Source organism: Artibeus jamaicensis, unplaced genomic scaffold (genome assembly GCF_021234435.1).
Source record: "Artibeus jamaicensis isolate MK-2021 breed Jamaican fruit bat unplaced genomic scaffold, CSHL_Jam_final scaffold_3272, whole genome shotgun sequence".
Taxonomy (NCBI): domain Eukaryota; kingdom Metazoa; phylum Chordata; class Mammalia; order Chiroptera; family Phyllostomidae; genus Artibeus; species Artibeus jamaicensis.
In genome coordinates this window covers 797,460-869,548 of record NW_026522039.1, presented here as the reverse complement: position 1 = coordinate 869,548, position 72,089 = coordinate 797,460, and the positions used below count along the sequence as shown (strand labels likewise).

General features: G+C 40.1%; 2 protein-coding genes across 4 annotated transcripts in view; both read right to left on the bottom strand.

Moving 5' to 3' along the window:
- LOC119064229 (olfactory receptor 2W3) overlaps nt 1–686 on the bottom strand; it is a 945-nt gene extending 259 nt beyond the window's left edge. Inside the window, exon 1 of the mRNA XM_037165797.2 lies at nt 1–686. This exon is cut by the window's left edge and continues 259 nt beyond it. Within this exon, the coding sequence (XP_037021692.1) occupies nt 1–686 (686 nt within the window).
- Nucleotides 687–12,572: 11,886 nt separating this feature from the next.
- Nucleotides 12,573–57,827, bottom strand: TRIM58 (tripartite motif containing 58). 3 transcript variants are annotated; one of them, XM_037166579.2, is made up of 6 exons: nt 57,360–57,827; nt 54,248–54,343; nt 22,952–23,182; nt 20,920–20,942; nt 20,729–20,829; nt 12,573–16,596 (listed from the first exon to the last, which is right to left on the bottom strand). In XM_037166579.2, the coding sequence occupies exons 1-6, from the start codon at nt 57,777–57,779 to the stop codon at nt 16,007–16,009; spliced, it is 1,461 nt and encodes a 486-aa protein (XP_037022474.2). In that variant the 5' UTR covers nt 57,780–57,827; the 3' UTR covers nt 12,573–16,006. The 3 variants fall into 3 exon arrangements, with proteins under 3 accessions (XP_037022474.2, XP_053513025.1, XP_053513026.1); XM_053657050.1 differs by having other exon boundaries at nt 20,729–20,942; XM_053657051.1 differs by having other exon boundaries at nt 20,729–20,942; nt 57,702–57,827.
- Between the last annotated feature and the right edge of the window lie 14,262 nt (nt 57,828–72,089).

Sequence of the window (72,089 nt, the reverse complement as noted above, 5' to 3'; positions counted from 1 at the left end):
TGAATATGTAACACAGCCCTTATGATGTAGCCATAGGAGACCAGGATAAACACCAGGGGTGACAGCACAATAACCACTGCCAGGACAAACACAGTGCCCTCAATGGCAGTTGTATTGACACAGGCCATCCGGATCAGGGCAGGCATCTCACATAAGTAGTGGTCCACAGTGTGGTGCCCACAGCGTGGTAAATGCAGGGTAACTGGGGACATGGCCAGGGAGTTGGCCACCCCACCGCCCCAGGCTACCAACACTAATCCCATGCAGAGGTGAGGATTCATGATCACCAGGTAGTGCAGTGGGTTGCAGACTGCAACAAACCGGTCATAGGCCATGACAGCCAGGAGCAGGCACTCCACACCACCCAGACCCAGAAACAAAAAGAGCTGGATGGCACAGCCTGTGTAGCTGATGGTCTTGTCATGTCCACTCAGGTTATAGAGCAGCTGGGGGATTGAACTGCTGGTGAAGCTGAGGTCCAGGAACGAGAGGTGGGTGAGGAAGAAGTACATGGGGCTGTGGAGCTGGAGGTCCAGCCGGGACACCAGGATGATGGTGGTGTTTCCCACAATGGTCAGGAGATATGCAATTAAAATGACTACAAAGAGGATCCTCTCCAGATAGGGATGGTCAGAAAATCCTAAAAGGATGAAATTTCCTTGAGTGCTATCATTGGTTCCATCCATATCTACTGCACCTGAAAAGGAATATTTATACCAATAATGGTAACATGTTGGGAACCACCCTGCCTGGTTTCGGAAGCTGTAACCCCCATGGCTAAAGCTGAGAAAAAGACCTTGGGATCATAAGCCACTAAGCAGAAAAAGCTTATCTTTCTGGCAGGGGTGCTGCCTCTGTCCCCTTCACTTCACCCTGCTTGGCCCCAGGCAGATGACTGGTTAGCCAATGACAGGTAAGATTCCAGGAAAAGACACACACATTGGGAAGCATAGGTCAAGACCAGATCTGAATGAAGAGTCCCAAATGTCACCATTGGCCCCTGAAGGAGAAGACAGGCATGGTCAAGATTCAGGGAAGGACTTGGGGGGCTATAGAAAAAGGGGGTGATGGACCCTCACCCCTTAGCCTTGACATAGCCTGAGTCCTCATTCTGTTTGTGAGAAGTCTCCTAATCTCTTAGTTCCCCTGGGCAAGTTCCCCTGCCTAATTTAAGCCTGAAACAATGCTAGAGGGGGGTTGGTACAGCCCTGGTCAGGAACAGGCAGTTCCCCAAGGCAATCAGGCTAAGAAGAATGCATAAAATCCTGTGAAACCTGCTTTGCTAAGAATATCCTCAATTTTATGATAAGGGTCCAAGCATAAAATAAGTTTGTTTCCTAAAGTTTTATGACCCTTTAGCAATCTGACCCTGACTTAGAATAAGCCCTCATAGTCCTTCGAATATTATCTATTGTTTGATCATTACTGCCTGACAATGACTGATGAGTTTTACTGTATTCCTGTGCAAATTGAACCCAATAAAAGCCCACTGAGGAACAGGTTCAAGGCCCTTCTCCTTGGAGAGGTTGGCCACCTTTCCTCCCCAAGCAGGTTATGTATTGGTAGACTTATCCTTATCCACAACAGCTAGGGGGTTGGGGGGGGGGCCTCTGCTGGACAAAGCTCCCCCACAGTAACAGACAATATAAGGCAGTACTTACTATGAACCAGGTGTTCCTCCATGCTTTTTACATTTATTTAACCCCAACAACAGTGATATGGAGTTGGCAGTCTTATCATCCCAGACTTACAGAAAAGAAAACTGGGCAGATGTATGTTAAGTGAACAATCATATTCTAGAAAAGGCAGAGCTGATTTTGAACCAAGAAAATAGGGCTTGAAGTCTTCATTCTTCACTGCTGGTACTGCTTCTAATTCCAATGATAAAAAGATAAATCCTGGCATGGCCCAGACATTGATTTATCATGAGACACAAGTTCCTGAGCTCCTGCTAAAACTTCAAAAGCCCAAAATGGAATTCTGGAATAATAAATTAATAGTATTTAGGAAATATGTATTACATGCAGAATACTTTATTTGTTCTTTAACTTAAAGACAAATCTCATTCATTTGACCATTAGTTTTGAGGTAAGTTCAAGTACCCAAATAAATTACAACATAAGAAACAACTGAATATTACTAAAGCAACATACACATAAAATTAATATCCCCATCTCTCTTTCTCTCAGATCTGTTTTTTAAGAAATCACACATAGACACACACACACACACACACACACACACACATTTCTTCCAAAGTACTATATGCTGCTTTGTAAGAGGTAATGCAACTTTAATGCAATAATTTATGTACACATGCAAAAACCTCTATCAGATTGCATTGCTGAGAGTTCATAATCTTCAAGAAAAGCAGTTTTGAGAACAAAAGTCCAAGTCTTACAGACAATATAGAGGAATCAATAGAAAACATCTCCCACCATGGTGCCAGTCTCCTGTTACCATCCCATAGCCAACAGGATACAATTAGGAGACCTTGGAAAGTTCCCAACCTTTTCAGTTTTCTTATCTAAAATGGTAATCATCAAACTACCTTATTTATTTTGTGGATGTCTTGATATTTTTAATTTAAAAGTTGGTAAATATGAAAGTATACTGCATAAAGCTTATGTGTCATATGCACAGGGAATGGGAAACTAGGCCCATGTGACTAGGCAGAGAAATTCTGAACAACAAAAAAAGTCTAATGAGGAGAAACTATCCTTAACATATATTACATATATTCAAACATACTTTAAAATATAATAAACCATGATAATCAGAAATGCATTTGAAGTCAGGGAGTGTGAATCACTCATTCACTACTTTCATCAAAATAAATAATAAATCAAATATTTAAACATTCCCTTCCCTCTCCCCTCTGGTCGCTGCCCACTGGACTGGGGTGGGGGAAATGGGAGGGAGGTGGGGAGATGGGGCAGGGGGGGCTGGGATGGGAGAAATAGACAAAAAACTGTACTTGAAAAATAACTAAATAAAATAAAAAACAAATATTTAAACATTAAATATTACTATTATAAGAAGGCACAAAAGTTGCACCCTCTTTCTTTCCCCGATTATATTGGATTTACACAGGTATCACTAGGCAAATCACAATTCTCAAAAGCAATCAAGCAAAGTGCAAATAAATTTGAATATTTTAATAAATCTATGCTATAAGAAACACCACTAAAAAGTATAAAAAATAATGAAAATACTAGAGAAATGCAACATGACAATTGTAAGACTATTTAATAACATTTTCAAGCAATTGCTGAGAAAATATGGAACAAAATAAAAATAATTATCACTTAAAGAAGTAGTTCACAGGAAAAGTGATATAAAAACATGAGAATTTTTCTCACTGATAATTAAAGATATAAAATTAAAATATAAATGTAAACATAGATTTATCTTTTTAAATAGGTAAATATAAAATGTGGTAAATGCCAGGAATACACCAATTCTCTTGAACTCTAGAACGTGGAGGAATCTTAAGAAAAGATTATTAATTGAAATGGATAGTTCAGGACAATGTATATATTCAAAGTTATAGAAACGATTAACAGTGAATCTGCTCATGTACTGATACACCAAGCATTTGGAGAAAGCAGGCCAGGAGCTCCAGCCACAATGGAGGTATAGGTAGAAATGCTTTACTTCCTCACACAACCAAAAGGAGAACAACAAATTTAAAAACAAAAAACAATCAGAACTGCCAAATATTCAAACTTCATGGAAGTCTAACAACCAAGGGTTAAAGAAACATTAATGCAGATTGGTGGGAGGGGAGGAGACAGGCAGCCAAGGTAAGAGGACTCACAGCCAAGGAGGTGGCTGGTTGACCAGTTGGTCTCATATTCATGGGACAATAAGCTGGAAGGAACCATTGGGAAGTGAGACAGACCATGAAACCCAGGGTTTCAGCCTGCGAAACTAAAGACTCAAAACCTCTGGATATAAAAATCTGTGGGAGTTGTGGCTGTGGGACAAACTCTCAGGATGACAGGAGAGTCCATGGGAGAGACCCACAGGGTCCTACAACATACACAAATCCACCCATCTGCAAGTCAGCATCTGAAAAGCCACAATCCACTTGTGGGAAGTGAGGGAAGTGACAGAAAGTAGGGTTAGAGCAGAGCCAGCAAGTGGCATGGTTCTCTCTCTGACCCCTCCCCAACAGACAGTGCCACAATAGCAGCAAGGAGGGTTGCCCCACCCTGGTGAATTTTTAAGGCTCTGCCTCTTACAACATAACAGGTGTGCCAAGGCAAAGAAATATGGCCTAAATAAAAGAACAAATCAAAACTCCAGAAAAAGAACTAAGCGAAAAGAAGATAGCAACCTGTCTGATACAGAATTCAAAACACTGGAATTCAGGGTGTTCACAGAGATGACTGAGCTCAGTTGCAAAATGGAGGTAGAAATGAAGGTTAAACAAAGTGAAATAAAGGAATATATACAGGGAACCAAAAGCGAATGGAAGGAAACTGGGACTCAAACCAAGAATTTGAAACAAAATGAAGAAATAAATATCCCACCACAACAGAATAAAGAAAAAATAATTTTAAAAAATAAGGAGAGGCTGAGAAAGCTTTGGGACAACTTTAAATGCTCCAACATCTGAATCATAGGGGTGCCAGAAGGAGAAGAGGAAGGGCAAGAAATTAAAAACTTATTTGAACAAATAATGAAGGAAAACTTCCCCAATCTGGCAAAGGAAATAGACTTCCAGAAAGTCCAGGAAGACCAAAGAGTCCCAGACAAATTGGACCTTAGCAGGAACTCACCAAGACACATCATAATTAAGTTACCCAGAATTAAAGATAAGGAGAGAATTTTAAAAGCAGCAGGACAAAAGGAGACACATACCTACGAAGGAATTCCCCTAAGGCTATCAGCTGATTTCTCAAAAAAACAAAACAAAACAAAACCTTACAGTCAAGAAGAGACTGGAAAGAAGTATTCGAAGTCATGAAAGGCAAGAACCTACATCCAAGATTATTCTATCCTGCAAAGCTATCATTTAAAATGGAAGGGCAGATAAAGTGCTTCCCAGATAAGGTGAAGTTAAAGAAGTTCATCATCACCAAGCTCTTATTATATGAAATGTTAAAGGGACTTACCTCAGAAATACAAGATGATCAAAGGTATGAACAGTAAAATGACAATAAACTCACAACTATCAACAACTGAACCTAAAAAATGAAAAGTAGGCAAACAACTAGAACAGAAATAGAATCACAGAAATGGAGCTCACATGGAGGATTATCAGCAGGGAAGGGGAGACTGTGGGGTGAATGTAGGGGACTGGTTTGTTTTGGTCTGGCAAATGTGACTCATCTCTGTATGGAAAACCTAGAAAAGTGAAGTGGTGGGCAAGAGCCAGACCTTCAAATCGAGTTTTTCCATGGGAACCAGGCCTAGAAAATGCATACAGACTGTTATGGCTTGCTCTTGCTAAAACTCCATCACCCAGATCTAAAACAACAAATGTGTATTGTCTACCTTCAAGGTAATTTCCAAAGCCTGTGTGAATTTTCCCAAGGACAGAGCTCATCATTTCCCTCTGCATGTTATTTTCATTTCCTTGATTGTACCAAAAAAAATATAGACAATAATATTCTATGTAATGGGTAATAAATCCTTCTTTGATTTAAGCCCCAAGAAAAACAATAAAAGCCTGTCTAGGCAAGTCTCCGGGCACTCTCCTCTTGAGGGAGTGGTAGAGGCATCCATAGGCACTCTCCCCTTGAAAGAGTAGCCATGCCGTTCCCTTTTTCTCCACAGGATGAAAACCTGTCACCTGTGCATTTTATTCTTGTCGTCAGTCACAACAGGCAGACTCTGCTGGCCAGAGTCCACCACAGGGAAAAGGTACAGGGAATAAGAAGCATAATAGGTAGGCACAAAATAGACAGGGGGAGATTAAGAATAATGTAGGAAATGGAGACGTCAAAGAACTTATATATACCACCAATGGACATGAACTAAGTAGTAGGGAGGAATGCTGGAGGGTGGTGTGGTGCAGGAAGGAGGGGGATAGAGGGGGAAAAAACAGATGATTAATAAATAATGCCAAATTTATGAACTAAAAACAACTACTAAGTGGAAATAAGCATATGTATGTGATTTTTGTCAAAAGTCATATTAAATTCAAACAAATGGAAAACAAAATATAAAGTATAGGGAGATAATATGTAGTGTCATCCCACTTTTTGGTCACAAACTCTCTAGATATGTATATTTACATTAAAATAATTACAATACCTAAATATAGACACTGAATTGTTAAAGACATTTCTAGAGAGTGAGATGGAGTTTGAAAATTTCATTTTTATATGATCCCTTCTTTATTAAATAGTAATCAATAATCATGAATTATTATGAAATTTAAAAATAATATGTAAGCCCTGGTTGGTGTAGCTTAGAGGACTGAGCCCTGGCCTGCAAACCAGAGGGTCACTGGTTTGATTCCCAGTCAGGGCTCATGCTTGGGTTGTGGGTCAGGTCCCCAGCAAGGAGCACAGAAGAGGCAACCATACACTGATGTTTCTCTCCCACCCTGTCTCCTCCCCTTCCCCTCTCTCTAAAAATAAAATAAAATCTTTTAAAAAATAAATAAGCATTTTGTTAGCGTATAATAAAATAAGAAGTTTTCTTGAGAGTTATTTTCTGTTTTGTTTCTAAATATGTTAATATATTATGTTAACTTTGTTATTGTTTCTTTATAGATTGGCCTTAATGAATCACTAAAAAAATAAACAGAAAAGGAAGAAAATTAGGAAGAAAGACAGGGAGTTAGGAAAAAAGACTGAAACAAATTCTCAATCACCATAATAACATCATTATTTTACACCAAACTGATGCACAATTTCATGATCCAAAAATTGCGAATCCTGTAAAATTAGAGAAAAGTAGATTGCAGAGCTAAACACGAGTGGAATGCAGTGACAGAGCGTGAGTTTGATTTTCAAGATAAAACCTGCCTTCGGATCTCCAGAACTGTTTTCTGCACTTTAATGTGGAGTCAGAGTGACTTCTTCAGGCGGAGGTTCAGGCAAATGAAAGGAATGTTCATCCTAACAGCTCACATTTTTGCCGGCTCTGAGTCTAGATCAGCCTTGCACACGGGGCCCCATGGGGCCTTGCGCAGCCCGAGAACCAAGGGACAGGCTGGCCTAGCCCCACGCTCATTCCGCTTCTCATGGCAAACAATGGGTCTCTCACACGCTGTATCTCAGGCCTTCAATTTCTAAAATGGTTCTGGGAAGGGGCAAGTATTTTATCCCCTTCAATTCTACTGTAATCAGTTTTTCTGTGCAGAGTCCCCCTCAGCGCACTGGGCCAGGGTTAAGAGCCTGCCCATCTCCCCACCTGCCCACTCCAGTTACCACCCGACTGGGAACCTTCAACAATGGCACTGCGCACCTCCCCTGACTGCGCCCCTGTGCTTGCACAGAGCATATTTCAGGTGTGCCATGGGGCTTGTCACTGCTCTCCTGGTGCGAGGGAAGATGGGGAAATATTAATCGTTTATATATGGGCACACTGTAGAAGATCAAAGAATGAATGATTAATTGTTTAATGTGGCAGTTAAGTCCTCCCTACCACTAGAAGCATTTACTGTTCTCGGGTCAACGTGAAGAAAACCTGGGAGCAGCATCCAGCCCTGAGCTTGGGCGCCCCAAGCTCTCACACCCATGCAGGTGACTCATAGAAGGGCAGGAAATAAGTCTAGTGGCAGGACTCATGGTTCTTCCTCACTCTGGGTGGAATTGCAGATGGCAGAGCGACTCACCTGCACCAGGGGGACTGTGCTTTGTGGACATTTGTTTCCCTCCATTGTGTGCGAGTGTGCGCTCATGATGCAGCAAAAGTAAGATGATTTCTCCCTGTAGGTGCAAGACAAACAGTGTGAACACTATTGCCAGCACCGTCCCACCTGAGAAGTACCCACACTCAATCCACCACTAAAATAGCTGTACTATTTTCAGTACTTGGAGGGAGGGTAGAATTAAAGACTTTAGTTTATGTTCAAAGGGTTTTTTTTAATCTTGAAGATGAAATGGTTTAAACTCGTAAAATATGTGGCTACAATGACAAACGGCAGGAAATGAAACCCATGTTTTTCAGAGTGAGGGTAGGGCTGCATCTTCCTAGCTGAGTGACAATTCCTCATCAACCCCCTGAAGTTTCTAATACCTTTTTTGATGTTCTTTTTTGAAATGAAATTCAAATCTCATTTTCTCATGTTCACCTGAGAAAACTCGATGTTTCTTATCCCAACATAAAATCTCAGATACCTCATGTAAAATATTTTTGCTAATATATCTCTGAGGGCAAATGGGACTACATCAAACTAAAAACCTTCTGCACAGCAAAAAAAAAAAAAAAACCCAAAAAACCAAAAAACAAAAGCCATCAACAAGCTAAATAACAAAACAAACAAGTAAAATAAAAACAAAGACACTGAAATAGAGAAGGGGGGGGAGGGGGACAGCGACCAGAGGGGAGAGGGGAGGGAATTTCAGGGGAAAAAGGGGAGGGATTTAGAGGAACTAGTATAAAGGACACATGGACAACAGCTAAGGGGGGTGGAAATGGGAAGAAGGTGGGGACCATGGGGGGGGGGGGGGGTGGCTGGGAAGGGAGTAAAAGGCAGAAAACTGTACTTGAAAAATAATTAATTTTTAAAAGGTAAAAAAAAAACCATCAACAAAATTAAAAGGTAACCTGCTGAATGGGAGAATATATCTGCCAGTGATACATCTGATCAGGGGTTAATTTCATATATATATGAAATATATATATGTTTCACAATTAAGAAATGGGTAAAGGACCTGAATAGACACTTCTCCAAAGAGGATGTACAGATGTCCTATAGACATTTAAAAAATGGTCATCATCATTAATCATCAGAGAGATGCAAATTAAACCACAATGAGATATCAACTCACATTTGCCAGAATGACTACTACCAGCAATAAATCAACAAACAGCCCTGGCTGGTGTAGCTCAGTGGATTGAGCATGAGCTATAAACCAAAGAGTTGCTGGTTTGATTCCTACTCAGGAAACACACCTCTGTTGTGGGCCAGGTCCCCTGAGGAGGCCATGTAAGAGGCAACCACACATTGATGTTTCTCTTCCTCTCTTTCTCCCTCCTTTCCCCTCTCTCTAAAAATAAATAAATAAAACCTTTAAAAAGTAAATAAAATAAATCAACAAACAACAGTACTGGCAAAGATGTGGAGAAAAGGTAACCCTACTGCACTGTTAGTGGGAATGCAGATTGGTACAGCCACTGTGGAGAGCAGTATGGAGTTTTCTCAAAGAATTTAAAATGGAACTGCCATTGACCCAGCAATCCCACTTCTGGGAATATATCTTAAGAATCCCAGAACATCAATCAGAAAGGATATATGCACCCCTATATTCACTATAGCATTATTTACAATAGCCAAGTTCTGGAAACAGCCCAATTGCCCATCAGTAGATTAGTGGATTTAAAAGCTGTGGTACATTTACACAATGGAATACTACATAGCAATAAAAAAGAGAAGGAACACTTACCCTTTGGAGCAGCTTGGATGGGACTGGAGAACATTATGCTAAGTGAAATAAGCCAGTCAGAGAAAAATGCTATACAGTTTCACTCATATGTGGAATATAATGAACAAAATAAAACCAGAGACATGAATACATGGAATAGACTGACAGATATCAGAAAGGAGGGGTGTGGGGGTGCCAAAGGAGATTAGCCAAAGAATATCTATGCATATACACATAACCCATGAACACAGATAATGTGGTGAAGGCCAGGGCTGGGTAAAGGGGGGGAAAGTGGGGAAAAATGGGGGACATCTGTAACAGTGTCAAAAATAAAAAATAATAACTTTTATATATTCTTTCTGTCTTTTCAGCAATTTTATATCTCATCCTTTAAAAATCATTTTATACTAGTAAATTTGTTTTGTTATAATTCAATAACGTAATTTGTAATATATGTTTATGTATAGATTTGTGCCTTATTGTATCTGTGATAATTCATAAACTTTCCAAAAGCAAGTAATATGTTTCTCATTTCCTATTTTTTTGTTCCTTTGAGACATTCCATATAGCTTTTTAACAAACCAATACAGAAATACAAACTTACTGAGCTCCTAAATCCAGAAATTCACTCACGATTTTTACTCATGTGCTAACAGGTATCATTAAAAGTCGAAATTCAGAAGGTGTGGGTCTAGCTGTAGGACCTTCACACGTGCAATTTCTTTTCCCCTCTTGTGTTAGGCAGGTTCTCTACCAGCTGTGACAGTACACATGGAGAAAATGCAGGCACCTCTCCTGGTCATGGTCCACGCCTCTATAAATGCAACAGATCACAGTATTTGTGCAGGTGTAAGGCAATGACCACCAGTGATGCCTCTATCCTGAGGAAAGAAAGGAGAAGAGTCCCAATGGTGATCTGAGGTCATCCATAGCCCTGCACTCCAAGGAAACTTCAGAACTCACATGGGTCATTAGTACAGACACTGAGGTGTGCCATGGGCATGCATCATCTCCAATCCCATGAGGTCCAGACAGAAAATGAGGACCATGAGAATTTGTTCCCTGATATAGTAAGGACTTTTCCTTTGTAGAAGCAAAGTTGGGACTCACCCCATTGTTATTTCATAAACATAAATACTGCTGGGTCATTTGCTCCCTTTCCCTGCTACCAAGAATTATTTATTATTTGTCCAAAAACAATTGAGGCAGAATTAATCCCATCCTACCTGGAACAGGGTTGTGTTATTTTTTTTTTCTGCCTTGGATCTACTGAGAATATAGTAGAATTTGGACTTTTTTAAGGGATTTTATGTATGAAAAACAAATAACCCATTGTCCTAGATAATGGAAAAAATTTATAGGTGCATCGATTAACATTATTATTACTAATTTAAGGAGCTAACAGGGTGAACTATGTTATTTTAGTCAATTATTTAGTTTTATTTGGGGGTTTTAAAGGAAAATGTCAGTATATGTCAATTTATACTTTTCACATCTATTTACTTTCTTTTAAAAATGCTTAAATTGAATTCATTGGGGTGACATTGGTTAATAATGTTATGTAGGTTTCAGTTGTACAATTTTGTAAGTAATGCATCATCTGTATGTTATACTGTGCATTCACCATCCCAAGTGAAGTCTCTTCTGTCACCATTTATTCCCCCATCCCTGTTTCCCTCTGGTAATCACCATACTGTTGTCTGTGTCTATGAGTTTGTTTGTTTTGCTTAATCTCTTCAGTTTCAAAAACTGACTAAGAGGATATCGACAAGTATCATGAACCCCTGATTTATCTGACTGTGTATATATGACCTGTCTTAATGTTGTTGCAGAGGCAAATGTGATATCACAAGGCTGAATATTTAAATACTAATATAGTAAATAAGTGAATAAAATTGAGTTCTTGCAATCAACCAAACAACACCAGGGCAAAACTATGCTTAACTTTGAGTCAATTGAGTAAGGAATATGCCAAAATCTGGGTACTTTTGGGTAGATACAATGACAGAATTAGGGCATGAGAATATTGCATGCAGGTGGGTATGCAAAACCTGTAGATGTGAGAATGTGCATCCTAAACCACATGCACCTCACCCTGCCCTCTTCTTTGTGCAGTGGCAGAGCAACTGTCCAGAAACATGCACAGTGGGTCAGTGCTTGGAGAGCAGGTGGTTTTAATAAATCTCAGTGTCCCAATTCATCTGCCCTTTGAGACACTAACAGTTGCAACTATCATTCGAAATTAGCTTCATTCCTTCTGCTGGCTGATAAAGCTGTTTTACTGCCTGCTCCCTACCAGCTCCACATACTGCCATCCTCCAAGTACCCTGTATTCAAGGCTCTCCCAACATGCTAGAATAACTAGCTGTTTAGTTAAGTCACTCAACAAAAACAGTTGCTCCATTGTGGAGTGGCAGTGAGTGAAACTATTGAATTAGATTTAAATAAATCATCCAGTTTCTGATAAACTGTAGACATAGAAACTAAGCTCTAATGCTAGGGGGTGGCTTTTTAGTCATTCTTTATAATAATATAGAAATATATGGGCTAGAAAAAGTCTAATGCCTAATCACAGAGGAGCACAGGGTCACAAGGGAGTGAGGATGAGGAGGGGAGGTGGCAGTGCTGTAAAGTTCAGATGAAAAGGGACACATGGAGCAGGAGTCAATTTTGTTTTAAAAAAAGGTTTTAGTGCATAGAATTTTATGAACTATGCCCCATGTTTCTAGTTAATACAAAAGAGGTGGTGTGTGCTGTGTGTTTGAGGTGATGCGTGATTCGAGGTGTCATTGTGTTGTCATAGGGAATCAAAGCTACAGGTAGCTCTGTGGGGCAAGGCCTGGACATGGCAGCTCATTTTGTCACTAGACTTCATCACCTCTGCAAACACAGCCTTCTATTCAAATTTTCTCTGTACCTGAGTTGATTTTACTCATTTAGCCCTTGACATTAAACTTTATGGGTCAGTGATGACTTATAAATAATAATGATACATTTCACAAAACACTTTCAGCTCAGCCATTTAATTCTGAAACCCTAGCAATACAATCATTTATTTATATAGCAAGTATGCAGTGAGTAATATGACTGACAAACCAGTATCTGAGGTGCTTGGGCAATGCCCACAATGCTCCTATCAACAGGCAAAGACCCCTCCCCACAGTTCTTACACTCTATCAAAAAAAAGGCAAAACCAACCAAATGAAATGAACTAATGAATAAGACAGAAATGGAACACATTACAAATTGGCAAACAATATATTGGAAAATAGAGCCTCCATTGGGACTAGCAAATAGTACTGGGAGAGTAGGCCTGGGGAATGGCTGTACAGTTCTCACTTAGAAGATGGGTTTGAGCAGGCTTGAAGGATTCAGGGAATGAGCAGAGGAGACATCTGAGGAAAGGGCACTGCAGGTAGAGGGCACAACTGGGAGAAAGGCCTGATAATGGGAAGTGACCAGCAGGGACTCAGGGTTGGATTCAGTGGGATGAAAAGGAGAAGAGGGGGGAGACAGTATCGGAGAAGGAACTGCATTCACACCTGAGGGCTCGCTGTAAGATTTTGGCTTTCTCTTTGAGTTGAATGAGGGGTCATTGTGGTGACACTACCATCTTGGGCACTAAAAGGATGAGCCCAGCTGCTGCACTGAGAAAAGATGCGAAAGAGACCAGGGTACACCTAAGATTACACTGTTAGAAAACTCATGCATTAACTCCAAGAGAAAGGAGGGGAGTTCAGGCCAAAGGTACAGCAGGCAGAGGTAGAGAGAGCTTCCAGGGCTCTGGTGGTGTTGTAAAGGGAGAGCCATCAGCATTTGCTTATGGACTGAATGTGGGACAGTGAAATCAGCTAGATTTTTGACTTGACCAATTGAAAAAATAGTTGTCATCCATTTAGATGGAGAAGGCTGTGTGTGTGTGTGTGTGTGTGTGTGTGTGTGTGTGTGTGTGTGTTCATTAGAGGAAGACTTGGGGGGCAGTTTAGGGCCAAGTTTTAGGTATATTGACTTAAACATGCATTTGATACAAGCGAATAGTTGAATTACACGTCTGGTATTCAGGAAAAACAATGAAGAAGAAAGTAAAAGGATGGTCAAGAAATCAATACGGATTTAGAGGATTTTACTGGTAGTGAACCAGAATTCCAGAGAAAACATTAGAGGCCTTTTAGGATTGGGATGAGAAGGAGAACGGTCATATTAGGAGATGCACAAAACTTTGTGGCTCTTCGAATCCAAAGGAAAAAGAAAGACTTAATTTAATGACTCAAATATATTATGATAAAATGCACATTTAGATGCAAGGATTCAAGGGAGATGGTGGAGACAAGGATATTAGCTTTCAAGGTTGAGGTGGCATTTCTGGGATCCCTGTTCATCCCTTAAAGTGGGTAGGAGGTCTGTGCTGTTGGATTCCTCCCCACACATTAGGCTTCCTCATCCTGGTGAATGGAGCCCTCAGGAAAGTGGGATCTGTGCTGCCCAGTTTCCATGAAGAAGGTGTTGTACTGTTCTGAGTATATGTTCTACATCATGATTCTTGTCACTCATGGCCTTGCGATGACACAGGCACTCAGCTGCTAACCCCTGATGATGGAGAACCCAGATCATGTGTCTCTTTCCTAACCAGATCACGCATGGGCAGGACTTGGGGCATGCATGGTCTGTAAAATAGCAAGAGAGATGTAAGTTCTATCATCTACCTTTGCAAATGAGAGATGGAGAATGGAAATGTCTGCTTAAGATCAAATACAAATATAAGTGTATTAAACATGAATGTAGAAATCTTAGTTTAATCCAGTATTCATCAATAATTAAAAGAAATCCATCTGGAAATGGAGTTTGATGAGCTTGCTCCACTTCTAAAGTTATTAGTCTCCATAATGCTTCTCCAAGTGTAAAACACCTAGAAAACAATGTTTTAAAACCTAGAAAAAAATTATTAATAGTGTTACTGGGAAGTAAGCGAAAAGATTTTATTTAAAAAAAAGATCCTGGCCCTGGCTGGCGTAGCTCAGTGGATTGAGCAGGGGCCTGTGAAGCAAAGGGTTACTGGTTCGATCCCAGTCAGGGCACATGCTTGGGTTGCAGGCCAGGTCCCCAGTAGGGAACAGATGAGAGGCAACCACAAATTGATGTTTCACTCCCACTTTCTCCTTCCCTTCCCCTCTCTCTAAAAAATAAATAAATAAATAAATAAAATATATTTTTTAAAAATCTCCTGGAAGAGATAAACACTAAAAATTCCAGGTGGAGTTAGAGGAGGATTAAAGTTTTGGCAAAATTATTAGCATAATGTTAAACAAATTTACATTAGTTAATCATTGTTTAGCATTTAAACATTTAGCATTTAAGTATTTTAGCACTTGGTTAGCAACTATTTATTAGATACAGATACACAAAAATAGAGTGGCAAAGTTAGCTTTCAATGACAAGAATTTCATTGGGAACATACAGAATATACTTTAAAATAAGTTAAATATTATTGTTTCTTCATCAGCATCATCTTTACATTCAAATTAGGTAGCAAAGTTGAATTTTAACCAATCACATCAATCATGACCTTAAAAATTTACCATAATATTGTGAGGTCAATATCATTGTTCCAGGTATAGCTGATAGTGAGGAAGTTATATGTTTGAGCTCTGACAACCAATAAAGAGCTAGGTCAAACTACTTGAATCATAGTTCTAAGAAATTCCTACCCTAAAACATGTATGCAAAGATAAAGGAAAAAAACTGTATTCCCAGAGGGGTATGATGTGGGTTTAATGATGTTAGATTCAGAGGAATGGGTTTCAAAACCCTCAAAAATTATTCCCAGAATGGAGAACTTAAAAATAATCGAACAGTCATAGCAATTATAAATCTATAAAGGAATGGTTCTCAATAAATTAATCTAGAATGAAATGGAAGGTAAAACAAAACAAGCATCACACAAAAAAAGTAAGAAGCAAGAAACAGAGGAAGAGAGGGAGACAAATAGACACAAAGCAAAGAAAAAGAAGAGAGAGAGGGAATGAGAGAAGAAAAATAAGGATTGAGGAGAAACATAATCATGAGTGTGATGCTAGAATAATATTGGACAGTTCTCAATCTATTTTAAAACTGCCATTTCTAATTGTTAATATGTGGAAGACTTGAAATGAAAGGATATCGAAAGGAATGAGAAATTATAATGAATGTGTTGATGTGTTTAATATAAGATCCATTCATTTGAAGACAATAAGAAAGCATGTGGAGGCATCTGGATAAAGACTGTTGAGAATATTCCATTTCTAATATTACTATATTTCACAGTGCTCCTTCACAAGTGCAAATATTTCATATTTTTCTTTTGTCCCTGTGGGAAAAGTTCCATAGCAACAATGACTAAAGTGCTGCCCTAAATGGGGACATTTTTATATCCTCCACTCCACTCCACTCCAGCAAGCTGCTATTCTCAGTGCAGAATTTTAGGAATGGTTATCTGCAGCATTAGAAGCAGGGTCAGGATGACTGCTGGATGCAGAAGTTCCTGACTCTACTTCTGTCATATGTGGCAAGACAAGGGGAGTCATGTCACAGATGAAAAAGTAAGGTCGGAGAACACCAGTGAACAGTTGACTAAATGTGTAGATGTAAGATCCATTTGTGATGTTATAAAAGGAGATTTCACCTGCTTCATAGTCCAAGAAAATCCCAATGCAACAAGGCCGTTCTAGGTGGATGAGAGGCACCGATGGGGAGGCAAGGACCATGTACTCATCACCTTTCAGCAGCCACATGGCCCAGACTCCGTTCTCAGGAGACGGTGTGGTTTCTCCCTTTCTTGGCACTGTGTCTTGACAGACTCCTAAACCCCACTCTGCTTTTTCTCCCACTAGGACTTCCCAGTAATGCCTTCCTGATGAGAAGTTCTGCAAACCCAGGACACAGGGCCATGTATCAAATCGCTCAGGGTTGTTGGGGACATCCCTCCACAGTTCTGCATCTTGCACACTGTGTAGGTCAGCGGTCAAAAGAAGGCTAGGGTGTGCTGTGGCAGGGTCCAGCTTCACATCGACTGCAGAAAGGATTTTGTGGGACATGTAAAAGAATGGAAAACACTGGTAAACACTAAGGAAGCCATAACACTGAGGAGAATGATCACAACATCCCTCATTCCCTCTTTAACAGCTTCTAGAGAAAACACAGTAAGCATTTCCCCTTGCAGGTCAAAGAGAACATTATTCATTCTTTTGGGTGTATTCCAATGGTACTCCACACCCAGGGCTCACTTCTGCTGCATGAAGGCAGAATCACTGTTACTGACTAAACAAGTGCATGACCATTCACACCCAAAGCACCTTCGGGCTCTGAGCAGTATCTCTTTGCATTTAAAATGAAATTTAAAAACCACATAGGCTGTATTTTCTTTATTTTCAAAAGCTATGAGAAAATTTCATTTATATAAAATCCACCATTTTCAAAGCTGTGTTATTGTGATAGGCAGAATTCTGAAATAGAACCCATTACTTCAGACCCTGGTGGTACTTTCATGATTGTTATACTCTATGACAAGAGGGAGATTATCTGGGGTGAGTCCAATACAGTCACATCATTTTTTAAAAATATTTTATTTATTTATTTTTAGAGAGAGGGGAAAGGAGGGAAAAAAGAAAAGGAGAGAAACAGCAATATGTAGTTGTCTCTCAGGTGCCCCCTACTGGGGACCTAGCCCACAACCCAGGCATGTGCCCTGACTGGGAATCGAAGCAGCAACCCTTTGGTTTGCAGGCCAGAGCTCAATCCACTGAGACACACCAGCCAGGGCCAATTTTTTTTTTTAATCAGAAAGATTTCTCTGGTTACTGTGCTGATGGCAGAAGAGAAGTCAGAGAGATTTAAATTTGATTTGTCATCACTGGCTTTAAAGATGAAGGGGAAATCCCATGAGAAGAAAGGCAAGTGACCTAAGGTACTGGGGAATCTGTCCTACAGCTGCCTGGAAGTGCTTTATGCTACCAAGTGATATAAGCTTGGAAGTGATTCTTCCCTAGACCTTTCATAGACGTCTAGTGTGGCAACAACTTCATTTTGATCTTGTGAAACCCTAAACAGAGGAGCCAGCTGACCCCAGCTGGAAGTCTTATCTGCAGAACTAATAAATGGGTGTGGTTTCAAGCAGGTAAGTCTGTGGCAATTTGTTAGGCAGCAGTGGGATACAAATACTGATACTGGGAAGTTCCAGTGAGATTGATATGAAATTTTATTTACACACATTATTAATAAGTAAAGCTACACATGGAATCTCCTCAATGAAGAAGGAATAATATAAAATATTCAGTGCTTTCTCTTTATAAACACTCAAAAGTAGTAAATTAATATAGTTTCATTTTTAATATCACAGTGGCAAACATTACTACTGTGATTGCTATTATTTGTCTCTAAACCACGTCTCATAATGTTTTGCTAATATTCATACCTAAGCGAGTCATGCAGGTAGCTCACCATCTATGCTCACACATGAAACCACCTCAAGGTGGCTTTATCACCCCCACATTATAGACAACAAGACTGAGTTAAGGGCTTCATGTGATTTTCCCAAACTCTAGGAACTGAAAATAGCAGGGCTTAAACAGGTCTCCATGGGGTCATTAAACTTGTTTGACATGTTTTATCTCACACATCAGTCCTGCTCCAGCTGCCTTCTTTGTTCCATTTATAAGAAAAAGAGCTTGTACACTGGTTTTTAATGCAGTCTGTCTCCAACTCCTCTCTTAAACTCAACTGTTCACCATGACAGAACTATACACTAATCAAGCCACTCCTGTCCATCTCCCCAATGACTTCCAGAATAGTGTGAGATGATCTTATATATGACTTTTCTGTGGCACTCAACACTACTGAGAAACACTTTGTTCCGGAAAACCTCCCTTCTCTTAGCCGAACAATAGTCATCACCTTTCCCTCCCTCTCTACTCACCACCCCTTCTCGGTCACCTTTACTGCTTTCTCCTCTTCTCCTCCATCACCTCTGGAAAAGCCAATGGTCTCAGGACTGGAACCTCTTCTTTCTCAGCTCACTCCCATGTGTTCTGGCTGGCTGGCTCAGTGCTTTAATTGAATTTCAATCATTTGCTTACTGATTCCAAATGCACAGCTCTAGCCTAGATCTTCTTCTGAAACTCCATCTTAGTAAATTCAACTGACAACCTGATATCTACATTTGGATAGTCAACATTCTTTACAATACCTATATGTCCAAAACCAGCTTCACTCCTTCTGTCTTACCTGTAGCAATACTGTCAATGGAAATGGCAACTTCATTATGTCAATTCAGGAGAATTAAAGTTGGAAACTACTCATAAGTCTTCTCTTTGTCTGACATCTCATGTCTAATTGAGCAGCAGTTCTTCCCATCTTCCCAGCTCTGTCTTCAAAACATGCCAAGATCCTGTCTTTTTCTCAGCACCCCCAGGACAAATCCACAATCAACTCTGACAGAAGTATTACAAAGGTCCTAACTGCTTTTCCCACTTCAAGCCTTGCCCCTCTCTAACTGACTCTGAGTAAAGCGCACAGAGTGAGCTCCACGAAATGAACCAAATCCTGCTATTCCTCCACTTACAACTGTTTACTATTGCCTAGTTCACTCAGAGGCAAGGCATCCTGCTCAGTGGGCTACTTATAGAGGCCTCTACTCCTGATCCTGCAACCACAGCATGGGCCTCCTCACAAGTCCTGGAAGACAACTCCCATTCCTCTTTCTCTGGAAGGCCCTCCTCAAGATCAGGTGTTTGCTGCACTGTCCCTGCTAAGTGAGGTCTTCCTCAATTGCCAAAATCAAAAGTTGATGCCCTACTCCCAGAACTTCTGGTCACCCTTACCTTTCTCTTTGTTTTCAATATTCTGTATCATCTTCTAACAATGCAAAGGTATATTGAATAATTTAAGTAAATTTTGGCAACATGAAGCTTACATTTGTAGCATTTTTGTTGTTTTTCAATGATATATTCCAATGCTTAAAATAGTAGCTGGCATAATACTTTTAAATATTGCATATTTGCTTAATTAATTAATTATTCTGTAAATGACATTTGAAATATGAGGACATGGATTCTGAGAGTGTAATGATTAAAAGAATTTACACAGTTGTTATATACAAATTTGCCTATCAGAACATAGGTTAAGTCATTGAACAAAACTACTAATGATGGGTTTTCTCACAATGAAACAAAACTGCTATTTCCCATTGAGTAGTGAAACCCCTATACAGTTATAGTATATTTTCATTACTTGGTATAAGTTGGACTAAAAAAGAAATTAAAAAATTGAATATGGACTATTTTAAAGAATAACATAATTAGTCCTGGCTAGTGTGGATCAGTTGGTTGGAGCATCATTCATAAACTGAAAGGTCGCAGGTTCACGGTCAGAACACATGCCTGGATTGTGGGTCCAGTCCCTGGTTGGGGGCATGTGAGAGGCAACAGATTGATGTTTCTTTACCTCCCTTCTCCTCTCTCCAAAATTAATAAGCATGTCCTCAGGTGAGAATAAAAAAATATATAATCGGACAAAAGCAATTAATTTATGACACCATAATTATTCCTACATAATAACAATTGACTGAATATTTTTGGCTTTATGAACTCTCTAATTTAAGCAACTCATCAAATTGACAGTTAATAAAATAAACCAAAGTTAATATTTGATACTCTACAATGCTTTTATATTGATGCTCTTTATTCTGCTTTCAAATGTTTTATTTAGTCCTTCAGATATTGTTTTATCATTTTAATAAACAAAAATGCATATTTATTGGAGCTATTGTTACTCCTGTCACAGCTCCTGAGCCTGCTATTCTAACCAAATGTTTCATCTATGGCATCAGGGCTGTTCATACCACCCCAGTCCCCTTTCCTCTGGGCATGGTGCTCTTTCCCACCCCCTTACAGACTGGCATTGCCATGGGGCTCCCTTCCACCAATAACATTGTCAGGGAAGTTATGAGCACCATGCCTGTATGCATGCCTTTAGGAACAGGGCCTTGTTCACCATACTATTGCCCTCCTGCATGTCTACCGGCAACTGTAGGGACATGGGCTGTATGCATGGGCCCCACTACACTTCAGGTTCTGCTTTTACCTGCTTGGTGTAGAAGCAGTCAGGCACAAGATACCACACACCCCAACCCCTAAGATGAAACCTACCTTGGAACTTTCTCAACATTTCTCTCATCCCAGGGATGTGGCACATTGTCTTCAGCTCCAAGGGGATAGTCTCCAGCTCCAGCTGTGTAACACTCTTACTTCTGGGAAGAGCACACGACCCATAGTTCTCAACATCCTCCAACCTCTTCAGCCTCTTCCAACCCATCCTCTGCTCCAGAAAGTACACATACCTGCTCAAGACTCCTCTCACACCCTGGAAGTAGAAGAAAAATACAAGCATGTGTGAGTTTGATGTCAAAATTGCTTTTGACAGACTGGGGACTAACCATGAACATCTGTTTAGAAATTATTAAAAATCACTAAACTATGAAGATAAAGTATAAGAGACATGAATCTCTCTTAATAAAAAACATGAAATATGTTGCTGTTGAATTTTTTCATGAATTTAAAATAATAGAATCAGTTTGCTTCTATGGAAATAGAATTAGACTACAAAAAGTTTAAGTTAATTCTCATGATATCTACCAATTTTAATTATTTTGCAAATTGATAATTCTGACATTTGGATATTTAATAAAGTGTTACATTACGTAACAAATGTATGTAGAAATGGGGTAAAAACAGATCTTAAATATCTGCAGAATATGTTTGAGACACAATGAAAGGTATAGGCATAAAATATTACTTTCAATGTCTCTGTTTAAAAAGACACACAAATACCTCACTTTTTGAACCAACACACCTATCTATGGACTCATATGTGAGCAGTTTCCTATGTGGATAGAAACAGAAGTCATTAATATCTACCATTATTTTATCTCATAGTAGATTATTAAATAAATCAACTGTATTACATTTCTCCTTTCCCTCTAAAAAAGTTTACCTATCAGATTAATTTTTATAAAGTATGGAAATGATTAATTTTACTTTTTATGGAAGGCCTGGTTCTTGGCCATGGGATGTAAAATGTAGCTTATTGGTAATGGGAATGAAAAAGAGAGATGAGGATCAAAATAAAAATGATTTATTTGAATATATCTTCCCTAAAATTTGTATCATCAATCAATTTTAACATGTATTTGGTGCTAATGAATGCTCATTTTAAATAAGTTGTGTCTTGAGATATAAGAAAATGAATGTTGTTAAAAATGCTCAAGTTCTTGTGTTTACTTCCTGTATAAAATTTTTAAAAAATTCCTTTCTGACCTTTAGTTTGCTAAGAAGGAAATAGGTATAGCAATAATAAAAATAACAGTAATAATTTTTTACTTATCTGTAGGTATTTTGAAGAAAAAAAATGGGTGAAATTTAATATAAATGCTTTGTAAATTCTTCATTTAATTACTTCCATTGTGCTTAGTCACCATTCTTGTGGATGAGGATATGAATCCCTTAGTTTAGAAACCTCTGCATAAATCAATGGGGATGAGACAGAATAAAGCGTGCCCAGAAAATTTATATTACAGTGGTTCAATCACAGTGACATACATACATCAGTGAGGGCTTTCCCAATTCTCTGGGATTAATTAATGCCTTCACGGAGGATTAAAAAGAGTGTTTTCTCCCCCCTGTAATTGTTTATTCTATAATCCCACACAGAATGTGTGCAAACTGCATGGCACCCATGTACTTGCTGCTGTGCTGGAAGCAGGCTTGCAATTTGGCTTTTGCCTTAAATTTTAAGGTGAAAATTCCAACCCGGACTATTTAAAATTTATTTACATGCTTGTCTCTTGCCTGAGGCAGGTTACCAAAGATTTTCTGAATTAGCCATTGCTAAATACAGCAATATAGTCAATGACAGAATGTAAGGTTTTAAGAAGTGCCTTTTTTTTTGTCCCAGCCCTGGCTGGTGTAGGTCAGTGGATTGAGTGGCAGGCAGTGAACAAAAGGGTCGCTGGTTTGATTTCCAGTCAGGGCAAGTGCCTGGTGTGCAAGCCAGGTCTGGAGTGGCTGGGTATGGGAAAGGCAAGCACATATTGATGTTTCTGTCCTTTTCTTTTTCCCTTCTCTTCTTTCTAAAAATAAAATAAAATCTTTTTTTTAAGTGTTTTTCAGCCAACATAGTGTAGGTTGTCATTTTTCTGTTTAATCTTATGCAAATCATTTAGTTAATTTTAATTTTCAAAAATATTTAGGTTTTTCTCTTCAATGTGAACTATTATATGATTCTGTAGGATACCCTGAAACTGATACGGTTCCACTGAGGTCAAAGGTGTCCTTTCCACATAGTTGCAAGTGCAGCAGCTGTGGAGGCCTCACCTCCATCAGGTCCAGGGCCGGGCGCCTGCAGCAGTCGTTCAGTTCCTGCGCCAGCTCTGACAGCACCTGGCGGTGCTGCACCAGGTGTCTCTGGCAGTTGCGGAGTCTCTGCAGGGTGGCACGCTCCTCCTGCTCCAGCTGCCGCAGCTGCAACTGCTCTTCCTGGCCCAGGAAGCCTCGGTACTTCTCAAACTCAAGCCTGAAGCGCTGTCTCTGAGTTTCCACTTTCTCCTGGAAGTCGAAGCACAGCTGTTGTTGCCTCCCTGGATGGTGAGGCCTGAAAAGGCTGGGTCCTATGTGAGCTCAGCTCCCCGAGTCTGGGACCTCACTGGCTCATTTCCTTTTCTTTTTTTTATCCCTTTTTTTATTGTTGTTCAATTATAGTTGTCTCATTATCCCCCCATTACTCTCCTCAGCCCTAGCCACCCCCACCTCCCATATTCAATATGATCTCACCTACATGTGAAGCATAATCAACAAAATAAACATGCCAGCAAAATAGAACCTGAGATGTGGAAATAAAGAACAAACTGACAGTGACCAGAGGGAAGGTGGGAGGTGGGTAATGGGGGAAAGAAAGGGAAGGTCATCAAGGAAGATGTATAAAGGACCCATGGACAGACAACGAAGAGGGGTAAGGGCATTGAATCACTGGCTCATTTTAAAAACACGCAGGAACCACTTCCGCCAAGATGTAGGCGTAGGTGGAAACACTTTGCTTCCTCGCACAACCAAATCTAAAAACAGCAAAGTTTTAACAACAATAAATGCAACCAAACCACAGAAAATTGAACAATACGGAGTCCGACAACAATGAACCACTCAGCTAAACTGGTGAGAGGGGTGAAGCCAGCAGCGGAGCAGGTCAGGCAAAAAAGATCCCCAACCCGGTCAGCATACAGGCAGCCGAGGGCACGGATCCCAAGTGTGGGGTAGCTACGAGCGGACCCAGGGAAGGTGAAATGCAGCTGGCTGTCGGAGGTCACACATTTGTGCACAGATAAACCAGTGAAGAGACAAGCATTGAGACAGAGCAGGGTTGAGCAGGGTGGCGGGCTTCCACCTTTGCACTCAAATAAATGGGCGGGGGTGAGCGGTGAGGCAGACTGGGTGAGCTGAGAGGACCACCATTGCTCCCTCTCTGACCCTGCCCCCACATACAGCGCCACAAACCTGCGACCTGGGTGGCCCCGCCCCGGTAAACAACAAGGCGCCTCTCCTCATTCGTAACAGGCACAAACAGATCAAACGTGGCTCAAGAACAACTCAGAGCCCAGAACCAATAAATCTAAGCAAACAAGAAATAGCCAAACTTTCAGATGCACAGTTCAAAACACTGGTGATCAGGATGCTCACAGAACTGGTTGATTTTAGTCACAAATTAGAGGAACATATGAAGGCTAAACTAATTGAAATGAATAGAAATGCACAGGAAACCAATAGTAATAGAAAGGAAACTGGGACTAAAATCAAGGGAGCAGACCAGAAGGAAGGAAAAAATGACCCAACAGAAAAATATGAAGAAACAAGAATTCAAAAAAATGAGGAGAACCTCCAGGACATCTTTAAATGCTCCAACACCCGAATTATAGAAGTACCAGAAAAGGAAGAGGAACAGTCACAAGTGGAAACCTTTGAACAAATAATAAAAGAGAACTTCCCCATTCTGGCAAAGGAAATAGACTTCCAGGAAATCCAGGAAGCTCAGAGAGTCCCAAAGAAGTTGGACCCAAGTAGGAACACACCAAGGCACATCATCATTACATTAGCCAAGATTCAAATGAAGGAGAGAATCCTAGAAGCAGCAAGATCTAAAGTGACAGTCACCTACAAAGAAGTTCCCATCAGACTGTCAGCTGATTTCTCAAAAGAGACCTTCCAGGCAAGAAGGGGCTGGAAGGAGGTATTCCAAGTCATGAAAACCAAAGACCTACAACCAAGATTGCTCTATCCAGCAAAGCTTTCATTTAGAATGGAAGGGCAGATAAAGTGCTTCTCAGATAAGATCAAATTCAAGGAGTTCATCATTACCAAGCCCTTATTATATGAAATGTTAAAGGGACTTATCTAAGAAAAAGAGGATAAAAAAGATGAACAGTGAAAGGACAGCAAACACAGTTATTAACAACCACACCTAAAACAAAAGCAAATTAAGAGGACAGCCAGATCAGGTGTGAACCATAGAAATGAAGATCACATGGAGGGTTAGCAACAGGGGAGTGGGAGAAGGGGAAGGGGGAAGAAGGTACAGAAAATAAGTAGCATAGACGGTAGATAGAAAATAGATAGGGGGGAGGGTAAGAATAGTGGGGGAAATATAGAATCTAAAGAACTTGAGACACGTGTTCATGAACTAAAGGGGGAGGAATGGTGGGGGAGAGGTGTACAGGGTGGAGGAGAATGAAGGGGGAAATAGAACAAATGTAATGGCATAATCAATAAAATAAAAAAATATATTAAAAAATAAAAATAAATAAAAACATGCAGGAACCAGGGGCTGCTACATGACAAATGGCCCTACAGAGATTTCAAGCTGAGAGTTTAAGAAATACATAGATTTGGACTTGGGGACAATGCACTTTTACATTCAAGTTTCAGCACCATATACAAAATATGGGAAAAAAGGAGTAAGTGTATTAAAATTAAATGGCCACTAAATTCTCCAGTGCAGTCACTAACACAGAAATTGAAATTTACTATCAGACAAGTCACTAGAAAGAGCACTGCCAGGAACAGTGGGGTCATAAAGAGAGATCAGGGACTTCAGTTTGTATATACGAATAAGGAAAGGTTCAGAACTTAGAGAAAGTGAATGTCCCTTCCCATTCCTGCATCTGGGAACCCTGGGGCCAGGGTTCTCTGCAGAGCCCAGAGTGCTAAGTAGTCCAGTGACTGAAGATTTAATCCCAGGGAATTAATTTGATTTCAACTCAAATCTCGCCTCTATGGTTTTTTAAAAGACTCAAGGAACACACTGTGGTACTGCATTATTACATCTAAACTGAGTGTAATAGGCAAGCAATTCTACCACAGTCTCTCCACAATTTGAATTCCCTAGCCTGCTTTTAAATATGACATCTTTGCTTGATTAAAGAATATAAGCTATCACCTTTAAACATTAATAATAATTTTCCTCAAATCCCATAGGACTCAACTTCTCCCTCAATTTCCTATCTCTATATCTATCTACCACTTTCTAAATGACTAGATTTATATAAACCTCCCCTTTTTAAATGAACAAACTCTGAACTCCATAATCTAATCTAGAAGTACAACTCAGGTAATTTCTCCAGATGCTGGAGGCTATGTGGAGTGGGGGTGATAACTCAGTCACAAATGGGGCATGAGGGATGGTGTGGTGAGAAGGGGTTTGGCTGCCGTGCATTTTTCTTTCACATTATCGTTTTCAGTACTACAATTATAACTACACACATAGGCAGGAAAAAGGTTTTGTAGACTATTTAGAGTTCATGTTATTATACCTATGCTTGTGCGTTTAACTCACATGGATACATTCTCAACAATAAAGATCATGCAGATTTACTTGGCTTAGATCAGGAAACTAGCATCACCTCTACTTTAGAATAACCAGTGTAGATTTTCATAAATGCAGGACCAAGACTTCCGCCAAGATAGAGGCATAGGTGGAGACACCGTGCTTTCTCACACAACCAAGTTTAGAGACAACAAAATATTAGCAACAGAAAACACAGCCAGAACACAGAAAATTGAACTTTTCGGAAGTCTGATAACAATGAATTCTTCAGCCTGACTGGTAAGAGGGGCGAAACCAGCAGCTGGCAGAGCGGGATTGCACAGGAAAACTTGGCCAGACAGACTCAGATGCCCAGATCCCAGGCATGGGGTTGCAAAGGGCCGACCCAGTGAGCAACCTAGTGAGTGCAATCCAGTGAGCGACCTGTGGATCCGGCGAGGGTGAAGGGCAGCGGGTTGACTGTCCTGGCACAATCCTGCGCAGATAGAACAATGAGGAAGTGGGCAGTGAGACGGGACTGAGTGGGTCCCAGTGAAGGGAGGCAGCAGAGATGGCCGCCATTTCCCAGCTCTGACCCCGCCCCCACATACAGTGTCACAACCCAGCAGCCTGAGCGACCCTGCCCTGGTGAACATCTAAGGCTTGGCTCCTCACCCAGCAGCAGGAAGCAGGAGAGGGGGACGCCATTTCCCCACTCTGACCCTGCCACCACATACAGCATCACAACCCAGCGACCCCACCCTGGAGGCCCCACCCCGCCCCTAAGGCTCTGCTCCTCATACTTAATGGGCACAAACAGACCAAAAATGGCTCAAGAAGATCTCAAAGCCCCAGAGTCCATAACTCTAAGTGATGAAGAAATAGCCAAACTTTCAGATGCACAGTTCAAAACACTGGTGATCAGGATGCTCACAGAACTGGTTGATTTTAGTCACAAATTAGAGGAACATATGAAGGCTAAACTAATTGAAATGAATAGAAATGCACAGGAAACCAATAGTAATAGAAAGGAAACTGGGACTAAAATCAAGGGAGCAGACCAGAAGGAAGGAAAAAAATGACCCAACAGAAAAATATGAAGAAACAAGAATTCAAAAAAATGAGGAGAACCTCCAGGACATCTTTAAATGCTCCAACACCCGAATTATAGAAGTACCAGAAAAGGAAGAGGAACAGTCACAAGTGGAAACCTTTGAACAAATAATAAAAGAGAACTTCCCCATTCTGGCAAAGGAAATAGACTTCCAGGAAATCCAGGAAGCTCAGAGAGTCCCAAAGAAGTTGGACCCAAGTAGGAACACACCAAGGCACATCGTCATTACATTAACCAAGATTCAAATGAAGGAGAGAATCCTAGAAGCAGCAAGAGATAAGGGGACAGTCACCTACAAAGGAGTTTCCATCAGACTGTCAGTGGATTTCTCAAAAGAGACCTTCCAGGCAAGAAGGGGCTGGAAAGAAGTATTCCAAATCATGAAATCCAAAGACCTACAACCAAGATTGCTCTATCCAGCAAAGCTTTCATTTAGAATGGAAGGGCAGATAAAGTGCTTCTCAGATAAGATCAAATTCAAGGAGTTCATCATTACCAAGCCCTTATTATATGAAACGTTAAAGGGACTTATCTAAGAAAAAGAGGATAAAAAAGATGAACAGTGAAAGGACAACAAACTCACGGTTATTAAAAACCACATCTAAAACAAAAGCAAGCTAAAAGGACAGCTAGATCAGGAGCAGAACCATAGAAATGAAGATCTCAAGGAGGGTTAGCAACAGGGGAGTGGCAGGAGAAGGGGGAAGAAGGTACAGAAAATAAGTAGCATAGATGGTAGGTAGAAAATAGATAGGGGGAGGGCAAGAATAGTTTGGGAAATATAGAATCCAAAGAACTTGAGATACATGGTCATAAACTAAAGGGGGGAATGGTGGGGGAGGGGTTTGCAGGGTGGAGGGGAATGAAGGAGGGAATAGAACAACTGTAATGGCATAATCAATAAAATAAAAATTTTAACAATAAATAAATGCAGGACCAAGATCTTGATGTGGAGTATCTGATTAAGTAACTCTGTGATCAGGTCAGGATTATTAGCCTAACAAGAACAAAAATTATCAATAAATATTTGGCTTTGCATATAAAAATATAGCCATTGAAAACATAAAATATCACAGAAGAAAAATGTGCCAAAAGTGGTTCTTACGGAAATATCTGTCTGAGGACATAGTATAAGACCCCGTTATCAAGAAAAAAAAAAAAGAACTAGAAAAAATAAGAAAATGATCAGAGAACAGTTATTTGCAGAGGGACAAAGAATAGAAAATTCTCAAGTTCCAGTCAAGACCAAAATGTAAGTGGACACAGTGCTCACTCCTCCCATGAATGCACCCAAATTACAACTAAATTATAGAAAAATTAACCTGGAGAACCATCTGAAGACTAGCTAAAAAGCAGTCTTATAACAGAAGAAGCCACATCAAACTGGTAGAAAGAATGAAGATACAAAAAGGACTAGTCCCACACCCATGTGCAGTGGCTGTGAATCAGGAGGGATACTTCAGCTGCAGAGGTCCCTCCTGAGGAGCAAGTTGTCTCAATCCCACACCAAGCTTCCCAACCCATAGCACTAGTGCCAAAAAGAGGGGCCCCACAACATCTGGCTGTGAAAAATCAGTGAGTCCTTTTCTTAACCTAAAAATAACTGACATTTTTAGGAAGAATCCCTGAAACATTCCAAAGGATCTTCACTCCCCCTCTCTCTTTATTAAAAAAAAAAAGAGGAAAATAAGCTAATTAGGTCTATTTGAGTTGCTAACATTACATGAAAGACTGTCAAATAAATAATAACTATGTTATACTTGTATGCATATATTATTACTATTATTAAAATAAATGTCCTAGAAATTAAAAAAATTACAACTAAACTATAGAACAACCATCATTCACAACCATCAGAAATTGAGCTGGATGGAAGTCTTACAACCATGAAATTAAAGAAGAAACCACAGTGAGACTGGTAGGAGAAGCAAAAAAGTGGAACAGGCTGGTCTTACACCCATGTGTGGTAGGTAAAATTTAGGAGGGATATCTCAGGAGTGAGGAGTCCCAGCTCCACACCATGTCCCCCAGCCCCAGATTCCATGTCCAGGAAGATAAGTCCCCATAACTTCTGGCTGTAAAAACCAGTTGGGAGTTGGGATTGAGGTTGTGGAAGACAAAAACTGCTGAAATTCTAGGCAGTTCCTCTTAAAGGGTTCACTTGTACCTACACAGATTTACTTGTACCTACTCCCTCTGAGCCTCAGTGCTGGGCAGCAGACTGAAAAGCATCAGAGACATATGGGGAGAAATACAATTGTCCAGCATCAAGGTGAGAGCTGGGTAGCAGCTTTCTCCAAGATGGAAGTGCTGGCAGAGGCCATTGTTCCTTTTCTAAGCCTTCCTCCAACAGCCAGCAGGTAGGTGCCATACCTGAGACTCCATCAACCTGGCTCACATTATAAGCCCCACCCTGGTAATTCCCTGAGGACCTACCCCACCCAACTTTCAGGCCCACCCAAGCTATCTCCACACAAATGGCTTATCTGTCCAATGCTTCAAATTTTTCTAAATTCTCTCAAACAAGTAGCATCTGGTTTCAGAGGCCCTGTACCTCTTGTTAAGTTTCCCCAGGCCTGGCACTAGTAGCAGCCAACCTTGGTTCACAGCTTTGCCTTTAATGGGGCACCTTTAAGCCCAGTACAAGTAGCAGTCATCTGCAGATTTCTTTGTACCTTATGCTGTGTGGCCCTGAACAGAACATAGGCAGTGACTGACCTTGGACATACCAATAGCAATCAAGGCTCAATTACAAGAAAGTGTACACACAGTGCATGTACCGTGAGTACCCAGCTTGGGTAATAGGGAAAGGTTGTGCCACTGGACCTTACAGGACACCTACTATATTAAGCAACTCTACCAAGACAAGGAGTCATAGAAGCTCTACCTAACACATAAAAACAAACACAGGGAAGCTGCCAAAATGAGGAGACAAAAAAACATAGCCCAAATGAAAGAAATAAAGTCCAGAAAAATAATAAAACAAAACAGAGACAAGCAATCTACTAGATGCTGAGTTCAAAACAGTGATTATAAAAATGCTCAAGGTACTTAGGGAAAACCTAACAGCATAAAAAAGATCCAGTCAGAAGTGAAGGATACACTAATGGAAATAAAGAACAATTTATAGGACATCAAGAGTAGAGTGAAGGAAGCCAAGAATCAAATCAACACTTTGGAACATAAGGAAGCAAAAAACAACCAATCAGAGCAGCAATAAGAAAAAAAACAGTACAGAAATTGAGGATAGTGTAAGGAAACTTTGGAACAACTTTAAGCATAACAACATTTGCATTATGGGAGTGCTGGAGAGAGAAGAGAAAGAGCAAGATATTGGAAACCCACTTGAAGAAATAATGACAGAAAACTTCCTTAACTTGGTGAAGGAAATAGACATACAAATCCAGGAAGCACAGGGAATCCCAAACATGACGAACCCAAAAAGGCCCATGCCAAAACACATCACAATTAAAATGCCAAAGGTTAGAGACAAAGACAGAATCTTAAAGGCAGCAAGGGAAAAGCAGTTACAACAGAGCTTCCATAAGACTGTCAGCTGATGTCTCAAAAGAAATTCTGCAGGCTAAAAGGGATTTTCAAAATATAGTCAAAGTCATGAGAAGAAAAAACCAAAGTACTTTATCCAGTAAAGCTCTCATTTAGAATTGATGGACAGACAGTCTGGCAAAGAGCTTGCCAGACAAGAAAAATCTCAAAAAGTTCACCACCACCAAACCAGTATAGTATTACATGAAATGTTAAAGGGTCTTCTTTAAGAAGAAGAAAAAAATGAACAATATAATGGCAATAAAGACATATCTATCAACAACTGAATCTAAAAAACAAAATAAACAAGCAGAACAGAAACAGAACTATAGACACAGAGAACATTTTGATAGTTGCCAGAAGGGAGGGAGTTGAGTGAAAAAAGTAAAGGGATTAAGAAGTACAAATTGGTAGTTACAAAATAATCATGGGGGAGTAAACTAGAGCATAGCGAATAGAGTAGCCAAAGAACATACATGTATGACACATGGACATGGACAACAATGTGGGGATTACCTGAGGGAGAGGAGGGGTGGCAGTGCAGAGGGACAAAGGAGAAAAATTGGTACAATTGTAATAGCATATACAATAAAATATAATGAAAAAAAGAATACATTAGAGGGCCCTGGCCAGGTGGCTCAGTTGGTTGGAGCATCATACAATACACCAAAAGGATTCAAGTTCAATTCCCTGTCAGGGTACATGCCTAGGTTGTAAGTTTGATCACCCATTGAGGTAAGGCAGGAGGCAACCAATCAATGTTCCTCTCTTATATAAATGCCTATATCTATCTATCTATCTATCTATCTATCTATCTATCTATCTATCTATCTCTATCTCTCTCCCTTTCTGTCTCTCTAGAAGTAATAAAAAATGTATCCTTGGTGATGATTTAAAAAATTAAAAAGGAGAATACATTAGAGGTAATCAACAGCAGATTAGATGAAGCAGAGTACTGAATCAGTGTCTTAGAAGATAAGGTAGCAGAAAACAACCACTCAGGGAATCAAAAAGAAATAGTAACTTTTAAAAAAATAAGAATAGTTTATGGGGCCTCTGGGATATTAAACATAACCCCTGCAACACGGGAGAAGAGAGATGGCAAGAGATTGAGAACCTCCCTAAACTGGCATAGGAAATATACATGCAAATCAAGAAAGCACAGAGTCCCAAACAAGATAAACTCAAAAAGACTCACACTAAGACACATCATGATTAAAATGCCCAATGTTAAAGACAAAGAAAGAATCTCAAGAGCAACAAGAGAAAAGCAGTTAGTTATATAAAAGGGAGCTCCCATAAGAATGTCAGCTGATTTCTCAAGAGGCATTTTGCAGGCTAGTAGAGTTGGTACAAAATATTCAACATGATGTAAAGCAAGGACTTAACAACCATTACTAATCCACCTAGAAAGACTATCATTCAAAATTGAACACGAAATCACAAGCTTCTTGTAGAAAAATAAAGCTAAAAGAGTTTATGGAGATCAAATCAATATTACAAGAAATGTTAAAGGGGCTCCATGAAAAACAAGAAGGAGAAAAAAGGAACATAACTATGAATAATAAAATGGCAATAACAACATACGTGACAATAATAATTTTATTTTAAAATATATGTTACTGATTATGCTAGTATAATTCTCAGATATTTTTCTCCCTTTTATTCCCCTTCACCTTGGATCCTCCTCCTTCCATCATTCCCCCACCTTAGTTCATGGCCATGAGTCACATATATAACTTCTTTGGCTTCTCCATTTCCCATGCTATTCTTAACCTCCACCTGTCTATTTTGTACCTACCATTTATACATCAAGTTACCTGTATCTGTCCCCCTTTTCTCCCCCCTCATCCTCCCTGCTGATAGCCCTCCATGTGATCTCCATTTCAGTGACTCTGTTCCTGTTCCAGTAGTTTCCTTAGTTTATTTTTGGTTTTAGGTTGAGTTGTTGATAGTTGTGAGTTTGTTGTCATTTTACTGTTCATATTTTTTATCATCTTCTTTTCTTTGATTAGTCCCTTTAACATTTCCTATAATAAGGGCTTCGTAATGGTCAACTCCTTTAATTTGACATTATCTGGGAAGCACTTTATCTGCCCTTCCATTCTAAATGGTAGCTTTTCTGGATAGAGTAATCTTGGATGTAGGTCCTTGCCTTTCATGACTTTGGATGCTTCTTTCCAGGACCTTCTTGCCTGTAAAGTTTCTTTTGAGAAATCAGCTGATAGTCTTATGAGAGCTCCTTTGTAGGTAACTGTCTCTTTTCCTCTTGCTGCTCTTAATATTCTCTCCTTACCTTTAATCTTGGGTAACTTAATGATGATGCACCTTGGTGTGTGCTTCCTTGGGTCTCTGAGCTTCCTGGACTTCCTGTAAGTCTATTTCCTTTGCCAATTGGGGAAGTTCTTCATTATTTGTTCAAATAAGTTTTCAATTTCTTGCTATTGTTCTTCTTTTGCTGGCACCCCTATGATTTGGATGTTAGAATGTTTAAGGTTGTCCCAGAGGTTCCCAGCTTCTCCTCATTTTTTTTTTTGAATTCTTGTTTCTTCAGTGTGTTCTGATTGAATATTTATTTCTTCCTTCTGCTCCAAAAATTGTTGATTTGAGGCCTGGTTTCCTTTCCTTCACTTTTGGTTCCCTGTATATTTTCCTTTATTTCACTTTGTATAGCCTTCATTTCTTCTTTCATTTTGCGATCAAGCTCAATCATCTCTGTGAACATTTTGATTTTCAGTGTTTTGAACTCTGCATCAGATAGGTTGGCTATCTCTTCATTGCTTAGTTGTATTTTTTTCTGCTGCATTGATCTGTTATTTCATTTGGCCATATTTTTTTTTTGTCTCAGTGTGCCTGTTAGGCAGTAAGGGGCACAGCTTTAGGTATCTGCCAGGGCGGGCAACCTTCTTTGCTGTGTTGTGGCACTATATGTGGGGGAGTTTTCTGAGAGGGAACAATTTTGCTTCTTTGGCTCTGGGATGGCTTTCAGTCACTTCTCCTGCTACCAACAAGCAAATTAGGGTCTTCTGGTGCTGATCCTTACATGGGTGGTTTTGTGTACATTTTAGGACCCTGTGGTCTCTCCAATGAACTCTCCCTGTAAGGCTGGAAGTTTCTCCTGATGCCTCAACCCCCAAAGGTTTATTCAGTCAGAGGTTTTGAGGCTTTATTTCCCTACACTGGAACCCTGGGGTGCATGGTCTGCCTCCCTACCCAGTTGTTCCTCCCGCTTGATCCATACCCAAATGTGGGACTGCCTGCTCTGCCAACTGCTGCCATGCCCAGTCCACCAGCCACTGCCTCGCTCGCCCTGGTCCTCCTGCCACCACCTTGCTGCATGTCTTCTCCACCTTGGTTGCCCATCTCCATGCCTCCTACCAGTTTGAATGAATATTTCTTAACTCCTTAGTTGTTGGACAGTTAAATTTTATGGCATTTCTGGTTATTTTTTCTTTTTAAACTTGTTGTTGTCCTTCTTTTGTTGTGTGAGGAGGCAAAATGTGTCCAGTTACACCTCCATCTAGGCCAGAAGTCTACTCAATAATCATTTTATATGTAAATGAATTAATGTTCCAATCAGAACATATAGGGTTGCTGAATGGATAAGATAGCAAGACCCATATGTATGCTGTCTACAATAGACCCACCTCAGAACAAAAGACACAAACAGACTAAAAATGAAGTGATGGAAAAAGATATTTCACACAAATGGAAACAAAAAAGCTGGGGTAGCAGTATTTATATCAGACAAAATACACATTAAAACAAAGGCTATAATAAGTGACAAAAGAATTCTGGCCAAGATGGAAGCATAGGCAAAAATGCTTTGCTTCCTCATACAACCAGAAGAAGGATAGCAACCACTTTAAAAACAAAGAACTACCAGAACTACCAGAAGAACATTTGCATGGAAGTCCAACAACCAAGAAGCTAAAAACAAAAACATTCAACCAGATGGTAGGAGGGGCTGAAATGAGCAGCTGGGCAGAAGGACACACAGCAACACTACAACTGGAGGACCAGGGCAGGCAAGGCAGCAGCTGGCTGACTGAGTGGGCAATCCCACCTTCATGCAGACAAGCCTGGAGGAACAGTGGGAGAGTGAGACAGACTGCAAAACCCAGGGTTTCAGTGCAGGAAACTAAAGACTCAAAACCCCAGGCTGTAAAAAAAAAAATCTGTGGGGATTATGGTGGTGGGAGAAACTCCCAGCTTCACAGGAGAGTCCATTGGAGAGACCCACAGGGTCCTAAAACATACACAAACATACCCACCTGTGAATCAGCACCTGACAGGGCACAAACTGCTTGTGGAAAGCAAGGGAGGTGGAAGTGGGTCAAGAGCAGAGCAAGCAGCATTGTTCCCTCTCCCTCTCCCATGTTTTGACCTCTCCCTCACAGACAGTGCCACAAAGCAGCGAACAGGGTTACCCTGGCCTGGCAAATACTTACATGTAACAGGTGTGCCAAGACAAAGAAACATGTCCTAAATGAAAGAACAGATCAAAACTCCAGAAAAAGAAGTAAGTGATGAGGAGGTAGACAACCTGTCTCAAGCAGATGTCAAAATACTAGTAATCAGGCAGCTCGCAGAATTGATTGCACTTGGTCACAAAATGAAGGAAGAAATGAAGGCTAAACAAAGTGTAATAAAGGAAAATATACAGGAAACCAACAGTGACAGGGAAGAAACCAGGATTCAAATCAATGATTTAGAACAAAAGGAAAAAGAAACACTAGAACAGAATAAAAAAGGAAGAAGTCAAAAGAACGAGAAGAAGCCTAGGAAGCTCCGGGACAACTTTAAACATTCCAACAACCAAATCATCAGAGTGTCAGAAGGAGAAGAATAACAGCAAGAAATTGAAAACTTATCTGAACAAATAATAAAGGAGAACTTCCTCAATATGGCAAAGGAAATAGACCTCCAGGAAGCCCAGGAAGCTCAGAGAGTCCCCCCAAAAATTGTACCAAAGGAGGAGCACACCAAGACACATCATAATTACATTATCCAAGGTTAAAGATAAGGAGAGAATATTAAAAGCAGCAAGAAGAAAGGAGACAGTTACCTACAAAGGAGCTCTCATAAGACTATCAGCTGATTTCTCAAAAGAAACTTTACAGGCAAGAAGGTCCTGGAAAGAAGCATCCAAAGTCATGAAAGACAAGGATCTACATCCAAGATTACTCTATCCAGAAAAGCTACCATTTAGAATGGAAGGGCAGATAAAGTGCTTCCCAGATAAGGTCAAATTAAAGGAGTTAACCATCACCAAGCCCTTATTATAGGAAATGTTAAAGGAAAAGAAGATCCAAGACTATGAACAATAAAATGACAATAAACTCACAGCTATCAACAACTGAACCTAAAAAACAAAAACTAAGCAAACAGTAGAACAGGAACAGAGTCGCTGAAATGGAGATCACATGAAGGGTTATTAGTGGGTAGGAGAAAAGAGAAAATGGGGGGAAAGGTGCAGGGATAAGAAGAAGAACAGGTAGTTACAAAACAGATAGGTGGAGGTTAGGATAGTATGGGAAATGGAGAAGCCAAAGAACTTATATTTACAACCCATGAACATGAAATTTTGGGGGGTTGGACTGCTGGGGGATGAGGGTGGTGGTCCAGGGAGGAAGGCAATAAAGGGGAGGAAAAATTGGGACAACTGTAATAGCATAATCAATAAAATACACTTTAAAAATATTTTTAAATAAGACAAAAGACATTATATAATGATGGGGGAATCAATCCAAAAAGAAAATATAACCCCTGCAAACATTAATGTACCCAGTATAACAGCATCTAAATATATAAAACAAATATTGATAGACATAAATGGAGATATAAACAGTAATAAGGTCATAGCAGGGGACATCAATTCTTCATGAACATCACTAGATAGATTTTCCAGACAGAAAATCAAGGATACAGCCTTAAATGACACATTATATAAGTGGAATTTTTTATATACTATTACAGCATTTTACCTCAATGTAGCAGAATATATATTCTTTTCAAGCTCACACAAAACATTTTTCAGGTTAGGCCACATGTTAGGCCACAAAACAGGTCTCAATGAATTTAGGAAGCTTAAAATAATATAAAAAAGAGATATCTGAGGAATGGTGGTATGAGAGATTCCCTTGGTCTCTTCCCTTGAATTTTCAAAAATTGTAACAGCTATAACTCAATAAAGGATAATCTGTTCAATGTACCCACATGGCAGAGAGAACTGAAGCATCTAAAGGTGGGTGAGTGGGAACAAATGGGGGAGGTGAGAAGGGAGAAGGACAGAGCCATGGAAGCAGCCCTGCAGCTGGGAGCTCACATCTGGAGAGGGGAGAAATCCAGTAGTGGTTGGCACTCCCTTCAACTGGGAGAAGCAAAGATTCAGTGGGCATTCCTGCAGGAACATGCAATAATAGGGAGGCTAAGCACCAAGACCTGAGCAAAAACACAGCACAGGGGTATGACCACAGTTGTTGGATGGTGAGCATTCCAGACAGAAAAACAAAGCCACAGATCCCCACTGCTCTTAGCCTCCCAGAGCTCACCAGTTCAGCGCTTGATATCAGGTCACACAGCACATTATCTGCAAACTTGATACTGGCCCCTGGCTGGTGTAGCTCAGTGGATTGAGCTCAGGTCTGTGAATCAGAGGATCACAGTTTAATTCCCAGTCAGGGCACATGCCTGGGTTGCAAGCTAGTTCCCTGCAGGCCACTTTCTAGCAGAGGACACACTAGAGGCAACCATACATTGATGTTTCTCTCCCTCTCTCCTTCCCCTCTAAAGATAAATAAATAAATAAATATATTTTAAAAATACTTGATACTAGTATGACAGTATTGCAGATAATATTTTTCTCTGCACTGGTCCTGGAGTGTCAGCAAAGCGGGTACTCCCTGGAGGTCTGAGGTCATCATTACAGGAGGAGGTCAAAACAACAAAGAAGCTGGCTGGCTCCCACAGCCCAGCCCACCCTCATGTACCATGGCTATAATGACAGCATCATCCAGCTGCATAGAGGACAACATTGGGATTTCACAGAGCTAAAAAAAACACAAAACAAAAAGAAGAACTTGTGATTCATTGCCACCTACTAAAATAATTGAAAGACCTCTTTGTATTAATCTGCTAGAGAAGTGCCCCTCACACATAGATGCCTAGACACAGAAAGAATCTACCAAATACCATAAATAACCAAGGTAATGAAGCAACACAGAAAAAAAAAGAAATAAAAGGTAAAATAAAAAGATACATAGAGACAAATGAAAATGAAAATATGATAAATCAAAGTTTCAGGGATGCATCAAAAGCAGTAATAAGAGGAAATTTCATATCAGTACAGGCCTATCTCAAGAAATAATTGAAATCCATTATAAACAATTTAATATTACATCTTAAAAAACTAGAAAAGAAGAACAAAAACAATACAAAGAAGAAAGAAAATAATAAAAATTAGAGAATTGAATGAAATAAAGAACAAAAAAAATCCATCCAAAAAAATGAATACAACAAAGAACTGGTGCTTTGAAAAAGTTTAATAAAATTGATAAAACTCAAGCTAGGCATATGAAGAAAAGAGAAAAAAGACTCATATAAATAAAGTCAGAAACAAAACAGTAGAAGTTACCACACACATCACAGATTTACAGAGGATCATATGGAATAACATAAAAGACTATATGCCACCAAGTTCAATAACCTAGAAGAAATGGGTAAGTTTGCAGAAACATACAAACTTCCTAACTGAATCAAGAACTACAATATTTAAATGGAATGATCAATAGTGAAGGAAATTGAAACAAACATTCAAAACCTCCTAAAAGTCTAGGACTAGATATCTTCACTAGTGAATTCTACCAAACAAAGTTTTGATACCTATCCTACATTTACACAATGGAATACTATGCAGCACAAAGAAAGAAGGAGGTCCTACCCTTTGTGACAGCATGGGTGGAACTGAAGACCATTATGCTACGTGAACTATGCCAGACAGTGAAAGACAAATACCATATGATCTCACCTATAAGTGGAACCTAATCAACAAAACAAACAAGCAAGCAAAATATAACCAGAGACATTGAAATTAAGAACAAACTGACAGTAACCAAAGGGGAGGTGGAAAGGGATAATGGCGGGGGGGAGGGAAGGGTTTTCAGGAACATCTATAAAGGATACATGGACAAAAGTGAAGTGGGGTAGGATCAAGGGTGGGATATGGCTAGGGTGGGGGGAGTGGTGGGGAGAAAATGGAGACAACTGTACTTATTACAAATTTTTTTAAAAGATTTTAAACCTATCCTTCTCAAACTAGTCCAAAAAATTAAAGAAGAGGCAACACCTCCTAGATATTTTATGAAGCCACTGATACCAAAACCTGGTAAGTATAACACATACACTTACAAAATAGAGACCAATAGCTCTAATTAATAGACGTAAAAATCCTAAACAAAATACTAGCTAACTGAATACAACAACACATTTAAAAAATAATACATCATGATCAAGTGAGACTCATTCCAAGGTACAAAGATGGTTCAACATATGCTAAGCAATCAATGTAATACACAAATTAGCAAAACAAAAGATAAAATCATATGACCTTATCAATAGATGCAGAAAAAAACATTTGATAAGACATAACATCCATTTATAATTAAAACACTATAAAATGGGTATAGAAGGTAAGTACCTCAACAGCATAATGACCATGTATGACAAACTCTCTCCCAATATCATACTCAGTGGTGAAAACTGAACGTTTTTCCTCTAAGATCGGGAACATAATAAGGACGTCTACTCTCATGCTTCTCATTCAACATAGTTCTGGAATTCCTAGCCAGAACAATCAGGCAAGAAGAAAAAAAGACATCCAAAATGGAAATGAAGAAGTAAATGTGTCACTTTTTCCAATTAAAAATATGTTAAAGTTTCAAGTTACAAAATCAATGTACAAAAAATCCACTGCTTTCCTGTATAAAAAAAAAAACAATAACATTTCAGAAATACAAATGAAAAAAAACCCTATTTCTTTTGCAATTGCAACCAAAGGAATAAAATACCTTTGTTAAGATAGGAATAACCTTAACAAAGAATGTAAAGCTCTTATATACTGAAAACTACAAAGTATTATTTTAAAAGATTGGAATGGACACAATGAACTGGAAAGATATTCCATGTTCATGGATTGGAAGAATCATTAAAATGTCCATATTACCCAAAGTAACATACAGGTTTAATGCAATCCCCATCAAAATCAATGTCATTTTTTAAATAACCAGAACAAAAAATTATCATGTTTGAATGGAAACACAGAAGACAAAGACCCCCAAGTAGCCAAAGCAATCCTGGGTAAAAAGAACAAAGCCAGAGGTACCACACTAACCTAATTTCAAGTTATACTACAGAGTTACAATAATCAAAACAGTATGCTATTGACGGAAAAACAGACACATAAATCGATGGAAAACGATTGAGAGCCTGGAAATAAAACTGGAAAATAATTTTTGACACAGGCCCTGGCTGGTGTGGCTCAGTGGACTAAGCACCAGACTATGAAGCAAAGAGCTATTGGTTCAATTCCCAATCAGGGAATATGCCTGGGTTGTAGGCCAGGTCCCCAGTAGAGGGCCTCTGAGTGGCAACCACACATTGATGTTTCTCTTTCTTTCCCCCCTTCCCTCTCTCTAAAAATAAGTAAATAAAATCATTTAAAAATTATTTTTGACAAAGAAGCTAAAAATACACAATGGAGAAAAAAAAGCCTCTTCAACAAATAATTCTGAGCAAATAGGGAAGCCACAGTAAAAGAGTGAAAGTACATTACAATGCATTCCCACATTCCCATGTAAAAAATTAATTCAAAATGAATCAAAGAGCTAAATATAAGATATTCAAAAATATATTATACAGAACAAAACATAGGTACTAAACTTATGGACCTTGGTTGTAAAGAAGATTTGATGAATTTGATTACAAAGGCAAGGGAAGTAAAGATGAAAATAAATGAGTGGGACTACATCAAAGTAAAAAGTTTCCTCACAGCAAAGGAAACTGACTAAAACAAAAGAAAGCAAGCAATCAAATGGGGATGATATTGGCAGACAGCTCCAACAAGGGGTTAATATCCAAAATATATAAAGAAGTCATACAACTCAGCACCAAAGAATTCAATTAAAAAATGGGAAGAGGACCTGAACAGACACTTCTCTCAAAAAGACATACAAACAGCCAACATATTTATGAGAAGATGGTGAACTTCACTAGCTATCAGGGAAATGCAAATCAAAACTACAATGAGATACTACCTCACACCTGTTAGAATGGCTATTATCAATGCAACAAGCAATAACAAGTGTTGAAGAGATTATGGAGAACAAGGACTCTCATTCACTGCTTGTGGGTACAGCCACTATTGAAAACACTCTTGCAGTTTCTCATAAATTTAAAACTACAGTTACCACATGACCTAGCAAACCCTATCCTGTGTATCTATCAAAAAACCTCAAAAACACTTATTTGCAAACCCCTGTTTTCATTGCAACATTTTTTCACAGTGGCCAACACACGGGGACAATCAAAGTGTCTGTCCTTCAATAGAGGGTTGGATATAGATGATGTGGTGCATATAGTACTATGGAATACTACTCAGCCTTAAGAAAAGATGAAATACTGCCATTCACGATAACATGGATGGACTTTGAGAATAGTATGCTAAGCAAAATAAGTCCATCAGAAAAAGCTAAGAATCATATAATTTCACTCATTTGTGAAATATAAAACTCAAACTCATGGACACAGAAAACACTATGGTGTTTACCAGAAGGAAGAGGGGTTAGCAAATGGTGAAGAGAGTCAAATATAGGGTCTGGCAGGAGTAAGTCCAGCTTGAGTGTGGTTGGTAGGGTAATAAAATGGATGTAATAATAACTTACAGTTGTAATTTGAGCATTTCATGTAAAATGTCACATGGTGTGCTTTTACTGTGATATTGTTATGTTATAGAATTACATGCTTATAATTTTGTAATAAAAGATTTTTTAATTAAAAAGGGACATTATTTGTGCCAGACTCTGTACATGCTTACACAAGATGATATGATTTTGGATGATGGGCACACAATGCAATATACAGATCATGTATCATAGAAATGTGCACATGGAACCTATATGATCCTATTAACCAATGTTACCCCAGTAAATTTATTTAAAATAAATAAATAAAAAAATACATAAAGCCAGTTCTCTTTCCAAAATAAATAACAAGCATCTCCAAACACAATAATGTGACTCTAGAACTCAGTTATAGAAAACACAAAAACACATGGAAATTATAACTAACATGTTAACAATGAAACATATAAACTAACATATAAACAATGAAAGAGTTAACAAAGATTTGAAAAAAGAAACCAAAAGGTACTTTGAAATGAATGAACACAAAAATACAAAGACCCAAAATTTATGAGATAGAGCAAAACAGTCCTATGAGGGAAATTCATAGCAATAAAGGCATATTTCAAGAAAAAAACAAAAATCTCAAATAAACAAATTGAACTAACACCTAAAAACACCAAAAAATTAACAACAACTAAAGCCTAAAGGGAGTAAAAGAAAGAAAATAAGAAAATTAGAGCAGAAATTAATAAACTGGAGTCTAAAAACATAATATTAAAGATCAATGAACCAAGACCTGGTTCTTTGAAAAATAAATAAAATTGATAAAGGCTTAACCACACTCATCAGGAAAAACAGAGAGAACCCAAATTAATAAAATGAGGAGTAAAAGAGGGATTATAAGAAAATGCTATAAACAATTATATGCAAACAGATTAGACAATCTGTAGGAAATGAAGAAATTCCTGGAAACATACAATATTTCAAGACTGAATTAAAAAAAACAGAAAATCTGAAGATTACCAATTACCACCAATGAAATCAAATCAGTAATCAAAAGCTCCCATCTAATAAAAAAAACCTGGACCAGACGACTTCACAGATGAATTTTACAAAACATTCAAGGAGAATTAACACCTATCTTTCTCAAATTATTCCAAAAATTTAAAGAGAAAGTAAGTCTCCCAAGCTCACTTTACAATTACTCTGATAACATTACTATCAGCATTACTCTGATTCCAAAATGAGACAAAGACATTATCCTAAAAAGAAAATTATAGTCCAACATACTGATGAACATAGATATGCCAAAAATCCTCAATAAAACATTAGCAAACTGAATTCAGCAATGCATTAAAAAGAGCATACAGCATGATCAAGTGGGACTTATTCCTGGGATAAAATGTTGTCCAAGTATCCACAAATCAATTAATGTGATGCACCACACAAACAAAGTAAAAGATTAAAATCTTATAATCATACCAATAGATTCAGAAAAATCATTTGACAAAATCCAGCACCAATTTATGAGAAAAACTCTCAGCACAATGGGAATAAAGAGAACATATCTCAACATAATAAAGCCCACATATAACAAACCCATAGCTAACATCATACTCAATGGAATAAAGCTAAGTGTTTCTTGTAACATCAGGAAAAAAATAATGTTGTCAACTTTCACCACTTTTGGAATACTTGCAAAAACAGACAAGAAAAAGAAATAAAAGTCATCCAAATTGGAAAGGGAAGAAGTAAAACTGTCATTATTTGCATATGACATAATACTACATACAGAGAAACCTAATGATTCCACCAAAATCTATTAGACTGAGAAATAAATTCATTAAAGTAACAATAAATAAAATTAATAATTAGAAATCAGTTTCTTTTTTATTTACCAATAATGAGCTATCAGAAAACAATCCCATTTACAATTGCATTTAAAAATACCTATGGAGGGATGCTGGGAAGATGGCGACAGAGTAAGATGGAGCTGATGCTAGATCCTGTACTCATGGGTGAAAATCCTGGCAGATCTATAGAGAAACAGCACAATAAACCATTGGTTACCCAGCATTTATGAAATTAAAAGACCAGAGATTGTGACCGATGCTGAAACACCAGACGGCGGCAGAGTCAGCTACTGGAGCTGGGTCTCACGTGGCCCCTGTGCTGCCACCAGAGCAACAGGCCTGGGAGTCAGGGAGTCAGGTACGGGAGCCGGACACTCCAAGCCCCTGTGACGGTCCTGGGAGACAGAGGAGTCAGGAACCGGAGCAGGGACATTCTCGGCCCTTTTGCCAATGCCATAGCTACCAGCCTGGGCAATGGAAGGGTCAGTTGCAGGAGCTGGGTCACCAAAGGCCCCTGTGACGCTGCCATAGAGACAGGCCTGGGCCCTGAGGAACCAGCTACGGGAGCTGGGAAGTTCTCAGCACCTGTGCCTCTGCCATAGCGACGGGACTGGACGCCAGGGAGTCAGGTATGGAAGCTGGGACGCTCCAAACCCCTGTGATGGCTGTGGGCGGCAGAGGAGCCAGCTACGGGAGCCAGGACGTCCTCAGCCCCTGTGCCACTGCCATAGAGACAGGACTGGATGCCGGGGAGTCAGGTACAGGAGCCAGGACATTCCAAACCCCTGTGACAGCCCTGGGCGGCAGAGAGAGCCAGATACGGGAGCCGGGACATTCCCAGCCTCTGTGCCACTGCCGTAGTAACGGGCCTGGGTGCTTGAGGAGGCGGCTACTAGACCAGGACATTCAGCAGTGGTAGGCGACCAACGCAGGGACCAGCGCGAGGACCAGCGTGAGTGTAGGTGGAGATGAAGAACATCAAGAAACTTCAAGGAGTCTGCACCAGTGAACTTCGCAAGGATCATACAACAGAAGTTCACACCATAAAACCAGGGTTTCGGAACAGATCAATTTTAGAAGCAGAGACTAACAAGAAGAGTCTCAAACAATGGGAAGACAAAGAAACAATCCCCAAATGAAAGAAAAAGCAGAAACTTCAGAAAGAATGTTAGATGACATAGAGGCTGATCAACTATCAGATAGTGAATTCAAAGCACTGGTTGTTACGAAGTTCAAAGAGCTCACAGTGAACTACCAGAAACTACAGGGGAACTACAATGATCTCTCTGCAAACTACAGCAACATGAAAAAGGAAATGGAAACTATCAGCAAGGGACAAGAGGAAATGAAGAATACAATTTCCGAATTGAAGAACACAGTAGAAAGTTTCAAAAGTAGTATAGATGAAGCGGAGGATAGGATTAGTGAGTTGGAGGACAAAGTAGAAAGCATCTCACAGAAAGAGCAAGAAAATGAAAAGAGGCTCAGAAAGAATGAAGAGGGATTAAGAGAAATGCAAGACAATATGAAACGTAATAATATCTGAATAATAGGAATACCAGAAGGAGAAGAAGAAGAACAAGGGATAGAAAACGTATTTGAATGAGTAATGAGAGAAATTTCCCTAATTTGATAAGAGAAAAAGTCTCACAAATCCAGGAATCACAGAAAGTCCCAATCAAGAGGAACCCAAGGAGGCCCACTTCAAGACACATCATCATCAAAATGGCAAAATTCAAAGACAAAGAGAGAATCTTAAAGGCAGCAAGGGAGAAAAAAGAAATAACATACAAGGGAGCCCCAATAAGGTTAGCTGCTGACTTCTCAATGGAAACACTTCAAGCAAGAAGAGAATGGCAAGAAATATTCCAAGTAATGAGAACCAGAGGCCAACAACCAAGGCTACTTTACCCAGCAAGGCTCTCAATCAAGATAGATGGCCAAATAAACAGCTTCCAAGACAAAAGAAGCCTAAAAGAATACCCCTCCACCAAACCAGCTCTACAAGAAATACTAAAAGGACTGCTTTAAGGGAAGGAAGGATAAGAGGGAGACAGAGAGGAACACAGGTACAAAAATGGCAATGAATAAGTACCTATCAATAATAACCTTAAGTGTAGATGGATTAAATTCTCCAATCAAAAGATACAGAATAGCTGCATGGACAGGAAAGCATGACCCACACATATGCTGCCTACAAGAGACCCACCTCAGGACAAAAGACCATCACAGACTAAAAGTGAAAGGCTGGAAACAAGTTTTCCAAGAAAATGGACAAGAAAAAAAAGCTGGGGTAGCAATTCTCATATCGGACAAAATAGACTTCAAAAAAAAGGCCATAAAGAGAGACCCAGAAGGTCACTTCATTATACTCAAGGGAAGAATCCACCAAGAAGACATTAACATTGTAAATATATATGCACCAAACATAGGGGCACCCAAATATATCAAGAAAATGTTAGAGGACTTCAAGAAAGATATTGACAGCAACACAATTATAGTACGGGATTTTAACACCCACTATCAAAAATGGACAGATCTTCCAAACAAATTATCAACAAAGATATTGTGGCATTAAACAACACCCTAGATGAAATGGACTTAACTGATATATATAGAGCCCTTCATCCCAAAGAAGCTAAATACACACTCTTTTCAAATGCACATGGAACATTTTCAAAGATAGACCACATGATAGGACACAAAACAAGCCTCAAAAAATTCAAGAAAATTGAAATCATACCAAGCATCTTCTCTGACCACAAGGGACTGCAATTGGAAACCAACCCAAAGAAAAAAACCCAAAGCACCCCAAATCATGGAGACTGAATGGTATGCTATTAAACAACAAATGGGTCAAGAATGAAATTAGGGAAGAAATCAAAACGTTTCTGGAAACAAATGAAAATGATCTCACAACAACCCAAAACTTATGGGACACAGCCAAGGCAGTCCTGAGAGGGAAGTTTATAGCAATACAGGCCTACCTAAAGAAGATACAAACATTTCAAACAAACAACCGAACCTTACGCCTGAAAGAACTCGAGGAACAACAACAAAGACAGCCCAGAGCAAGCAGAAGGAAGGAAATAACCAAGATTAGAGCAGAATTAAATGACATAGAAACTAAAAGCACAATTTTAAGGATCAATGAATCCAGGAGTTGGTTCTTTGAGAAGATAAACAAAATAGACAAGCCTTTAAGTAGGCTCATCAAGAAAAGAAGAGAGAGGACACAAATAAACACAATCAGAAATGAAAGAGGAGAGATTATAACTGATACTACAGAAATAGAAGGGATTGTAAGAATTTACTATGAAGAACTGTATGCCAAGAAATTTGAAAACCTAGGGGAAATGGACACATTTCTAGAAAAATACAATCTTCCAAAACTCAGTGAAAAAGAAGCAGAAAATCTAAATACACTAATAACAGCAAAAGAAATTGAAGCAGTAATCAAAAAACTCCCATCACACAAAAGCCATGGACCAGATGGTTTCACAGGAGAATTCTACAAAGCATTTAAGGAAGAGACTATTCTCCACAGACTATTCCAAAAAATCCAGAAGGATGGAAAACTCCCAAATTCTTTTTATGAAGCCAGCATCATCCTAATTCCAAAACCAGATAGAGACAGAACAAAGAAAGAAAACTTCAGGCCAGTATCGCTGATGAACATAGATGCTAAAATCCTCAACAAAATATTGGCAAGTCGCATCCAACAATATATCAAAAAGATCATACACCATGATCAAGTGGGATTCATCCCAGGGATGCAAGGATGGTTCAATATTCGCAAATCAGTAAATGTAATACATCACATAAACAAAAGCAAAGACAAAAATCACATGATCATATCAATAGATGTGGAAAAAGCTTTTGATAAGGTACAACACCCATTTATGATAAAAACACTCAGCAAAGTGGGAATAGAGGGAGCATTTCTCAAAATAATAAAGGCCATATATGAGAGACCTACAGCCAATATCATACTCAATGGGCAAAAACTAAAAGCTTTTCCACTAAGATCAGGAACAAGACAAGGTTGTCCACTTTCACCACTTCTATTCAATATAGTATTGGAAGTTTTCGCCACAGCGATCAGGCAAGAAAAGGAAATAAAAGGCATCCAAATAGGAAAGGAGGAAGCAAAACTGTCACTGTTTGCAGATGACATGATAGTGTACATGGAAAATCCTATAGACTCTACCCAAAAACTGCCCCAACTAATTAATGAGTTTGGCAAAACAGTGGGTTACAAAGTCAATATTCAGAAATCAAAGGCATTTTTGTATACCAACAGTGAATCAGCAGAAATAAAGAAAAAAATCCCATTCGATATAGCAAAAAGAAAAATAAAATATCTGGGAATAAACCTAACTAAGGAGGTAAAAAACCTGTATGCAGAAAACTACACAGCCCTGAAGAACGAAATCAAGGAAGACAAAAACAAATGGAAACATATACCTTGTTCATGGATTGGAAGAATTAACATCATCAAAATGTCCATACTACCCAAAGCACTATACAGATTCAATGCAATACCTATTAAAGTACCAAAGGCATATTTCACAGACATAGAACAAACACTTCGAAAATTTATATGGAACCATAAACGAGCCCAAATAGCAGCTGCTCTTTTGAGAAAGAAGAACAAAGTAGGGGGGATCACAATACCTGATATCAAACTGTATTACAAGGCTACTGTAATTAAAACAGCCTGGTACTGGCATAAAAACAGGCACATAGACCAATGGAACAGAACAGAGAGCCCAGAAATCAACCCAACTCTCTACACTCAATTAATATTCGACAAAGGTGGCAGTAACATAAAATGGAGTAAAGATAGCCTCTTCAACAAATGGTGTTGGGAGAACTGGACAGCTATGTGCAAAAAAAATGAAACTTGAGCACAGACTTACACCATACACCAAAATAAATTCAAGGTGGATAAAAGACTTAAATGTAAGTCATGACACCATTAAAGTCCTAGAGGAGAACATTGGCAAGAAAATCTCAGATATTTCACACAGCAACTTCTTTACTGATATCTCCCCTAGAGCAAGGAATGTAAAGGAAAGAATAAACAAATGGGATCTCATCAAAATAAAAAGCTTCTGCGTGGCTAAAGAAAACAGTATTAAATTAGCAAGACAACCAACTGTATGGGAAAACATATTTGCCAATGATACCTCAGACAAAGGTTTAATCTCCAAAATATACAAAGAACTTACAAGACTCCACTCTAAGAAGACACCCAACCCAATTAAAAAATGGGAAAAGGACTTGAACAAACACTTCTCCAAGGAGGACATACAGAACATTCAGAGACACATGAAGAGATGCTCAATATCGTTAGCTATCAGAGAGATGCAAATTAAAACCACAATGAGATACCACTTTACACCAGTCAGGATGGCTATCATAAACAAAGCAACAAACAACAAATGTTGCAGAGGTTGTGGGAAAAAGGGGTCCTTAGTTCACTGTTGGTGGGATTGCAGACTGGTACAACCATTATGGAAAACAGTATGGAATTTTCTCAGAAAAATAAAAATCGAACTGCCTTTTGACCCAGCAATTCCACTGCTAGGATTATATCCTAAGAATCCTAAAACATCAATATCAAAGAACCTATGCACCACAATGTTCATAGCAGCACAATTTACAATAGCCAAGAGTTGGAAGCAACCTAGGTGCCCATCAGTAAATGAATGGATCAAAAAATTGTGGTACATATACACAATGGAATTCTATGCTGCAGAGAGAAAGAAGGAGCTACTACCTTTTGCAACAACATGGATGGAACTGGAAAGCATTATGCTGAGTGAAATAGGCCAGGTGCTGAAAGACGAATACCATATGATCTCACCTTTAACAGGAAGCTAAACAACAAAACAAACAAGCAAGCAGAATAAAAACAAAGACACTGAAATAGAGAACAAGGGGATAGTGACCAGAGGGGAGAAGGAAGGGAAGTTAAGGGGAAAAAGGGTCAGGGATTTGGAGGAACAAATAGGAAGGACACAGGGACGAGAACTAAGGGGGGTGGAAATGGGAGGGAGGTGGGGAGCAAGGGGCGGGGGAGGCTGGGATGGGAAAAATAGACAAAAATCTGTACTTGAAAAATAACTAAATAAAATTAATTATAAAAAATAAAATTAAAAAATTAAAATACCTATGAATAAATTTACTGAAGGAGGTAGGAGACCTGTACTCGGAAAATTATAAACATTGAAGAAGATACAAATAAATAGAGGTATATACAATGTTCATGGAAAGGAATAAGTAACATTGTTAAAGTGTCCACACAACTCAAAGCAATCTATAGATTCAGTTCAATCCCTATTAAAATGTCAATGGCATTTTCCACAGAACTAGAATAAATAATCCTAAAACTTATATGGAACCACAAAAGGCCCCTAATAGCCACAGAAATTTTTAGAAAAAAGAAGAAAGTTGAAGGAATCACATACAAGGAATCACACTGTAATCATAGAGCATGATACTGGTACACAAAAAAGTCAAATCGACCCATGTTGTATGATCGATTAACATATGACAATGGAGACAAGAATATACAATAGGGCAAAGACAGTCTATTCAATAAATAGTATTAGGAAAACTGGACAGATACATGCAAAAAAAAGAAACTAGACCATCGTACTACACTATATTCAAGAGTCAACTCAAAATAGATGAAAGACTTAAACATAAGGCCCTAAACCATAAAAGTTCTTGAAGAAAATATGGGCAGTAAACTCTCAGATGTTACTCTTAGTTATACGTTTTCTGATATATCTCCTTGGGCATGGGAAACAAAAGGAAAAATAAATAAATGAGACTACATAAAACTAAATAGGGTTTACGCAGCAAAGAAAAACATCAACAAAACAAAAAGACAACTTACCGAATGAAAGCAGATATTCACCAGTAATATATCCATTAAGGGGTTAATATCCAAAATTCATAAAGAACTCATACAACTCAAAACCAAAAATATAAATGACCCAATTTAAAAATGAGCATACCTCTTTCATTTAGAATGGAAGGACAGATAAAGTGCTTCTCAGATAAGATCAAATTCAAGAAGTTCATCATCACCAAGCCCTTATTATATGAAATGTTAAAGGGACTTACCTAAGAAAAAGAATATTAAAAAGATGAACAGTGAAAGGACAGCAAACTCACAGTTATTAAGAACCATACCTAAAACAAAGGCAAACTAAGAGGACAGCTAGATCAGAAGTGGAACCATAGAAATGAAGATCATATGGAGTGTTAGCAACAGGGGAGTGGGAGAAGGAGAAGGTGGGAGAAGGTACATAAAATAAGTAGCATAGATGGTAGGTAGAAAATAGGGGGAGGGCAAGAATAGTATAGAAAATATAGAATCTAAAGAACTTGAGACACGTGGTCATAAACTAAAGGGGGGAATAGTGGGGGAGGGAGTGTGCAGGGTGGAGGGAAATAGAACAATTGTAATGGCATAATTAATAAAATATATGAAAAAATAAAATAAAATAAAAATAAAAATGAGCAGAAGACCTGAACAGACATTCTCCAAAAATGAGATATAGATGGCCAAAAGATATATGAAGAGTTGCTCAATGTTATCTCACACCTATCAGAATAGCTATCATCAATAAATCAAAAAGCAGCAAGTGTTGGTGAGAATGTAGATAAAAGGAAACACTAATGCACTGTTGGTGGTGGAAAATGGTGCAACCATTATGAAAAACATTGTGAAGATTCCTCAAAAAATTAAAAATAGAAATACCTTATGACCCAGAAGTAGAAGTATTAATTCTACTTCTGAGAATATATCCAAAGAATAAAAAACCCACTAATTTGAAAGATGTGTGCACCCTTATGCTCATTGCAGTGTTATTTATAATAACAGAAGAAACCCAAGTATACATCAACAGTTGGTTAAACAAAGAAGTGGTACTTACATAAAATGGAATATTACCTATAAAAAAAGAACAAAATCTTACCATGTGTGACAGCATGGATGGACCTAGTGGTTATTATCCTAAGTGAAACAGGGCAGACAGAGAAAGACAAATACCATATGATTTCACTTATATGTGGAATTTAAAGAACAGAATAAATACACAAACAAACAGAAACAGAATCATAGACAGATACAGTGAAGAAACTGAGGTGGGAGGGATGGGTGAAAAAGCTGGAGGGAGTAAGAAGTTACAAAATATTCACAGGATGTAAAGTACAGAATAGAGAATATAGTCAGTAATATTGCAATGATTATTTGTGGTGTCAGGTGGGTACTAAAGTTATCAGGGTTTACTTCATAAGTTATATAATGATGGTTGTTTAACCACTACAGTATACACCTGAAACAAATATAAAAATTTTTAAATAAATTAACCTAAACTCTAACCTCAAAGCTAAGTCTAACCTTACTACTAACCCTAATGCTAATCATTAAATCAACCATAAGTGTAATCCTAACCCTAAAGCTAACTTAAACCTTAAGCATAAATTCAAACCTGTACTCAAAACCTAAGCCTAACCACAATTCTAACTTTAAAATTAAACCTAACCCTAGCACTTAACCAAACCCTAACCTTAAACTTATTTCTAATTTAAGCCCAAACTCTAATCTCAAGATAACTATACCACTAAACTTACCCCTAACCCTAAACATAAAGTGAATCCTGCCCTGGCTGGTGTGGCTCAGTGGATTGAGCACTGGCCTGCAAACAAAAGGGTCTCCGGTTTGATTCCCAGTCAGGGCGTGTGTCTCCCAGGTCCCCAGTTGGTAGTGTATGAGAGGCAACCACACATCGATGTTTCTTTCCCTCTTTCTCCCTCCCTTCCTCTCTCTCTAAAAATAAGTGAAATCTTTAAAAAAATAAAGTGAATCCTAAACTTGTTTAATCCCAAACCTAAACCTAACTCTAAACTAACCCTTCCCCTAACCCTAATTTAAATCATTTCATCTATCTCAGAGTTAACTCTAACCTTAACACTAACCCTAGCTCTAATCATAAAATAAATACTAATTGTAACCCTAAAGCTCACTCTAACCCTAAAGGTAAACCTAACCCTAATTTACAACTTAACCCTAACCTCAGCTCTAATTTAAACCTAAACCCAAACCTTAAAGCCATCTCTAACACTAATCATAATCTCGAGTCTAAAACTAAACCCACACCTAACCCTAACCCAACCCCTAACCATAACCTTAATGTATACACGAAGTGTAAAACTAAAGCTAAGTCTAAGCCCAACCTTGCTCATAAACTCAACCTAATAATTATTGTAATTCTAACCCTAACACTAAGGCAAACCTAACCCTAACCCTAACCCAACACTAGTCCTTATCCTAACCCAAAATCTAATACTAACCCTAATTTATACTTCAAAAATAACACTAAGCCCAACTCTAATCCTAAACTCAAACCTAACTTTAATTCTAACCATAACCCCAATTCTACATGTAACACTAACCTAAAACCTAACCCTCACCCCAACCCTTACCTTAAAACTAATTTTAACCATAGCCTTTATCCTAACCCTAATCTTAACTAATTTATACCCAAACTCTGACCTCAAAGCTATTTCTAACCCTAACCTTAAAACTCAAATCCTCAAAGAAGCAAACACTCAATCCTACACCTAATCCCAAAACTAACCCTAATCTTAACATTAACTTTAACTCAAAACCTATTTCTAACCCTATAAAAAAGTAATATTTTATAAAATTTCTATATGGTATACTATAATTCACATATACTTTGTATATATAGTTTTTCAACCTAAATATACCCTATTTGATACATGACCAGATTATTCCTTACTGTGAGTTTTGGGGGCTGTGCTGTGCATTTGTAGGCTGCTTAGCAGCATTTCTGGCCTCTACCGATTAGATGCCAGTAACACTCCCCAGCCCCCAGATATGACAACAAAAAATAGCTACTAATACTGAAAATTCACTTTAGAAGGCAAAACCACCCATCTGAGAACCATTCTCTTAAGTGACTAAAAGAAACAACCAGCCAAGTATGTACAGAACAGAGAACACATATATGATAAGGCTAAACATTCAGATGATCTTTCTCTATATGCAAGGGATCGCATCTAGCTCTGCTTCATCTACATCAGTGCTAAGAGATTTTTAGCACTCATTCATTCAGAAAGGCCAGTCTTCACACTCGCAGTGGCAGTACAAGACTCTATCTACTCAAGGCTCTAGGGGTGAGTCAGTGAGTTTCGATGAGAGCCGCATCAGCAAAGCTACTTGTAACTCAGGCTGGGGTTACAGCTAAGAAGGACAGCGTTGTAACAAAAGTGTTGGTGCAAGGAAGAATGATATAATGACCCAAATTTGGATCCTCCAGGCAGGCAGGCAAGCCTCCTGAAGTAACAATATTCTCATACCTTCCAAATGACAGTTTTCTTCCCAAGGTTGGTCTCCAGACTCAAGGCCTCCTCCATCTCTTTCCTCACAAGTTCCAGGGCCGTCTGGAGATTTTCCTGTTTGGGAAGATATGCTGAGACCATTACAGACACCTTCATGTAGTACCTGTCCCAACCAGGTGCATCAGGTGCTACAAAGGTCACCTAGAACAGGCCCAGGGAGCACACAAAGATGTCTAACCTCATTACAGCTAAGTTAAACATAAGTACACTTTAAATGTTAATGCCGGACATAACCAAAGATTTAGTAAAAGTATGTTCACTGTGGCATTATTTAAAATAGTAAACCTGTAACTAACCAAAATGTTAAAGAAGAAAATTTTATCTTTTGCAACAGCATGGATGGACCTAGAGAGCATTATGCTAAGTGAAATAAGCCAGTCAGAGAAAGACAAAAACCATGAGATTTCACTTATATGTGGAATCTAGTGGACAAACTTAACTAACAAGCAAAATAGAGGCAGTTTCATAGAGAGGATGACAGCTATGGAGGGAAGGGGAGGAGGGGCGGAGGGATTGAGCAAGAAGGAAAAAGGATTCATGGACATGGACAACAGTGTGGTGATTGTTGGAAGGAGGAAGGTATAAATGGTAATGAAAAATACAATAAAAAAGTAACAGAAAAAAAGAAAATAATACATTAATTAATAAATAATTATCCAATAATTTTTTAAAGTAGAGGGTAAGAAAAATATATTTTATACTAATAGAATGAAATTAAAATAAGGTGCTTAATAATAAGAATACAGTGTTTAATAACAAGAAGTGCTCACAATTTTAAAGTGAACTAAAATAAGGATATTTTTTGTAACATCAAACCAATTTTGGAAAAATATGTGCTTTAAGGAATATATAAAAACTAGGCAGAGGTCAGTAAAAACGTTCAATACATAAAACCTCACCTACTAGTGTCTGAGTGAGAAATGATGTTACTCCCAACCTATACCTGTCAACTTCGGAAAATTACTTACTACTCTATAATCAGAAAAGTGTTTAGTATTATTAGGCAATAAGAAATCATGTAAGTTAGAATTTATTCAATGAAAAAGAAATACAGAATGTTGTAAATCTTAAAAAGAGTAGAAGATAATTTAATGAAAACTAAATTTCCTTTCCACCCTAGGCCCCCACTAGAGGTAGGCATGTACTTTATTTACAAAGAACACACACACACACACATTTTAAAACTCTACTCGAAGTCATTCAATAAGTCTCAGGAAAGAAAAAGACAGAAAAAAATTGTGCCGAAGTCATTCACAAGTCCTACACATCAATTATTTCTAAATAAATAAGTAAATATACATATATATGATGATGATGACATACCATAATGCTGATAAAATACAGTAGGATTCATGGTGGAATTAACATGACCAAAATGACACTTTTTTTAGTGTTTGCAAGGAGTAGAATCACACAGATGGAGAGAAGTTCCCTCCCACAGGAGAAACTGGGCAAAATTAGTGAGGTGACTAAGGCCTGGCAGGATAGGGCACAGCAGCTACTAGGCCAGTGTTGTTGGATCTCAGTGTTGTTGTACTGTTGGAGGACAACAGTGCAAATAGAACATAGAGTCTAGGAAATCAAGACGAAGTTCAGAAGATACTTATTTGGTATTAATTGAAAGACTACCAAAATACTGAAAATGACTCTAGAAATATTACACTAGCCATGCTCTGTATGGTGCTTTCAATAATTTTTTAAAAAGGCAGAAACATTCTACAAAAAACTAGCTAGAAAATAGCCAGCATCTGAGTTTTGTACATGGCAACCAAAACCAAAGAGAAAACTCAGAGATATTTCTAGGCAAGTCCAAAAGGAAATTGCGGTGATAAATACCCCCAATCTTGTTTTAAAACAATAAAACCAAGCTTAAAAAATAAAAGTATTTTTAATTTATTTCATTGTGGTGCTTTTTCAGGAAAATATGTCAGTTTAAACAAGACTTTGACCTTCTTTGTGCTAGTAGCTGTTGCAGATGTCACGAATTTAAATGCATTCAGAATATGTCCAAGAATTTTAGAAGAGCACCAGGACAAAAAATTCTATTTACAGAGTATCACAGATGTCCCTTTTGGTGGCCAAATACTGATATAGGAAGCACCTCTTCATTGAAGTGCTCACATCCTGAGCCCTCTAATATGAGTTGAATAAAGACCTGCCCTGTGCCCTTAGCTCCTGGATTCCTACTTCCTACTTAGCTCCTGGGCCCAGCCAGGCGCTATTCTTAACTAATGCTCAGACCTCATGGTTGTTTTGGTAACAGTATTAATTAAGGTAGAGATCAACATTATGCGAAAGGAAGGCGCAATGCCAATGGTAGTGGTTAGAATGTGTTCATCAAAAAGAGGCTCACTTGTAACCAAGCACACAGCGCTGATGCTAGGGCTCTAGCTGTGGGGCCCAGACGATTAGCCTGAGAAAAGGAGACTAGAGGTACCTGACAGGAAGGCTGCCTGGCAGAGGGGACCTTCACAGGGATATCCAACCAGGATATCATAGCCCAGGATGGCTATGAATTCGGCCCAACACAAAATCGTAAATTTACTCAAAACCTGTTTGTTTGGGGTTTTTTTGTTTGTTTGTTTTTTGCTCACCAGTTTCCGCTAGTGTTTGTGTATTTAACGTGGGGCCCAAGACAGCTCTTCTTCCCGTGTGACCCAGAGACGCCAAAAGGTTGGCCATCCCTGGAAGGAATGTGCGTTTGAGCTCCTTAGCAACGGTCCCAGATGGAGTTACCCTGGAGCAAAGGCAGGGATACCCCAACACGCCTGAGTGCACTGTGGGAGGGAGGCTCAGAGGGGGATTGCCTGGTACGCGTAGAAGTTGGGGAGAGAAGGTTGAGCAGGGCAGGGCGCTGGGAGCTGGGAGCAGGCGGAGTCATGTGGGTAGGAGGGGGGGGGGGGGAGAAGGGCGAGGGCACGGGGGCGCGGAGGCGGGCACAAAGTCCTTGGGATCAGGTGGTGGCACCGAACCTTGTCTCTGGAAGGTCACGGGCACCTCTGCTGGGCCTGCTAGCAGAGGTATCTTCCAGGCCAGTCAGCCTGCCAGTGCGTCCGCAAGCACAGCTCACCTGGTGGTGCTGGACTGCCTCCTGCAGCGGTGCCGTGTGGTGGCCTCGGTGCTCGGGGCCAGAGTCGCACGCCCAGCACAGTGCGACCTGGTCCTCCTCGCAGAAGCGGCTGAGCTCCTGGCCGTGCAGTGCGCACTGTGCCCACAAGGGCCCCTCGTCCGGCCCCAGCCGTCGCACGCTATCCACCAGGCTGGCCAGCTGCCGGTTGGGCCGGAAGCCCTCCCGAGTGAAGGGGCTGCGGCACTGTGGGCAGGCGAAGAAGCCTCCCTGCTCTCTGTCAGACCTGTCGCAGAACTCGGAGATGCAACGCATGCAGAAGCTGTGTCCGCAGTCCACGCTCACCGGGTCCTGCAAGAAGTCCAGGCACACGGGGCACCGCGCCTCCTCGCGCAGTCGCTGCCTAGGCGACGCCGTGGCCATGCTCTCAGGCCTCCCGCGGTCCGAGCTACCTCCCTCTGGTCCGCTCGGGAGGGAGGGGCCCTGACGCCTGCTGCCTGCACTATCAGTCGGGTCTGCACGCTTGGGAGGGGCCCTGCTTGAAGACAGGCGTGCACACTATCTCAGTCGGGTCTGCACGCTTGGGAGGGGCCCTGCTTGAAGACAGGCGTGCACACTATCTCAGTCGGTCTGCATTTCGGGAGGGCAGGTGTGCACACCATGGTGCACATCATGGATTTTCTCAGGCTTGCAACGCTCAGGTCAGGTCTCCAGGCGTCTGGACGTTTACTGACATTTCTGTTTCTAACTGGAGGGGAAGGGGAAGGAGAGAGGGAGAGAAATATCAGTGGTTGCCTCTTGTGCATTCCCTGCTGGGAACTGGCCTGCAACCCAGGCATATGCCCTGACTGGGAATCGAACCGCGATCCTTTGCTTCGAAGAACCGCACTCAATCCACTGAGCTACACCAGTCAGGTCTGCAAATTTGGAGACAAGCTGAGCTCCTTCTGCCACTGTGTTCATGGCCTCCTTGACCCTACACACATAATGATTTCTTAATGTATCTTTTCCAAACCTTAATCTCTCTACCTCCTGTTAACTAGTTCATGACTAAAAAAAAATAAAAATAAAAAAATAAGTAGATGAGCTGAAGGGAAGATAGATGCCCTGATAGATGTGCATGTGATGATAGGTCTATAGTCTAGTAACATTCAAAACATCTGGCTGCATTCAGAGAGGGTCCTGGGCGCAGGGGCCTGCAAGGTGTTCTGATTGTTGCAAAGCAAATCTCAGAGGTGACGATGCTGTAGGCCAAGACATTCCTCAGAAGGACAATGAGCAGAGGTCATTAATACTGCACCTGTGTCATGGGGAGACTAAGAAAGACAGGGAGGGAGCAAGATCATTTGACAGAAAGTATGTGATCCTGACTGAGGATGTGTTTGGTGAGGTATTCTGTCACAGGAAAATAGACATGTCTGCCTTCTGAGCAAAATGTGATTTGCATTTTCTTGAATTTGAAGTCATGGTAGGCATATCTTCAGCAATCTACTCAGTCAGGTAGCCAGGCTCTCAGACACAAGGTGAGCAAAAGACATGTGGCCCAGCTCTCAAGGAGCCAATAACTGGGACAAGGAAACTTGCCAGTGCTGCAAGAATATAACAGACGACCCTAAACCAGCCTATGGGGTTAGGTGGGACCCTCAGAGGTCTCGGAGCTAACATCTGAAGGGTGAGTGCAAATCACAAGTGGGAAGGGGCTGTGGTAAGCAGAACAATGAGAAGGGTCCACAGGAGCCATGGTAAAGGGAGCAGTATTCACCCATTACTCCAGCCCCAGGCAGGCAAGTGTGTGGCCAGATGAGGAAGAGTGGCAGCAGATAAGGTCCCAGTGGAAGCCAGGCCAAATGACTCAGGTCCTTGCGGCACCCTCCCATGACATCCGTCCTTATTCTAAGGACCAGGGCTTGGCCTGTAGCTTTGGCAGAAGGCAGAGTCTAAAATCTTTGAGACCATCTGCTGAAAGGTTAGCTGGATAATGAAAATGGATAGATTGTTGAGAATAGACACAAACAGTATGAACAAAACCTGAGGCTACAAAAGAAAGCAAAGCAGAGGCCTCCATGACAGAGAAGTAGAAGTATACTCTAAACCCAGGCTGAAGACTTGCTCACTGGGGGGCTTTAGAGAAGCTGTGTCAACTTTGCAGGCTCCACTTCATCTAACATGTGAGGACAGTGCTAGTGCCACTCAGGATCCAATGAGCTAATAGATAATACATATTTGACACAAGTTCTGGCATGTAGTAAGCATATTTAATTAAAGAAGAAGAGGAAACATAGCAAAGTGAGTGGAAGACTACTGAGACAGAATGTAAGCTACATGAGGACAGAGGGACGTTTTTCTGTTTGATTCAATGCTGTATCCACAGTACCTTGAAGAATGACTGGCATATATGGACACCCAATAAATACTAAGTTAATAAATAGGTGAATAAAGGAATGTACAGAATTGATACACTTTATCCTAGAAGCTAATGGATTAGAGAACTTTAAAGATTAGAGAACTTCAAAATATGGATCTCAAATGTGCATTATATATACACCTACATATATTTACATATATGTGTAAATATATTTACATATACACATATATAAATATATGTATATATGTAAATATATGCATCTATACATGTATGTGTATGATTATGTGTGTATGTATATATATATATATATATAAAAGCCTGATAAAAATCAGGCTTTTTATCACTATGACTCTGGGAGATACTAGACCCTGTTTGTATTTTATGTAGAGACATAACCAAGCAACATATGTGTTCAAATGTATGAACAACTTGATAGTACAGCTCACATGAATGCAGATTGCCTGGTGTCTAGGAGATAAGAGGAGGTGACTGGCTTCTGCTGAGGAGGGTCACAGTGGTCTTCAGGAGGACACAGTGGAGGGGAGAGCCAATGCCAGATGGCATGTCTTCCCTGACTGGTTCTAGAATCACTAAGGCTCTGTTCTGTCTTCAGGCAAGCAGTGGGCTAGGTTATTAACTTGATGTCACTTACTTACAAATGCTCTGTGAAGGACCTCCAGGGCACTTTCTTGTTTAGTATGGTTAGTCTAATTTAAACTTGTATTTTCTGATGATCATTTTTCTGGAGTGAATAAAACATCTCTGCATTTGTGCTGGTACAACCCCATTTGGTGCCCCCCGCAACCCTGACTCACTGAGAGTGTGCATAGTTCCAGTCCACTAAGCTACCCCACCCCACCCCACCCCACCCCACCCCACCCCTAATGCCATCCCCTTCTCCATTGGTGTTTTGCCTTCTCTGGCAACATGGGGTCCTCCATCCTCTGACCTGACCTCATGCTCTCCCTTGCTAATTTCTTTGTCACCGTGGCTTTGGGCTCCTGAAACCATCTCTCTGGGGCACCCATGCTTCCTTCCCTAGCCTGGGTCCTTTTCACTACTGCCTTAGCTTTAGGGTGGGGGTGTCAAACTCATTTTCACTGGGGCCAGATCAGTCTCACAGTTGCCTTCAAAGGGCTGAATGTAATTTTAGGACTGTATAAATGTAACTACTCCTTAACAAGGAGTAGGCAAGGAGCTCTACATTCAGCCCTTTGAAGGCAACCACCAGGCTGATGTGGCCCCTGGTGAACAGGAGTTTCACACTCCTACTTTAGGGATTTGCACTCTCCTAGCCTCGAACTCAGCCCACTCCACAGTGGGAGAAAAAAAACAAAAACAGAAACAGCCAGCACAAACCTCAAAAAATCCTCAAAAGCAACAGCCAATAATGCAGGCTTTCCTTCCTGCTTCTGGTCTTTGCTGCCTGGCTGGTGTGACTCACCAGACTGAGCACGGGCCTGTAAACCAAAGGGTGGCTGGTTCAATTCCCAGTTGGGGGAATTAAAGGACTTCCCAGTGCCTGGGTTGTGGGCTAGGTCCCCAGTAGGGGGAGCGCAAGAGGCAACCACACATTGATGCTTCTCTCCCTCTCTCCCTCCCTTCCCCTCTGTCCATAAATAAATAAATAAAATCTTTAAAAAGAATAAAAGGATCTGTGCTGCTCTTCATTTCAGCAGCTGCACTCTGGAGTTTTACTGTTTCTTTTTCCCAGAGGCTCTGTTGATGATTCATTGAGCTAAGGTTGCCTAACATCTTCTGTTCACACAGCTTCAAATTCCTCTGGCTGGCTGAGGCCAGAGGCACCTGCATCCAGGCACCTCTCTGCTTCTGTGGAAGGAATTCAGAGAGCACACGTGAAGCAGAGAAGCCTCCTCACTAAGGGAGAGCCCAGGGCCTCTAGACATTGATGAGGCAGCCAGAGAAATGCCAGCCCCTTTCCCATGCACAGGAGCTTTAATCAGCACAGATGCATGTTAACAAAGAGATTTGTAGACTTCCGCCAAGATGGAGGCGTAGGTGGGAACACTTTTCATCCTCGCACAACAAATCTAAAAACAATAAAGTTTTAACAACAATAAACATAACCAAACCACACAGAAAATCGAATACGGAGTCCAGAAACAACGGACCACTCAGCTAATCAAGTGAGAGAGGCAAAACCAGCAGCAGAGCCAGTCGGGCAAAAAATATCCCAGCAGTGCACAGGCAGCGGGGGTCGTGGATCCCAGGTGCCAGCTAGCTACAGGCAGAACCCAGGGAAGAGGCACTGCTGGCTGTCTGCAGTTGGTCGCGCATTTGCACACAGATAAATCAGTGAAGAGGCGAGCGTTGAGACAGATCTTCCATGCCCCAGTGACTGGCGCAGGGCGGCAGACTCACACATTTGCACTCAGATAAGCAGGCAGGGGAGAGTGGTGAGGCGAACTGGGCGAGCTGAGAGGACTGCCTTTGCTCCCTCTCTGACCCTGCCCCCACATACAGTGTCACAAACCTGTGACCTGGGTGGCCCCGCCCCGGTAAACACCAAGGTGCCTCTCCTCATTCATGACAGGCACGAACAGATCAAAGATGGCTCAAGAACAACTCAGAGCCCCAGAGCCGATAAATCTAAGCAAACAAGAAATAGCCAAACTTTCAGATGCACAGTTCAAAACACTGGTGATCAGGATGCTCACAGAACTGGTTGATTATAGTCATAAATTAGAGGACTATATGAAGGCTAAACTAATTGAAATGAATGGAAATGCACAGAAAACCAATAGTAATGGAAAGGAAACTGGGACTCAAATCAATGGAGTGGACCAGAAGGAAGAAAGAAATGACCAAACAGAAAAGAATAAAGAAACAAGAATTCAACAAAATGAGGAGAGGCTTAGGAACCTCCAGGACATCTTTAAATGCTCCAACATCCGAATTATAGGGGTACCAGAAGGGGAAGAGGAACACCCATGAGTGGAACACTTATTTGAACAAATCATAAAGGAGAATTTCCACAATCTGGCAAAGGAAATAGACTTCCAGGAAATCCAGGAAGCTCAGAGTCCCAAAGAAGTTGGACCCAAGAAGGAACACACCAAGGCACATCATCATTATATTAGCCAAGATTAAAATAAAAGAGAGAATCCTAGAAGCAGCAAGAGCTAAGGGGACAGTCACCTACAAAGGAGTCCCCATCAGATTGTCAGCTGATTTCTCAAAAGAGACCTTACAGGCAAAAAGGGGCTGGAAAGAAGTATTCCAAGTCATGAAATCCAAAGACCTACAACCAAGATTGCTCTATCAAGAAAAGCTTCCATTTACAATGGAAGGGCAGATAAAGTGCTTCTCAGATAAGATCAAATTCCAGGAGATCATCATCACCAAGTCCTTATTATATGAAATGTTAAAGGGACTTACCTAAGAAAAAGAAGATAAAAAAGATGAACAGTGAAAGGACAGCAAACTCAGAGTTATTAACAACCACACCTAAAACAAAAGCAAACTAAGAGGACAGCTAGATCAGGAGCAGAACCATAGAAATGAAGATCACATGGAGGGTTAGCAACAGGGGAGTGGGAGAAGGGGAAGGGGGGAGAAGGTACAGAAAATAAGCAGCATAGACAGTAGGTAGAAAATAGATAGGGGGAGGGCAAGAATAGTGTGGGAAATATAGAATCTAAAGAACTTGACACACGTGGTCATAAACTAAAGGGGGGAATGGTGGGGGAGGGAGTGTGCATGGTGGAGGGGAATGAAGGGGGGAAATAGAACAACTGTAATGGCATAATTAATAAAATATATATTTTTAAAAGTTTCAATTTTAAAGAATAATCATGAAAAAATTTCATAGCCCTTTCCAAGTATATATGAAACACCTACACAAGCAGGTCTGTAATAATCTTTTCTTTTAAGCAAACAAGATTAAAAAGTAGAATGAAACTAGGTTAGATCCAAGAAAAATTATGTGGCAGTCAAGTAATCAAGTTTACTTATAATGTGTGTGTTGTGACTGATATGGTCTGATCTTGAGTATTTAACTAGTGGTTCTTATAAAACAGGATTTTGTGTATATGTAATATGTATATTTTTTCTGGGCAGAGTCTGTCATTATCATCATGGTCTCAAGGCATGTATGAACAAATATGTGAAGAATTACTATACCTGGTTTGATGTGAAACAACTCTCATTCCCAACTTCAGTAAGTGATAATCCAAATTTCTTAGCAAGTAGGTCATTTGGCAGTTTTGATATTTATATTTGTAAGTTGTTTAGTGCCTCCTCCACCTGTATCTTTCCACACCTTCTAAACTCTCCTTCTACTTTGTCTCATCTCACAACATGTCAATTTCTTTCTGCCAAATGAGTCAATTGAGAGGAGAATGTTAATTTATTTGATATGATGCTTTGAAAAAATAATGAGGGTGTTAATTTTTCATACAATCAGGGCAGTTAATGCATATTGCCCTGATGATGACCAGCCCCAAATGTGCACTGTAATTATAGTCCCAAACATCAGGGCATTTTATGAGACAAGTTGTAAGAACAGTGTTGAGTGTAGAAGGTTTTTTTATGTGTTCGGTAAATGTTTATTTAATAAATGTCAGTAGGAAAAACAATGCCCTTTTTTACTCTGGTTAGTTCAGTGAGGTTTGTATTCATTATATATTTAACCATCCTTGTTCTTTTTCGGTCTTTTTTCTTTTTGTTTCTCTGATTGGGTGTTTTTTCTACCTTGTCTTCCAAGTAGCTGATTGGATCCTCTCCTTCATCTAGCTTGCTTTTCATTTCTTCTAGTGTATTCTTTTTTTAATTTTTTATTGATTATGCTGTTACAGTTATTCTATTCCCCCCTTCATTCCCCTCCACCCTACCCCCCCATCCCCACCATTACCCCTCCTTTAGTTTATGACCATGTGTCTCAAGTTCTTTAGATTCTATATTTCCCATGCTATTCTTGTCCCCCATCTATTTTCTATCTACTGTCTATGCTACTTATTCTCTGCACCTTCTCCCCCCTTCTCCTCCTCCCACTCCCCTGTTGCTAACCCTCCTTGAGATCTTCATTTCTATGTTTCCACTCCTGATCTAGCTGTCCTTTTAGTTTGCTTTTGTTTTAGGTGTGGTTCTTAATAACTGTCCGTTTGTTGTCCTTTCACTGTTCATGTTTCTTTAACTTCTTTTTCTTAGATAAGTCCCTTTAACATTTCATATAATAAGGGCTTGGTGATGATGAACTCCTTGAATTTGGTCTTATCTGAGAAGCACTTTATCTGTCCTTCCATTCTAAATGAAAGTTTTGCTGGATAGAGCAATCTTGGTTGTAGGTCTTTGGATTTCATGACTTGGAATACTTCTTTCCAGCCCCTTTTTGTCTGTAAGGTCTCTTTTGAGAAATCAGCTGACAGTCTGATGGGGACTCCTTTGTAGGTGACTGTCCCCTTAGCTCTTGCTGCTTCTAGGATTCTCTCTTTTATTTTAATCTTGGCTAATATAATGATGATGTGCCTTGGTGTGTTCCTTCTTGGGTCCATCTTCTTTGGGACTCTGAGCTTCCTGGATATCCTGGAAGTCTATTTCCTTTGCCAGATTGTGGAAGTTCTCCTTTATTATTTGTTCAAATAAGTTTTCCACTGATGGCTGTGCCTTTCCCCCTTCTGGTACACCTATAATTCGGATGTTGGAGCATTTAAAGATGTCCTGGAGGTTCCTAAGACTCTCCTCATTTCTTTGAATTCTTGCTTCTTGACTCTTTTCTGTTTGGCCATTATTTGCTTTCTTCTGGTCCACTCCATTGATTTGAGTCCCAGTTTCCTTTTCATCGCTATTGGTTTCCTGTGCAATTCCATTCATTTCAATTAGTTTCGCCTTCATATATTTGTCTAATTTGTGGCTATAATCAACCAGTTCTGTGAGGATCCTGATGACCAGTGTTTTAAACTGTGCGTCTGAGAGTTTTGCTATTTCTTCATCGCTTAGATTTATAGGCTCTGGGGCTTTGAGATCTTCTTGAGCCATTTTTGGTCTGTTCTTGTCCTTTAAGTGTGAGGAGCGGAGCCTTGGACTCCCAGGTCACTGGGTTGTGACGCTGTATGTGAGGGTGTGGTCAGAGTGGGGAAATGGTGGCCCCCTCTGCTGTTTTGTGCCGCTGGGTGGGGAGCAGAGCCTTAGGTGGTTTACCTGGGCCGGGCCACTCAGAGTCACTGGGTTATGCGGCTGTATGTAGAGGTGGGGTCAGAGCAGGGAAATGGTGGCGCCCTCCCTACTGCTTGCCGTGGGGACTCACTGGGTTCCCGTCCAATCACCCACTCCCTCGCTTGTCTATCCGCGCACAAATGCGCGACCAAAGTCAACCAGCAGCCCTGCTCCCTCGCTGTTTCCCCCGCGGTTGCTTGCTTGGTCGCTCAGTCGCTCACTAGGTCCAACCCTGCACCTTGATTTCGCGTGCCTGAGTCCGTCTGACCGAGATTCCTGTGCAACCCCACTCCACCAGCTGCTGGTTTCGCCCCTTACCAGTCAGGCTGAAGAATTTGTTGTTAACAGACTTCCCCGAAAAGTTCAATTTTCTGTGTTCTGGCTGTGTTTTCTGTTGCTAATATTTAGTTGTCTCTAAACTTGGTTGTGTGAGAAGGCATAGCATATCCACCTATGCCTCCATCTTGGCGGAAGTCTCTCTTCTAGTGTATTCTTAATTTTGGATATTGCATACTTCATTTACAACTGGTTCTTATTGAAGATTTCTATGCCCTTTTTCATGCTGATGTAGTCCCCACTAAGCTCCTTGTACTTCTCACTAAGTTTCTTGAGCATCCTTATAACCATTACTTTGAACACTATGTCTAATAATTTGCTTGCTTCCATTTCACTTAGAATTTTGGGGGGGATTCCTCCTAAATGTTTTGGAGTTGTTTCTTTGTCTCCCAATTGTAAGCAACTCTTTTTGTTTGCTTCTACATATTAGATAGTTCTGCTGTGACTCCCTGTCTTCATGGGGAGGCCTTATGCTGTACGTGTACTATGAGACTCAGTGGTGCAGTCTCCTCAATCTCCTGAACTCGATGCCCTAGGGATGCGCCCTGTGTAGTTTCTATGTGGGTTCTCCTGTTGTATTTGGGCCTTCATTTTTGTTTTCCTGTTCATTGGCTGAGTGAGAGGCTCAACCCACACCGCATCTTATACGTTGTTATAAAGATGATGAGAGACTTCCGCCAAGATGGAGGGTTAAGGTGGATGTGCCTGCCTCCTCTCACAACCAAGTTTAAGGACAACTAAATATTAGCATCAGAAAACACAACCAGAACACGGAAAACTGAACTTTTCGGAAGTCCGCTAACAACAAATTCTTCGGCCCGACCGGTAAGGGACGAAACCGGCGGCGGGTGAGGAGTTACAAAGGAGAACTCGATCGACCCGGGCGCGGGCGTGGAATCAAAGGATTTTGAGTGCCGAAAGGGGAGGGGGGTGAGGAGTTACAAAGGAGAACTCCATCGACCCGGGCGCGGGCGCGGAATCCAGACGCGCGAATCCAGTCGCACGGGCTCCAAACCCAGGATTGGACCTAGTGAGCAGCCCACCGGGTGAGCGACTACGGAGGAGTCAGTGGGGGAGGCGGTGGCAGCGAGTTGACTGTGGGTGCCCGGTTACGCGCGGGTGAGGGAGTGAGCGGTGGGACCGGCTGCGGTGGCGCCATTTTCCCCGCTCTGACCACGCCCCCACATACAGCGTCACAACCCAGCGACCTGGGACTCCAAGGCGCCGCTTCTCTCACTTAAAGGGCCAGAACAGACCAAAAATGTCGCAGGGGGACCTCAAAGTCCCGGAGATAAATCTAAGTGACGAAGAAATAGCAAATCTCTCAGACGCACAGTTTAAAACACTGGTCGTCAGCTTCCTCACAGATCTGGTGGACTATAGCCACAAATTAGAGAAACATATGAAGGCTAAATTAAGGGAAATGAATGGAATTCCACAGGAAACCCATAGAGATGAAAAAAAAACTGGGACTCAACTCAATGGAGTGAACCAGAAGGAAGAAAAAAATGATCAATCAGAAAGGAATGAAGAAGTAAGAATTCAGAAAAATGAGGAGAAGCTTAGGAACTTCCAGGACATCTATAAACGCTCCAATATCCGAATTATAGGGGTACCAGAAGGGGGAAAGACACAACCACCAGTGGAAAAACTATTTGAACAAATAATAAAAGAAAATTTCCCCAATCTGGCAAAGGAAACAGACTTCCAAGAAATCCAAGAAGCCCAGAGAGTACCAAAAAAGTTGGACTCAAGAAGAAACACACCAAGGCATATCATAATTACATTAGCCAAAATTAAAACGAAGGAGAGAATCCTGGAAGCAGCAAGAGCTAAGGGGACAATCACCTACAAAGGAGTCCCCATCAGGCTGTCAGCAGATTTCTCAAAAGAGACCTTACAGGCAAGAAGGGGCTGGAAAGAAATATTCCAAGTCATGAAAACTAAAGACCTACAACCAAGATTGCTCTACCCAGCAAAACTTTCATTTAGAACGGAAGGACAGATAAGGTGCTTCTCAGATAAGACCAAATTCAAGGAGTTCATCATCACCAAGCCCTTATTATATGAAATGTTAAAGGGACTTATCTAAGAAAAAAGAAGTTAAAGAAACATGAACAGTGAAAGGACAACAAGCTCACAGTTATTAACAACCACACCTAAAACGAAAGCAAGCTAAAAGGACAGCTAGATCAGGAGTGGAAACATAGAAATGAAGATCTCAAGTAGGGTTAGCAACAGGGGAGTGGGAGGAGAAGACGGGGAGAGAAGGTACAGAAAACAAGTAGCATAGACAGTAGATAGAAAATAGATGGGGGGGGGGCAAGAATAGTATGGGAAATACAGAACCTAAAGGACTTGAGACACATGGACATAAGCTAAAGGGGAGGTAATGGGGGGGTTGGGGGGCAGGGTGGAGGGGAATGAAGGGGGGAATAGAACAACTGTAACAGCATAAACAATTCAAAAAAAATAAATAAATTTATTTAATTAAAAAAAAAGATTAAAAAAAAAGATGATGAGAGAACAAAACAAAACAATGCAGAGAACAAACAAAAGCAACACAGAAAACAAAACTTACACAACCAAAAAAAATCAACAAAACAGTAATGTTAATAATAAAAGAGCAAAGAATAATAAAGTGGAAAGGGATGTTGAATATTATAAGAAAAAAAGAATAAGATAAGATCAAATGAAAGAAAAATGATTATGAGAGGATAGAGCGAGGAGAAACAATAAGAGTAAGAAACAGAAACATGGGTCAACATAGAAAACTGTATAGACTCTACAAAAAACTACTCAACCTGATCAGTGAATTTGGCAAAGCAGCAAGGTACAAAGTCAGTATTCAGAAATCAAAGGTATTTTTGTACACCAATGACAAAATATCAAAGCAGAAATCAGAGGGAAAATACTATTTGCTATAGCAAGAAGAAAAATAAAATACCTAGGAATAAATCTTACCAAGGAGGTAAAAGACCTCTACTCAGAAAACTACACAAGACTGAAGAAATAAATTAGGGAAGATACAAATAAATGGAAGCATATACCATGTTCATGGACTGGAAGAATTAACATCACCCAAATGTCCATACAACCCAAAGAAACTTATTAATTCAATGTAATTCCTATGAAAATACCATTGACATATTTCATGGATATAAAACAAACACTTCAAAAATTTATATGGAACCATAAATGACTCTGAATGGTTGCAGCAATTTTGAGAAAGAAGAGCAAAGTAGGCGGGATCACCAGACCTGTTATAAAACTATATTGAAAGGCCACAGTAATCAAAATAGCCTAGTACTAGCATAAGAATAGACACATAGACCAATGGAACAGAATAGAGAGCCCAGACATAAACCCAAGTCTCTATAGTCAATCAATATTCGACAATCAATATTCGGCATAAAATGGAGTAAAAATAGCCTCTTCAACAAATGGTATTGAGACATCTGGACAGATACTTGCAAAAAATTGAAACTCAACCACCAACTTACACCATGCACAAGAATAAATTCAACATGGATAAAAGACTTAAATACAAGTCATGATACCATAAACATCCTAGAAGAGAAGATAGGTGGCAAAATCTCACATATTCCAGACAGCAATATTTTCACCAATCTGTCCTTTAGAGCAAGGAACATAAAGGAAAGAATAAACAAATGGGACTTCATAAAATGAAAAGCTTCTTCAGGGCTAATAGAAACATCAACAAAATGAAAAGTGAACAAACTGTATGGAAATACACATTTCCAGATGATATCTCAGGAAAGGGTTTGATCCCAAAATACATAAAGAACTCACATGACTCCACAGCAGGAAGACAAACAACCCAATTGAAAAATAGGCAAAGGGGACTTCTGCCCAGATGGAGGTGTAGGTGGAAGCACTACACCTTCTCGCACAACCAAGTTTAAAAACAATAAAGTTTTAGCAACAAAAACACAGCAAACCACAGAAAATTGAACTACACAGAAGTCTGACAACAATGAACCCTTCAGCCAAACCGGTAAGAGGAGCAAAGCCAGCAGCAGAGTGGGGTCCGGCAGGAAAAATCCACCGCACCTACCCAGGCGCGCGACCCAGGCGTGCCAGAAGCCGTGGGCAGATCCCAGATGTGGAGTAGCGGGCGGACCCACTGAGGGCTGACCACAGTCACACATTCACCCACAGATAAACTGGTGAAGGAGCAAGCAGTGACACAAACCGTGCAGGCCCTAGTGGTGGGAAGCGGCAGAGGGGACCACTATTGTCCCTCTCTGACCCCGCCCCCACATACAGCATCACAAATCAGTGACCTGGGTGGCCCCTCTCTGACCCACCCCCACATACAGTGTCACAAACCAGCGACCTGGGTGGCCCCGTCCTGGTGAACAACTAAGGCTCCACTCCTCATATGTAACAGACATGAACAGATCAAAACATGGCTCAAGAACAACTCAGAGCCCCAGAGTGCATAAATCTAAGTGAACAAGAAATAGCCAAACTTTCAGATGCACAGTTCAAAACACTCATGATCAGGATGCTCACAGAACTGGTTGATTTTAGTCACAAATTAGAGGAACATATGAAGGCTAACCTAATTAAAATGCAAGGTAATGCACAGGAAACCAATGGTAATGGAAAGGAAACTAGGATTCAAATCAAAGGCGTGGACCAGAAGAAGAAAAAAAACAACCAAACAGCAAAGGATGAAGAAACAAGAATTCAAAAAAAGGAGGAGAGGCTTAGGAACCTTCAGGACATTTTTAAATGCTTCAGCATCCGAATTATATGGGTACCAGAAGGGGAAGAAGAACAGCCACGAGTGGAAAACTTATGAACAAATCATAGAGGAGAACTTCCCCAATCTGGCAAAGGAAATAGACTTCCAGGAAATCCAGGAAGCTCAGAGAGTCCCAAAAAAGCTGGACCCAAGAAATTGGACCCAAGAAGGAAGACACCAAGATTAAAATGAAGGAGGGAATCTTAGAAGCAGCAAGAGATAAGGGGATAGTCACCTACAAAGGAGTTCCCATCAGACTGTCAGCTGATTTCTCAAAAGAGACCTTATAGGCAAGAAGGGGCTGGAAAGAAGTATTCCAAGTCATGAAAACCAAAGACCTACATCCAAGATTGCTCTATCAAGACAAGCTTCCATTTACAATGGAAGGGCAGATAAAGTGCTTCTCAGATAAGATCAAATTCCAGGAGTTCATCATCACCAAGTCCTTACTATATGAAATGTAAAGGGACCTACCTAAGAAAAAGAAGATAAAAAAGATGAACAGTGAAAGGACAGCAAACTCACAGTTATTAACAACCACACCTAAAACAAAAGCAAACTAAGAGGACAGCTAGATCAGGAGCAGAACCATAGAAATGAAGATCACATGGACAGTTAGCAACAGGAGAGTGGGAGAAGGAGAAGGGGGGAGAAGGTACAGAAAATAAGTAGCATAGACGGTAGGTAGAAAATAGATAGGGGGGAGGACAAGAATAGTATGGGAAATATAGAATCTAAAGAACTTGAGACACATGGTCATAAACTAAAGGGGGTAATGGTGGGGGAGGGAGTGTGCAGGGTGGAGGGAATGAAGGGGGGAATAGAACATCTGTAATGGCATAATCAATAAAATATATTAAAAATATTTTTAAAAAAAAAGAAAAATAGGCAAAGGGCCTGAACAGAACTTCTCCAAGGAGGATATAAAGAGGGTCCAAAGATATATGAAAGATTCTGAGCATCAGTAAATATCAGAGAGATGCAAATTAAAACCACAATGAGATACCACTTCACAATGCCCAGAGTGGCCATCATTAACAGATCAACAAACGATGAGTGTTGGTGAGGATCTAGGAAAAGGGAA

What these genes read in the sequence shown, in the direction of transcription:
- TRIM58 (XM_053657050.1), bottom strand. Translation starts at nt 57,779, where the DNA reads ATGGCCACGGCGTCGCCTAGGCAGCGACTGCGCGAGGAGGCGCGGTGC. An exon ending in AGGCAGTCCAGCACCACCAG is followed by an intron (nt 54,344 to 57,359) that starts GTGAGCTGTGCT and finishes CTTCCCAAACAG; the next exon opens with GAAAATCTCCAGACGGCCCT. An exon ending in CGGCCCTGGACCTGATGGAG is followed by an intron (nt 20,943 to 22,951) that starts GTGAGGCCTCCA and finishes TTCTACTTCCAG; the next exon opens with GGTGTGAGAGGAGTCTTGAG.